The sequence below is a fragment of the Malaclemys terrapin genome, chromosome 20 (genome assembly GCF_027887155.1).
Source record: "Malaclemys terrapin pileata isolate rMalTer1 chromosome 20, rMalTer1.hap1, whole genome shotgun sequence".
NCBI lineage: Eukaryota > Metazoa > Chordata > Testudines > Emydidae > Malaclemys > Malaclemys terrapin.
The window spans coordinates 6,599,459-6,670,182 of record NC_071524.1 but is presented as its reverse complement, the minus strand read 5'-3'; the positions used below and the strand labels follow the sequence as shown (position 1 = coordinate 6,670,182).

At 51.5% G+C, this 70,724-nt stretch overlaps 1 protein-coding gene and 1 long non-coding RNA gene across 3 annotated transcripts; both read right to left on the bottom strand.

Moving 5' to 3' along the window:
• Positions 1-24,202: 24,202 nt before the first annotated feature.
• Positions 24,203-29,207, bottom strand: LOC128826402 (uncharacterized). 2 transcript variants are annotated; one of them, XM_054009658.1, is made up of 6 exons: positions 28,704-29,207; positions 28,206-28,309; positions 27,728-27,848; positions 27,332-27,411; positions 26,804-26,909; positions 24,203-25,811 (listed from the first exon to the last, which is right to left on the bottom strand). In XM_054009658.1, the coding sequence occupies exons 1-6, from the start codon at positions 28,725-28,727 to the stop codon at positions 25,584-25,586; spliced, it is 663 nt and encodes a 220-aa protein (XP_053865633.1). In that variant the 5' UTR covers positions 28,728-29,207; the 3' UTR covers positions 24,203-25,583. The 2 variants fall into 2 exon arrangements, with proteins under 2 accessions (XP_053865633.1, XP_053865632.1); XM_054009657.1 differs by lacking the exon at positions 28,704-29,207 and having other exon boundaries at positions 27,728-28,393.
• Positions 29,208-39,533: 10,326 nt separating this feature from the next.
• On the bottom strand, positions 39,534-55,628 carry LOC128826407 (uncharacterized). The gene is made up of 3 exons (XR_008442839.1): positions 54,879-55,628; positions 42,010-42,208; positions 39,534-39,587 (listed from the first exon to the last, which is right to left on the bottom strand). It is a non-coding gene; the product is annotated as an uncharacterized LOC128826407 (long non-coding RNA).
• Positions 55,629-70,724: the final 15,096 nt, after the last annotated feature.

Genomic DNA, 70,724 nt, shown 5'->3' with positions numbered 1-70,724 from the left:
CGACGATCTAGCCAGCTTTCTATCCACCTTACAGTCCATTCATCCAGCCCATACTTCTTTAACTTGGTGGCAAGAATACTGTGGGAGACAGTATCAAAAGCTTTGCTAAAGTCAAGAAATAACACATCCACTGCTTTCCCCTCATCCACAGAGCCAGTTATCTCATCATAGAAGGCAATTAGGTTAGTCAGGCACGACTTCCCCTTCGTGAATCCATGCTGACTGTTCCTGATCACTTTCCTCTCCTCTAAATGTTTCATAATTGATTCCTTGAGGACCTGCTCCATGATTTTTCCAGGGACTGAGGTGAGGCTGACTGGCCTGTAGTTCCCCGGATCCTCCTTCTTCCCTTTTTTAAAGATGGGCACTACATTAGCCTTTTTCCAGTCATCTGGGACCTCCCCCGATCGCCATGAGTTTTCAAAAATAATGGCTAATGGCTCTGCAATCTCACCCGCCAACTCCTTTAGCACCCTCGGATGCAGCGCATCCGGCCCCATGGACTTGTGCACGTCCAGTTTTTCTAAATAGTCCCGAACCACTTCTTTCTCCACAGAGGGTTGGTCACCTTCTCCCCATGCTGTACTGCCCAGTGCAGCAATCTGGGAGCTGACCTTGTGCGTGAAGACAGAGGCAAAAAAATCATTGAGTACATTAGCTTTTTCCACATCCTCGGTCACTAGGTTGCCTCCTTCATTCAGTAAGGGGCCCACACTTTCCTTGATTTTCTTCTTGTTGCTAACATACCTGAAGAAACCCTTCTTGTTACTCTTAACATCTCTTGCTAACTGCAACTCCAAGTGTGATTTGGCCTTCCTGATTTCACTCCTGCACGCCTGAGCAATATTTTTATACTCCTCCCTGGTCATTTGTCCAATCTTCCACTCCTTATAAGCCTCTTTTTTGCGTTTAAGATCAGCAAGGATTTCACTGTTTAGCCAAGCTGGTCGCCTGCCATATTTACTATTCTTTCTACACATCGGGATGGTTTGTTCCTGCAACCTCAATAAGGATTCTTTAAAATACAGCCAGCTCTCCTGGACCCCTTTGCCCTTCATGTTATTCTCCCAGGGGATCCTGCCCATCTGTTCCCTGAGGGAGTCAAAGTCTGCTTTTCTGAAGTCCAGGGTCCGTATTCTGCTGCTCTCCTTTCTTCCTTGTGTCAGGATCCTGAACTCGACCATCTCATGGTCACTGCCTCCCAGGTTCCCATCCACTTTTGCTTCCCCTACTAGTTCTTCCCTGTTTGTGAGCAGCAGGTCAAGAAAAGCTTTGCCCCTAGTTGGTTCCTCCAGCACTTGCACCAGGAAATTGTCCCCTACACTTTCCAAAAATTTCCTGGATTGCCTGTGCACCGCTGTATTGCTCTCCCAGCAGATATCAGGGTGATTAAAGTCTCCCATGAGAACCAGGGCCTGTGATCTAGCAACTTCTGCTAGTTGCCAGAAGAAAGCCTCGTCCACCTCATCCCCCTGGTCTGGTGGTCTATAGCAGACTCCAACCACGACATCACCCTTGTTGCTCACACTTCTCAACTTTATCCAGAGACTCTCAGGTTTTTCTGCAGTATCATACCGGAGCTCTGAGCAGTCATACTCCTTTCTTACATACAACGCAACTCCCCCACCTTTTCTGCCCTGCCTGTCCTTCCTGAACAGTTTATATCCATCCATGACCGTACTCCAGTCATGTGAGTTATCCCACCAAGTCTCTGTTATTCCAATCACATCATAGTTCCCTGACTGTGCCAGGACTTCCAGTTCTCCCTGCTTGTTTCCCAGGCTTCTTGCATTTGTGTATAGGCACTTAAGATAACTCAACGATCGTCCCTCTTTCTCAGCATGAGACAGGAGTCCTCCCCTCTTGCGCTCTCCTGCTTGTGCTTCCTCCCAGGATCCCATTTCCCCACTTACCTCAGGGCTTTGGTCTCCTTCCCCCGGTGAACCTAGTTTAAAGCCCTCCTCACTAGGTTAGCCAGCCTGCTGGCGAAGATGCTCTTCCCTCTCTTCGTTAGGTGGAGCCCGTCTCTGCCTAGCACTCCTTCTTCTTGGAACACCATCCCATGGTCGAAGAATCCAAAGCCTTCTCTCCGACACCACCTGCGTAGCCATTCGTTGACTTCCACGATTCGACGGTCTCTACCCCGGCCTTTTCCTTGCACAGGGAGGATGGACGAGAACACCACTTGCGCCTCAAACTCCTTTATCCTTCTTCCCAGAGCCACGTAGTCTGCAGTGATCCGCTCAAGGTCATTCTTGGCAGTATCATTGGTGCCCACGTGGAGAAGCAGGAAGGGGTAGCGATCCGAGGGCTTGATGAGTCTCGGCAGTCTCTCCGTCACATCGTGTATCCTAGCTCCTGGCAAGCAGCAGACCTCTCGGTTTTCCCGGTCAGGGCGGCAGATAGATGACTCAGTCCCCCTGAGGAGGGAGTCCCCGACCACCACCACCCTCCTCCTCCTCTTGGGAGTGGTGGTCGTGGAACCCCCATCCCTAGGACAGTGCATCTTTTGCCTTCCAATCGGTGGAGTCTCCTTCTGCTCCCTTCCCTCAGATGGGCCATCTAGTCCACTCTCCGCATTAGCACCTGTAGAGAGAACATGGAAACGATTCCTCACCTGTATCTCCATTGCTGGTGCATGGACGCTCCTCTTTCTTCTTCTGGAGGTCACATGCTGCCAAACCTCCTCACAATCCTTCTGTCCCTGCTGCGCCTGCTCTGAATCTTCAGAACATTGTGGCCGTAGAAGCATCTCCTGACGTCTGTCCAGGAAATCTTCATTTTCCCTTATGCAACGCAGAGTTGATACTTGTTTCTCCAGCCCTCGAACCTTCTCCTCCAATATGGAGACCAGCTTGCACTTTGTGCAGACAAAGTCGCTTCTGTCCTGCGGAAGAAAGACAAACATGGCACAACCTGTGCAGGTTACAACAGCTGATCGCTCACCTTCCATATCACCGTCCTCTTAAGAACTTCCTCAACTGTTGCAGGAACGACTCGGAGAAACCTGCAGATGAAAGCCTCAGTGCGCTCTCCCAAGGCGAACTCCCAGGCAAACTCCCGCTGTTAGCCTCTGCTGTTCGCCGCTCAGCTGGTTCGCTGCTGACTGCCCTTATATACCAGTCAGGCCCACTCAAGGCCCAGCTGGAACAAAGCACTCCCAATTCACACTTTTCAAACAAACAAGCAAGCAATCAAGCACACGGTCAAACTGACCAACTGTCCCAGCAGCAGACACTCAGATACTCACCAACACAGCCCCCCTAATGCAGCACTTAGCGTACCTCCTCTCGGACAGCTCCCAGGCAAACTCCCGCTGTTAGCCTCTGCTGTTCGCCGCTCAGCTGGTTCGCTGCTGACTGCCCTTATATACCAGTCAGGCCCACTCAAGGCCCAGCTGGAACAAAGCACTCCCAATTCACACTTTTCAAACAAACAAGCAAGCAATCAAGCACACGGTCAAACTGACCAACTGTCCCAGCAGCAGACACTCAGATACTCACCAACACAGCCCCCCTAATGCAGCACTTAGCGTACCTCCTCTCGGACAGCTCCCAGGCAAACTCCCGCTGTTAGCCTCTGCTGTTCGCCGCTCAGCTGGTTCGCTGCTGACTGCCCTTATATACCAGTCAGGCCCACTCAAGGCCCAGCTGGAACAAAGCACTCCCAATTCACACTTTTCAAACAAACAAGCAAGCAATCAAGCACACGGTCAAACTGACCAACTGTCCCAGCAGCAGACACTCAGATACTCACCAACACAGCCCCCCTAATGCAGCACTTAGCGTACCTCCTCTCGGACAGCTCCCAGGCAAACTCCCGCTGTTAGCCTCTGCTGTTCGCCGCTCAGCTGGTTCGCTGCTGACTGCCCTTATATACCAGTCAGGCCCACTCAAGGCCCAGCTGGAACAAAGCACTCCCAATTCACACTTTTCAAACAAACAAGCAAGCAATCAAGCACACGGTCAAACTGACCAACTGTCCCAGCAGCAGACACTCAGATACTCACCAACACAGCCCCCCTAATGCAGCACTTAGCGTACCTCCTCTCGGACAGCTCCCAGGCAAACTCCCGCTGTTAGCCTCTGCTGTTCGCCGCTCAGCTGGTTCGCTGCTGACTGCCCTTATATACCAGTCAGGCCCACTCAAGGCCCAGCTGGAACAAAGCACTCCCAATTCACACTTTTCAAACAAACAAGCAAGCAATCAAGCACACGGTCAAACTGACCAACTGTCCCAGCAGCAGACACTCAGATACTCACCAACACAGCCCCCCTAATGCAGCACTTAGCGTACCTCCTCTCGGACAGCTCCCAGGCAAACTCCCGCTGTTAGCCTCTGCTGTTCGCCGCTCAGCTGGTTCGCTGCTGACTGCCCTTATATACCAGTCAGGCCCACTCAAGGCCCAGCTGGAACAAAGCACTCCCAATTCACACTTTTCAAACAAACAAGCAAGCAATCAAGCACACGGTCAAACTGACCAACTGTCCCAGCAGCAGACACTCAGATACTCACCAACACAGCCCCCCTAATGCAGCACTTAGCGTACCTCCTCTCGGACAGCTCCCAGGCAAACTCCCGCTGTTAGCCTCTGCTGTTCGCCGCTCAGCTGGTTCGCTGCTGACTGCCCTTATATACCAGTCAGGCCCACTCAAGGCCCAGCTGGAACAAAGCACTCCCAATTCACACTTTTCAAACAAACAAGCAAGCAATCAAGCACACGGTCAAACTGACCAACTGTCCCAGCAGCAGACACTCAGATACTCACCAACACAGCCCCCCTAATGCAGCACTTAGCGTACCTCCTCTCGGACAGCTCCCAGGCAAACTCCCGCTGTTAGCCTCTGCTGTTCGCCGCTCAGCTGGTTCGCTGCTGACTGCCCTTATATACCAGTCAGGCCCACTCAAGGCCCAGCTGGAACAAAGCACTCCCAATTCACACTTTTCAAACAAACAAGCAAGCAATCAAGCACACGGTCAAACTGACCAACTGTCCCAGCAGCAGACACTCAGATACTCACCAACACAGCCCCCCTAATGCAGCACTTAGCGTACCTCCTCTCGGACAGCTCCCAGGCAAACTCCCGCTGTTAGCCTCTGCTGTTCGCCGCTCAGCTGGTTCGCTGCTGACTGCCCTTATATACCAGTCAGGCCCACTCAAGGCCCAGCTGGAACAAAGCACTCCCAATTCACACTTTTCAAACAAACAAGCAAGCAATCAAGCACACGGTCAAACTGACCAACTGTCCCAGCAGCAGACACTCAGATACTCACCAACACAGCCCCCCTAATGCAGCACTTAGCGTACCTCCTCTCGGACAGCTCCCAGGCAAACTCCCGCTGTTAGCCTCTGCTGTTCGCCGCTCAGCTGGTTCGCTGCTGACTGCCCTTATATACCAGTCAGGCCCACTCAAGGCCCAGCTGGAACAAAGCACTCCCAATTCACACTTTTCAAACAAACAAGCAAGCAATCAAGCACACGGTCAAACTGACCAACTGTCCCAGCAGCAGACACTCAGATACTCACCAACACAGCCCCCCTAATGCAGCACTTAGCGTACCTCCTCTCGGACAGCTCCCAGGCAAACTCCCGCTGTTAGCCTCTGCTGTTCGCCGCTCAGCTGGTTCGCTGCTGACTGCCCTTATATACCAGTCAGGCCCACTCAAGGCCCAGCTGGAACAAAGCACTCCCAATTCACACTTTTCAAACAAACAAGCAAGCAATCAAGCACACGGTCAAACTGACCAACTGTCCCAGCAGCAGACACTCAGATACTCACCAACACAGCCCCCCTAATGCAGCACTTAGCGTACCTCCTCTCGGACAGCTCCCAGGCAAACTCCCGCTGTTAGCCTCTGCTGTTCGCCGCTCAGCTGGTTCGCTGCTGACTGCCCTTATATACCAGTCAGGCCCACTCAAGGCCCAGCTGGAACAAAGCACTCCCAATTCACACTTTTCAAACAAACAAGCAAGCAATCAAGCACACGGTCAAACTGACCAACTGTCCCAGCAGCAGACACTCAGATACTCACCAACACAGCCCCCCTAATGCAGCACTTAGCGTACCTCCTCTCGGACAGCTCCCAGGCAAACTCCCGCTGTTAGCCTCTGCTGTTCGCCGCTCAGCTGGTTCGCTGCTGACTGCCCTTATATACCAGTCAGGCCCACTCAAGGCCCAGCTGGAACAAAGCACTCCCAATTCACACTTTTCAAACAAACAAGCAAGCAATCAAGCACACGGTCAAACTGACCAACTGTCCCAGCAGCAGACACTCAGATACTCACCAACACAGCCCCCCTAATGCAGCACTTAGCGTACCTCCTCTCGGACAGCTCCCAGGCAAACTCCCGCTGTTAGCCTCTGCTGTTCGCCGCTCAGCTGGTTCGCTGCTGACTGCCCTTATATACCAGTCAGGCCCACTCAAGGCCCAGCTGGAACAAAGCACTCCCAATTCACACTTTTCAAACAAACAAGCAAGCAATCAAGCACACGGTCAAACTGACCAACTGTCCCAGCAGCAGACACTCAGATACTCACCAACACAGCCCCCCTAATGCAGCACTTAGCGTACCTCCTCTCGGACAGCTCCCAGGCAAACTCCCGCTGTTAGCCTCTGCTGTTCGCCGCTCAGCTGGTTCGCTGCTGACTGCCCTTATATACCAGTCAGGCCCACTCAAGGCCCAGCTGGAACAAAGCACTCCCAATTCACACTTTTCAAACAAACAAGCAAGCAATCAAGCACACGGTCAAACTGACCAACTGTCCCAGCAGCAGACACTCAGATACTCACCAACACAGCCCCCCTAATGCAGCACTTAGCGTACCTCCTCTCGGACAGCTCCCAGGCAAACTCCCGCTGTTAGCCTCTGCTGTTCGCCGCTCAGCTGGTTCGCTGCTGACTGCCCTTATATACCAGTCAGGCCCACTCAAGGCCCAGCTGGAACAAAGCACTCCCAATTCACACTTTTCAAACAAACAAGCAAGCAATCAAGCACACGGTCAAACTGACCAACTGTCCCAGCAGCAGACACTCAGATACTCACCAACACAGCCCCCCTAATGCAGCACTTAGCGTACCTCCTCTCGGACAGCTCCCAGGCAAACTCCCGCTGTTAGCCTCTGCTGTTCGCCGCTCAGCTGGTTCGCTGCTGACTGCCCTTATATACCAGTCAGGCCCACTCAAGGCCCAGCTGGAACAAAGCACTCCCAATTCACACTTTTCAAACAAACAAGCAAGCAATCAAGCACACGGTCAAACTGACCAACTGTCCCAGCAGCAGACACTCAGATACTCACCAACACAGCCCCCCTAATGCAGCACTTAGCGTACCTCCTCTCGGACAGCTCCCAGGCAAACTCCCGCTGTTAGCCTCTGCTGTTCGCCGCTCAGCTGGTTCGCTGCTGACTGCCCTTATATACCAGTCAGGCCCACTCAAGGCCCAGCTGGAACAAAGCACTCCCAATTCACACTTTTCAAACAAACAAGCAAGCAATCAAGCACACGGTCAAACTGACCAACTGTCCCAGCAGCAGACACTCAGATACTCACCAACACAGCCCCCCTAATGCAGCACTTAGCGTACCTCCTCTCGGACAGCTCCCAGGCAAACTCCCGCTGTTAGCCTCTGCTGTTCGCCGCTCAGCTGGTTCGCTGCTGACTGCCCTTATATACCAGTCAGGCCCACTCAAGGCCCAGCTGGAACAAAGCACTCCCAATTCACACTTTTCAAACAAACAAGCAAGCAATCAAGCACACGGTCAAACTGACCAACTGTCCCAGCAGCAGACACTCAGATACTCACCAACACAGCCCCCCTAATGCAGCACTTAGCGTACCTCCTCTCGGACAGCTCCCAGGCAAACTCCCGCTGTTAGCCTCTGCTGTTCGCCGCTCAGCTGGTTCGCTGCTGACTGCCCTTATATACCAGTCAGGCCCACTCAAGGCCCAGCTGGAACAAAGCACTCCCAATTCACACTTTTCAAACAAACAAGCAAGCAATCAAGCACACGGTCAAACTGACCAACTGTCCCAGCAGCAGACACTCAGATACTCACCAACACAGCCCCCCTAATGCAGCACTTAGCGTACCTCCTCTCGGACAGCTCCCAGGCAAACTCCCGCTGTTAGCCTCTGCTGTTCGCCGCTCAGCTGGTTCGCTGCTGACTGCCCTTATATACCAGTCAGGCCCACTCAAGGCCCAGCTGGAACAAAGCACTCCCAATTCACACTTTTCAAACAAACAAGCAAGCAATCAAGCACACGGTCAAACTGACCAACTGTCCCAGCAGCAGACACTCAGATACTCACCAACACAGCCCCCCTAATGCAGCACTTAGCGTACCTCCTCTCGGACAGCTCCCAGGCAAACTCCCGCTGTTAGCCTCTGCTGTTCGCCGCTCAGCTGGTTCGCTGCTGACTGCCCTTATATACCAGTCAGGCCCACTCAAGGCCCAGCTGGAACAAAGCACTCCCAATTCACACTTTTCAAACAAACAAGCAAGCAATCAAGCACACGGTCAAACTGACCAACTGTCCCAGCAGCAGACACTCAGATACTCACCAACACAGCCCCCCTAATGCAGCACTTAGCGTACCTCCTCTCGGACAGCTCCCAGGCAAACTCCCGCTGTTAGCCTCTGCTGTTCGCCGCTCAGCTGGTTCGCTGCTGACTGCCCTTATATACCAGTCAGGCCCACTCAAGGCCCAGCTGGAACAAAGCACTCCCAATTCACACTTTTCAAACAAACAAGCAAGCAATCAAGCACACGGTCAAACTGACCAACTGTCCCAGCAGCAGACACTCAGATACTCACCAACACAGCCCCCCTAATGCAGCACTTAGCGTACCTCCTCTCGGACAGCTCCCAGGCAAACTCCCGCTGTTAGCCTCTGCTGTTCGCCGCTCAGCTGGTTCGCTGCTGACTGCCCTTATATACCAGTCAGGCCCACTCAAGGCCCAGCTGGAACAAAGCACTCCCAATTCACACTTTTCAAACAAACAAGCAAGCAATCAAGCACACGGTCAAACTGACCAACTGTCCCAGCAGCAGACACTCAGATACTCACCAACACAGCCCCCCTAATGCAGCACTTAGCGTACCTCCTCTCGGACAGCTCCCAGGCAAACTCCCGCTGTTAGCCTCTGCTGTTCGCCGCTCAGCTGGTTCGCTGCTGACTGCCCTTATATACCAGTCAGGCCCACTCAAGGCCCAGCTGGAACAAAGCACTCCCAATTCACACTTTTCAAACAAACAAGCAAGCAATCAAGCACACGGTCAAACTGACCAACTGTCCCAGCAGCAGACACTCAGATACTCACCAACACAGCCCCCCTAATGCAGCACTTAGCGTACCTCCTCTCGGACAGCTCCCAGGCAAACTCCCGCTGTTAGCCTCTGCTGTTCGCCGCTCAGCTGGTTCGCTGCTGACTGCCCTTATATACCAGTCAGGCCCACTCAAGGCCCAGCTGGAACAAAGCACTCCCAATTCACACTTTTCAAACAAACAAGCAAGCAATCAAGCACACGGTCAAACTGACCAACTGTCCCAGCAGCAGACACTCAGATACTCACCAACACAGCCCCCCTAATGCAGCACTTAGCGTACCTCCTCTCGGACAGCTCCCAGGCAAACTCCCGCTGTTAGCCTCTGCTGTTCGCCGCTCAGCTGGTTCGCTGCTGACTGCCCTTATATACCAGTCAGGCCCACTCAAGGCCCAGCTGGAACAAAGCACTCCCAATTCACACTTTTCAAACAAACAAGCAAGCAATCAAGCACACGGTCAAACTGACCAACTGTCCCAGCAGCAGACACTCAGATACTCACCAACACAGCCCCCCTAATGCAGCACTTAGCGTACCTCCTCTCGGACAGCTCCCAGGCAAACTCCCGCTGTTAGCCTCTGCTGTTCGCCGCTCAGCTGGTTCGCTGCTGACTGCCCTTATATACCAGTCAGGCCCACTCAAGGCCCAGCTGGAACAAAGCACTCCCAATTCACACTTTTCAAACAAACAAGCAAGCAATCAAGCACACGGTCAAACTGACCAACTGTCCCAGCAGCAGACACTCAGATACTCACCAACACAGCCCCCCTAATGCAGCACTTAGCGTACCTCCTCTCGGACAGCTCCCAGGCAAACTCCCGCTGTTAGCCTCTGCTGTTCGCCGCTCAGCTGGTTCGCTGCTGACTGCCCTTATATACCAGTCAGGCCCACTCAAGGCCCAGCTGGAACAAAGCACTCCCAATTCACACTTTTCAAACAAACAAGCAAGCAATCAAGCACACGGTCAAACTGACCAACTGTCCCAGCAGCAGACACTCAGATACTCACCAACACAGCCCCCCTAATGCAGCACTTAGCGTACCTCCTCTCGGACAGCTCCCAGGCAAACTCCCGCTGTTAGCCTCTGCTGTTCGCCGCTCAGCTGGTTCGCTGCTGACTGCCCTTATATACCAGTCAGGCCCACTCAAGGCCCAGCTGGAACAAAGCACTCCCAATTCACACTTTTCAAACAAACAAGCAAGCAATCAAGCACACGGTCAAACTGACCAACTGTCCCAGCAGCAGACACTCAGATACTCACCAACACAGCCCCCCTAATGCAGCACTTAGCGTACCTCCTCTCGGACAGCTCCCAGGCAAACTCCCGCTGTTAGCCTCTGCTGTTCGCCGCTCAGCTGGTTCGCTGCTGACTGCCCTTATATACCAGTCAGGCCCACTCAAGGCCCAGCTGGAACAAAGCACTCCCAATTCACACTTTTCAAACAAACAAGCAAGCAATCAAGCACACGGTCAAACTGACCAACTGTCCCAGCAGCAGACACTCAGATACTCACCAACACAGCCCCCCTAATGCAGCACTTAGCGTACCTCCTCTCGGACAGCTCCCAGGCAAACTCCCGCTGTTAGCCTCTGCTGTTCGCCGCTCAGCTGGTTCGCTGCTGACTGCCCTTATATACCAGTCAGGCCCACTCAAGGCCCAGCTGGAACAAAGCACTCCCAATTCACACTTTTCAAACAAACAAGCAAGCAATCAAGCACACGGTCAAACTGACCAACTGTCCCAGCAGCAGACACTCAGATACTCACCAACACAGCCCCCCTAATGCAGCACTTAGCGTACCTCCTCTCGGACAGCTCCCAGGCAAACTCCCGCTGTTAGCCTCTGCTGTTCGCCGCTCAGCTGGTTCGCTGCTGACTGCCCTTATATACCAGTCAGGCCCACTCAAGGCCCAGCTGGAACAAAGCACTCCCAATTCACACTTTTCAAACAAACAAGCAAGCAATCAAGCACACGGTCAAACTGACCAACTGTCCCAGCAGCAGACACTCAGATACTCACCAACACAGCCCCCCTAATGCAGCACTTAGCGTACCTCCTCTCGGACAGCTCCCAGGCAAACTCCCGCTGTTAGCCTCTGCTGTTCGCCGCTCAGCTGGTTCGCTGCTGACTGCCCTTATATACCAGTCAGGCCCACTCAAGGCCCAGCTGGAACAAAGCACTCCCAATTCACACTTTTCAAACAAACAAGCAAGCAATCAAGCACACGGTCAAACTGACCAACTGTCCCAGCAGCAGACACTCAGATACTCACCAACACAGCCCCCCTAATGCAGCACTTAGCGTACCTCCTCTCGGACAGCTCCCAGGCAAACTCCCGCTGTTAGCCTCTGCTGTTCGCCGCTCAGCTGGTTCGCTGCTGACTGCCCTTATATACCAGTCAGGCCCACTCAAGGCCCAGCTGGAACAAAGCACTCCCAATTCACACTTTTCAAACAAACAAGCAAGCAATCAAGCACACGGTCAAACTGACCAACTGTCCCAGCAGCAGACACTCAGATACTCACCAACACAGCCCCCCTAATGCAGCACTTAGCGTACCTCCTCTCGGACAGCTCCCAGGCAAACTCCCGCTGTTAGCCTCTGCTGTACTTAAGGACCTTTGAAAAGCAGCCTCCTTAGCACCGCTCCTGATACCAGGGGCCAAGGTGCCCCTGGACATGAGAACCACAATAGGCCAGAGGAAAACGCTGCGTTAGAAATCGGAGCTCAGGCTGCCAAGCGAACGATAGCTGACAGACAGGAGATGTGGGTATTAAGGTTGTGCCTTCAGCCAGCAACTGGTGTTCATCCGTTTGCACCACACACACACCTGTAGGCAGGGCCACTATTTCCTTCCCTGGCTGTTTAGTGTCTCTCGGTCCTTACTGTGCCCATCACCGTGGTGTCTGAGTGACAAACCAAGGGTTTGACATGTGCATATGAAACTGCCTGACTGGAAGGACGTGGTTTGGTGTGGATCAACGACTGCTGGGGCGATTGGTGGCAGAAGGCTCTGAGGGTCTGGCTCATTCCGACCTGGCTCATTCCAATGGCTTCTACAGCTGAGAGCAGCCCAGTCTCCTGCCTGGGTCCGACGCAAACCAGGAAGTACAGGACCACGGTTAATAAGAACAGCTCAAAAGATCATTTTCTCTGAGCCCAGCCCTGCACAGATTTCCAGCTTAGGTTTGCATTTTCAGCAAAAGTTCTTCTTGATTATTTTCTCCCAACCCCCTTCTGCCTCCATAATAGCCAGCCACCCCGTCAGTCGCATCCTGGGGCGCTCCAGGGACAGCGTGTGTGCGTGTATGTGTACGTCTGTACATATGTGTATGTGTACATGTGTGTATGTATGTGTACGTGTATGTGCACATGAGTGTGTGCACATGTGAGTGTGCGTGTGTATGTGTGTACATGTACCCCAGTCAGATGTATACATCTGGATTTCCTTTGAAAGAATTTTCAAATTGAGCTGATCAAGTGCAATGGCAAAGCACCCAATTCCTCTGCCCCCCAACTGCCTTCGCTGCTTTAACGTACAACTTGCTTTGCTGGCACCTCTGACTCCTGAAAGCCCTAACGCTCCAGGGGAGCAGGCCGTGCCCTGCCCTGCCCTGGCTGCCCCGTGTGTTACCTCGGAGGGAATCGTTCCAGATTCCAATGGGTGGCAGGTCCAGGGAAGAGCCTTATCTGGGGGGAGGCTGTACCAGATCCTTAGCAGTTTCTCTCCAAACAAATTCCAGTTCAAGACACCTGAGAGCTCCACAGCAGGGCAGCATCCCCAGAGCGCAGCAGGGCGGGGGTTAGGGGGAGCAGTCGGTAGCAGCACCTGCCCCTCGTACGGCAGGAGCGAGAAGTGCCAGCCTCTCTGCACAGAACAGCAGCGTTCAGCCTGGGCCAGACGTGCTGCGGTGATGGGTAAGAGCGGGCTCGGAGAGCCGGAGGGTCTGTGGGGCAGCGCTGGGCCCTTCTGCTCCGCACTAGGGCCGGGTGGGCGTGTTCAGCTGGGATTGGAACCCACCAGCACTTGTGGGTGCGAATGTGGGGCTGGAACGCAACGTGGGGCACTCCCACCTCGCCCGGGGGTGACTGGGGGGAAGGGCAGAGAGACACCTGGGCTGAGACCCCAGCTCCAGGGAGACAGTCACCCCAGCCCAGCTGGGTTAAATTGCCCAGCTGTGTGACAGCCCCCCCATCCCCGAGGGGTCCCCTCCCCGGTATGTCACAGCAGGGTAATGTGCGTATTGAACGGCAGGGGTTGCCAGAGACTGGCTGGGAGAGGCCTTTGGGGATGGAGGAAGCAGCACTAAGGTACATGCCAACCTCCCTACAGAGGAGGGGCCGTGCCCCGCAGGTGTGGGGCAGGGAGCTGGGACACTGCGCGGTGGGTCATTGTCTGGCCCAGGCCCTTCCTAGCCGGAGGCCGAGGCCGAGGCATTTCCTTCAGGTCACCTTCCGCTGCAGCTTGGCCAAGGGCCCCCATAGCCACTAGCCCAGCCAGGGATCCCAAGTGGGGATTGTCACGGCTGGCTCCTCCCTGCCGCCAGCAGCTTTTCACTGCCAGGGAATTCCTGAAATCCTGTGTGCTCCTCCCCCACCCACTTCCTGGGGCTCTGAGTGCCCCCCCGGACAGCCCCTCCCCCGAGCTCTGAGTGCCCCTGGCCAGTCCCTCCCCTCAGCCCCCCCCCACTTCCTGGGGCTCTGAGTGCCCTCAGCCAGTCCCCCTCGCACACCCCAGGGCTGAGTGACCTTGGCCAACCCCAGTCCCTTCAGGAGGAACTCCCAGTACCCACCCAGCCCCCACACCTCAGGGTTCCCCTCCCTGCGGCTCTGTGGCCATACCCCCACCAGGGCCGGCTTTAGGCCAATTCAACCAATTCCCCTGAATCGGGCCCCGTGCCCAAGCCCCAGTACGGTGTACCGGCAAGAGCCGGTGCGCTGTACCAGGGTGGCCCGGCTTCCCCAGGGGGCAATTTAAAGGACCTAGGGCTCCCAGCAGGGGCTGGAGCCCCAGGCCCTTTAAATTGCTACCAGACCCCCACTGCTGGAGCCCTGGGGTAGGGCTGCGGGGCTCTGGGGGCTATTTAAAAAGTCCGGGGCTCCCGCTGCCTCTACTGCCCCGGCCCTTTAAATAGCCACTGGAGCCCCGCTGCTTCCCCAGGGCTCCCGCGGCTATTTAAAGGGCCGGGACGGTAGAAGCAGGGCAGCCCTGGGCCCTTTAAATAGCCCCCAGAGCCCTGGGATAGCGGGGGACTCGGGGGCTATTTAAAGCTGCCTCTGCTGCACCCCGTCCCCGCACCAGCCCCGCACCCCCTGCCCTGCCCGCAGCCAGCCCCGTCTCCAGCCAGCCCTGCACCCCCTGTCCGCAGCCAGCCCCTGCTGCACCCCTGCCCTACCTCCAGCCCCGCCGCTCCTGTTCTGCCCACAGCAGCCCCGCCCCCTGCCCTGCCTGCAGCCAGCCCTGCACCCCCTGCCCACAGCCAGCCTCTGCCGCACCCCCTGCCCTGTCTCCAGGCAACCCCTGCCGCACCCCCCTGCGGCCCTGCCCAAAGCCAGCCAGCCCCACACACCCCTGTCTCCAGCCAGCCCCGCACCCCTTGAACTGCCTGCAGCCAGACCCTACCTCCAGTGAGCCCCTGCCCTGCCTCCAGCCAGCCCCATGTCCACTGGTGCCCTGCAGTTCCCAGGGCAGTAACCCTGCACACCTGCTTCAATGAGGGGGGCAGGGAGCAGCTGGCACCCACACATGTGCACACCACTAGGGTGACCAGACAGCAAGTGTGAAAAATCGGGACAGGGGGTGGGGGATAATAGGATCCTATAAGAAAAACACCCAAAAATCAGGACATCTGGTCACCCTAGCACACCCCCAGGGAGTGGCGGGGACCCACACACGTGAAACGGAGCTCATTAATAACCGATCAACAGCATATATGATGCAATGTACATAATATATAATTTTATTATTTATATAGTTATGGAAAGTAAATAATACATGGAAGAAATGAAAGGCTTTTTTTTACATTTTTTTGTTGTTAGTCATCCCTGCCGGGGCACCGCCAAAAATGTTCGAATTGGGCCCCACCTTTCCTAAAGCCGGTCCTGCTGGAGAGAACAGGAGGATTCAGTCAGCAGGGGCTGCCGATCCGTCCCATTCACCAGGGCTACCATCCTGCGGCTTCAGCATTAGTGGCTGGGGTGACTTGGGGAAAGGTCTCAACCTCCTCACATCCCACTTCACTGCTGCCAGAATCCCTCCTGCCCCCCCCGCTACAGTCCCCTCCCTACCCAACCTGTGTGGGGCTGGAGGAGAGGGGTCTGAGAACTTGAGCTGTGGATTGGAGGTGGAACAGCTGTCAGGGGCACTGAGGGGGAAGTGGCAGGAGCTCCCCGTACAAGGAGGGGGGTTGCCACTGGAGGTCACTAGAAAGGACAACAAGACTCCATCCTGGGGGTCAGGAGGGGGAATCCATCCCTCAGAGGTGGGCAGGGGCTGGGTGGAAATGCTGCTGGTTCCAGGGGCCGTTAATCCCCCCTGATTCCTTGGAGGCGTCTGAGTCTCAGACAGGTTCTCGTTCCCTTGCAGCATGAGGACGTCACGGCCAACGTGATGCGCCAGCTCCGTATCATGCGGCACTTGCGCCAGGTGCCCGAGGCGCTGCAGGGCCTGTGCCTCTGAGGCCACCAGCAACTCCCCCTCCCTGCTGCAGGTACTGCTCTGGCTCTCTGTAAATGGGGAGCTAGTGGAAGGGGAAATGGAGCCCCCTGGCACTCACAGAAAGCTGATTACAGAATGAGCCCGAAATGAGAGGCACCATATCCGCCCCCCTAAAGAGATAGACTTCAATGGTGATACACCCCAGCTGGGGTAGCAACAGAATTGAGAACGAGGTAGGAAGTTCAGAGCAGCAAGGAAAGCCTGGAGGGGAACTTGAGAAGAGAGGTTGGAAAAGTGCAGCAAAGAGAAAGGTGCAGACCTAGCTGTTGGGTCCAGGGCCCTGAGCTGCTATCAATGTCAGGGTGGGACTGGGTTCCCCTACTGGCCCCAGAGGAGGCGGCGTACACGCACCTGGAGAGGGTTCCCAAGCCCAGCAAGGGGGCTACAGGCTGAGCAAGTGCCCCAGCGATGGCAGAAGGACTTCTGTCTGTGGAAAGACCTCTTTGGACTTTTAGTGTGAGGCAAGCTGGGCCCCAGAAGGGTGGACTAAAGGTGGTGACCTGGCCAGAGTTACCAGGCAGAGAAACTGCCGTGGTGCTGAAGCGACCATGGATGGGGGACGCTAGCCCAGCGAGAGGGCTGTGATGCCATGCCTGGCCGCCGGGGGGCACCTAACGATGAGTAGATTCATTTATGATTGGCATAGTTGGCAGGATTGAGTTCCCCCTGTGATCCGTGAGGGAAGTCTTAGTTGCTGAAGGAATCATAGAATATCAGGGTTGGAAGGGACCTCCGGAGGTCATCTAGTCCAACCCCCTGCTCAAAGCAGGACCAATCCCCAGACAGTTTTTTGCCCTGATCCCTAAATGGCCCCCTCAAGGATTGAGCTCACAACCCCGGGTTTAGCAGGCCAATGCTCAAACCACTGAGCTATCCCTCCCCCAAGCAGGTGTATCAAGGGACCAAGCTGGTCGCTGGATTTCCCACTTCAGTTCCAGGGACTGGCTAAGCAGATGTAGGGGTTTCTCCAGCAGCTCCTAGAAAACCAACAGACGCAGAAGGAAGTGCAGGTGGAGCTACAGACGCAGCAGCAGCAATACCTGTGAGAGATCCTGCAAAGGGAAATCAACCCAGGGTCTGCTATGCCCATGGACAAAAAGAGCAGAGAAGGAGAGCATGCCTGGGCTGTGCTGAGAAGGTTAGCCCAGGGAGAAGGGCATGAGAAAGTGTACAAGCGTGGCCGAATGCCAAGATGGGAGCAAGAGTTCTTTGTTTTGGGGGCAGAGAAGCAGGCCATATCAAAAGACATGGCCTGCTTAGGAAATTGCTGAGTGGCTGAACGAGGGGCCAGGGCCCTAAGAAGTTAGAAAGAAAGGAGAAGGTGTCCTCTGACACAAACCCCCATGAGGCAGACAAGGTGGAGGTGGCTGGGGTGGCCATGGACCTTGCAGACCCTCCACCAACACACCCTGTCGGGTGCTGCAGGGAGATGAAGGACGAAATGATTGGCCCAGAGATGAAGCAGACTGGAGGAGGGACAAACACAAGGGTGGAGCAGTCCATGGTGGGTTCTCAGACCATGACCGAAAAGGTTTTGGCATATGCAGCGGCAGTAGCAAAAAGGCAACAGAAGACGCTAAAGGCTTCAGAAGAGGCTCTGCAAGCAGCTGTTCATGAGACTGAGTGGCTGCAGGAAGAGCGTCGGGATACTGCAGAAGAGAAGGTTTGCCCCGAGCGAGCTGGCAGTGGAGCTGCAGACACTGCGCACAGGCTGTACAAGCGCGCAGCCAGTGACAGCGATGAGATGAGGAGGGATGAAGCTTGGAGAAGAATAGAACTTGCCCCCGCGTGGGCCAGGTTCTAAGGAGGAGGGTATATAACGGGGAGCTTGGCCTGTGGGCTATAAAGCCTGGAGCTAGGCCAAATGGATTGCAGAGTGAGCTCCAGCTGAGGGGAAACCAGGGGAAACCGCAACAAAGGTACAGGAGCAGGCCTAGCTGTTCGGTACAGGGCCTTGGGGCAGAACCTAGAATCCAGGGTAGGACTGGTTCTCCCACGGTCTCTAAGGAAGGGGATGTACAGGGCCATAGAAAGGGCTACCAAGGCCAGCAAGGGCAGGCCAAGCCAAAGTCAGGCTGAGGAAAAGCCCCCAAGGGACAGAGGATCTTGTTTCAGTTAAAGACATTTTTTGACTTTTAGTTTGGGATGAGCGTGACCCAGGAAGGAGTGGGACTAAAAGATGGTCGCCTGGCCGAAGGGCTGAGTTCCCAGCCAAAAACCTGCTGGCGGGCGTGCTAGCCCAAGAAATCTGTGACCCCAGGCCTTGAAGGAAGGGGCACCTATCGGTGAGTGAACTCTGTTACAAGCCTGCTTCCATTGTGGAAACAGCCTGGTATTGGAGAGTGGTGGGGATGGCCTGTGGGCGAGGATGGCTGGAGGGGTCATACAGGAGGGGCAGCAGCGTCCAGTGAGGAGATCAGGGAACAGGTTGTTTGCAGTCCTGCCACTGAGCGGTAACGTGATCCTGGCCAGGTCACTCTCCCACCTGGTGCCTCACTTTCTCTATCTTTGAAATGGGGATCATCCCGACCCACATTAAGAAAGGGTTTGATCCTCTGCTCTTGCTTCCCAAATCCCTGCCCTCCTTACCCCACACAGGCCTCTGCCCTGTTGCTCAAACTCCCATGCACATTTTAGTGCCTGTGTCACCCCCGCAACTGCAAGGTCTCATGTACAGTCTCCTGCCAGCAAACTGAAGCTGCCACTAGATCCAGAATAGGAATCGCAGTTCCTGTGCGCTGCCCTGAATGGAGTCTAGACCCTGGGCATGGGGAAGGCCAACGCTCACATCCAGGTAGATCATCAACCTACTCCTCTGTCCCAGGAGCAGGAAGGCCTCTGGTTCATGCTCCCTTCGGTAGCTGGAGCTGCTGAGTTGGGAGTGTGGTGGGCAGAGATGGGAACAGGCCATAGGATGAACCAAGTGTCAGGGAGAGACTCCCTGTGTGTGGGAGATGATGTTGCCCCTCTGTGGGGAATCCCTTCCTTGCAGACGCTGGGCATTGGGTGCTGGACTCTGCCAGGAAGCCCAGCTCCCATCCCTAGCAGCTTGGCTGTTCCCTACACAGCTGTGCACCAGGCCCTCTGCAAAGAGCTGCTCTGGGCAAGGACTACAGAGCCTGCTGTCATCCTGGCAGGTGTCACCCCAGGTTCCATAATCCTGACCCCTGGTCTCCCTCCGCTGGCAGGCTCTGAGCAAGGCCTGCCCAGAGAACATGGATGACGAGCTCTCGATCCTGCTGACAGCACCCCCCAGCACAGACAAACTCCAGCACATCTTGGAGGTGAGCAGAATGGGGAGGGGCAGCAGGGGTTTTACCTTAGCCCTGGGGACTCCTAGAAAGAAGAGACTGGAAAATCCATGTTTCTATTGGATCCTTCCGAGTATGCATTCGTGATATAAACTCACTGGGTGACCTTGGGGTAACTCACTTCCCCCTTACGGCATCAGTCTTCTCCACTATCAAATCTACACTGGGGAAGAAGGACAGAAGCCCCAACAATCACCTTCACCTCTGGGTGTCTGGTCCTGGGAGCCGAAACCAACTGGACTATCTCCCCCATCTCCTAAACTGCCCTGTCTTTCCCTCCTAGGGCTTTGTCCTTAGTGCTCAGCCTGGCCCCTTCCCAGCTTGTCCCTGACCTTTAAAGGACGCTCCAAGCCCCTCCCATGCCTGCTTCCCTTGGGGTCTCTCTCCTGGCTGAGCACAGGCTGCCCTTCTATCTCTCAGCAGGCCTGGGCCCTAGTCACAGGCTGCGTCTTGTCACGTGACCCCCACACTTATTCCCTTTACCCTAGGGAGCTGCATCACCTGGGCCAGGTGCAGTTGAGCTCCAACCCCTTTCCTGGCCATCTCACCCAGGGACAGGTTGAAACTGGAAACCTGTGGGTAACAGTAACTCTTTCCTCGCAAAGGTGCTGAAGACACAATGGAAGAGGAAATCCTTTGGCCTGGATTGAAATTATTCCGACTGAAAGTGAATGAGAGAAAATAGGTTCAGAGTTCTCTTCCTAGCAGCAGAAAATGTAGTGATTGATAGAGGTTCAGGTCAGAAAGGACCATTATGTGCATCTAGTCGCCCCTCCTGTATAACTCAGGGCCTAGAATGTCACCAAGTGGTTCCTTCAGCCAACCATAGCATGGGACTGAGCCAGAGCACGTCTTTTGGAACGACATCCACATGCAGGAGAGCCAGTTGGCTACCAGAAAATCTCTCTTCTGCAGTGACGTGGGATTAAGGGACATGGCGGAAAAGACATGGCGGCTGTGACTAAACTTAGAGCAGGGTGGGAAACCGAGACACAGTTGGGACCTGTCTACACTACAGGTCTCTTCTTGTGCATTTGTAATCTGCTGACCCCCACATGTTGTTCAGAGTCTATTGACAACACAGCTCCTAAAGTGTGTTTGTTCTGTGCTTATCCCGTATGTACCAGCAGGGCTGGACAGCCTTTCTCACTGTGCTGTGGGGAGCAGGTCCTGGGTACTAAGGGTCTGAAGAAGCTCTCAAGGACTAATTTTTTAAAATAATTGTTATCAATGAATTGGGAGAAAACATACAATCACTGCGGATAAGATTGGGGGGGTGACAAAATACAGGCAGAGTGGTAATTCCTGATGGCGAGAGGGCAGTGATATACAGTGATCTGGCTCATTCGGCCAGCTGGACCCATTCAAAGAAAACAAGTTTGAGCAGAGCCCAATGCAAGGTCCTATACGTAGCCACAAGGCACGCCGGCCACACCTCCAGAATGGGGACGTGTATCCAGGAAAGCAGTGACTCTGAAAAGGATTTAGGGGCCAGAGTGGAGAAGCCACTCAACATGAGCTCCCAGTGTGATGCTGTGGTGAACAGGGCTAAAGCCATCATTAGACGTAGGAGCAGAGCCGTGAGTAGGATAGGGAGGTGACACAGCAGCAGTGAGACTGCTATTGGAATACTGCCTCCCGTCTTGGTGTCCTCCTTTGAAAAAGATGGTCCTAGAAATTGGAGCTGGGGCAGCAAAGAGCCACCAAATGTTCTGAGGGCTGGAGAAAAATGCCTTCTAGTGAACTATTGAAAGAGCTCAACCTGTTTAGCTTATCAAAAGAAGATTGAAAGGTGACTTCACTGAAGTGTTGAAATGCCTTAATGGAGAGAAAATATTGGGTATTAAAGGGCTCTTTAATTGAGCAGAGAAAGGCAGAACAAGACCCAATGGCTGGAAGGTGAAAAGAGACAAATTCCTATGACAAATAAGGCACAAATATTCAACAGCAAGGATGATTGACCACAGGAAGAAGCTACCATGGAAAGTGGTGGATTCTCCATCTCTTGATGTCATTTAATAAAGACTAGATGCCTTTCCGGAATGTGTTTGCCCCAAAAGTAGCTATTGTGGTAGACAGGAGGCCTGTGATATGCAGGGGGTCAGATTAGATGCTCTAACGGTCTCTGCTGCCCATAAAGTCTACTCATTTCTGAGAAACCGAGTGTAGCATTGGGAGCAGCCTCTGCTTATTAAACAATCAGTTTGTCAGCACCTGCAGGACAATTTGGTTCTTAGGACTAGTGAGCATGGACTTGTCAAGAACAAATCATTCCAGACCAATCCTAGCTCCTTCTTTGGCAGGGTTAGGGGCCTAGTGGAGGTGGGTAAATAGAAGATGTGATCTATCTTGGTGTTAATAAGGCTTTTGACACAGTCCCATAGGACATTCTCACAAGCAAACAGATGCTGCTTAGCACTGTCAGAGCAGCTTTTGCTGGGGGATTCTCCCAGCACTTTCCAATAGTGGGAAAGTATGAAATCCCCATTTAACTGCTGGGGACAGAGCCTAGAGGGGGCAGCAACTTACCCCAAGTCCCACAGGTCAATAGGAAACCAGCAATGGAACCCAGGAGTCCTGACTCCCAGTTCCCTGCTCCAATCACTCCAGCGGAGCACACTCCCTCTCAAAGCAGGGGGACCGGACATGAGGGCCTGGTTCTAATTGCCAGCTGTGGGAGGGAGTGTGCAGCAGTGGTTAGTGAAGGGGCCTGGAAATAAGGACTGCTGGGTCTATTGGAGAGTGTCACTAGGAGCAGTGCATAAGATGAGGTGTCCTATCATGTTTACTCAGAGCAGATTAGGACATAATAGAATGGCTGAAATAGTTTATTTTATTTGTATTGTATTATTTTGCAATTGTTAAGAGCAGCAACTACTTAGCTCAGACTGAAGCATCTTATCTAATTTTTGAGATCTAAGTGTCTCCTCTTTGAGTGCCACGAGACAATTTAACACATTGTGACAAAGAATTTTCATTGCCACTTGTTATGATTTCAAGAAACAAACTGGTTTAGTTTGAATAGGATTTTCGGTCAGAAACGGTTTCAATGAAATTTCTCACCATCTCGATTCCTGGGCTCTATCTCTGCCTTTTGGGGGGGGGGGGGTTGCTGTCTGTTCGAACAAGAGTCTGATTTGGATAGGGATAGAGACCTCTTCAATGTTTTTAATGAAGTAAATACTAATGGGAATTGTGTGATCATGGGAGACTTTAACTTCCCAGATATAGACCGGAGGACAAGTGCTAGTAATATAATAGGGCTCAGATTTTCCTAGATGTGATAGCTGATGGATTCCTTCACCAAGTAGTTGCTGAACCAACAAGAGGGGATGCCATTTTAGATTTGGTTTTGCTGAGTAGTGAGGATCTCTTAGAAGAAATGGTTGTAGGGGACAGCCTTGGTTTGAGCGATCATGAGCTAATTCAGTTTAAACTAAATGGAAGGGTAAACAAAAATAGATCTGTGACTAGGGTTTTTTTTTTTTCAAAAGGGCTAACTTTAAAAAATTAAGGAAATTAGTTAGGGAAGTGGATTGGACTGAAGAACTTGTGGAACAGATGGATCAGACTGAACAGGTTCCAAACCTCTCGGAGGCTCTTACCTTTTAAACAGGGACGTCTGTTTTCTAGTAAAATCAGGAAAAAGAAAGGAGAAAACTCAAAAGAGGTTCCTCCTGGCGCTCACGTACGTGACCCCTAATACTCTCTCAGTCCTCAAAGAGAGACCTCGAGAAGGAGACTTGCTGAAGGAAAGCTACAGGGGACTCAGAGGTTTCCCTGGCCCTGGGCCCCTGTCCTGCCTGGCTGATGTCAGCATCTCTCTGTGAGGTCACCACCTCCCAAGCACCTCCCTGCATCTCTCTGTGGATCACCCCGCTCAATGAGTGTTCATTCTAGGAAGCAAGCCGGCTAGACAGTAAAACAGCAGAGGCTGCACCCAATGCTACACTCGGTTTCTCAGAAATGAGTAGACTTTATGGGCAGAAGAGACAGTTAGAGCATCTAATCTGACCCCCTGCATATCACAGGCCTTTCTGCACCATATGGGGCAGGCAGAGCTCTGCCTGGGCGCAGGGGGAATGGGATGGGGATAGATCAAGGAAAGGGGGGAGGGGAATGGGTGAGAGGGAAAGAGCTCCTGTCCCAGATGAAGGAATTTGGGGCAGAGGAAAGGACCCTGTTCCACAGAGAGGGGAGAGGGTTTCTGTGAGTGCCAGGGGGCTCCATTTCCCCTTCCACTAGCTCCCCATTTACCGAGAGCCAGAGCAGTACTTGCAGCAGAGAGCGGGAGTTGCTGGTGGACTCAGAGGCACAGGCCCTGCAGCGCCTCGGGCACCTGGCGCAAGTGCCGCATGATACAGAGCTGGCGCATCACATTGGCCGTGACGTCCTCCTGCTGCAAGGGAACAAGAACCTGTCTGAGACTCAGACGCCTCCGAGGAATCAGGGGGGATTAACGGCCCCTGGAGCCAGCAGCATTTCCACCCAGCCCCTGCCCACCTCTGAGGGATGGATTCCCCCTCCTGACCCCCAGGATGGAGTCTTGTTGTCCTTCCTAGTGACCTCCAGTGGCAACCCCCCTCCTTGTACGGGGAGCTCCTGCCACTTCCCCCTCAGTGCCCCTGACAGCTGTTCCACCTCCAATCCACAGCTCAAGTTCTCAGACCCCTCTCCTCCAGCCCCACCCAGGTTGGGTAGGGAGGGGACTGTAGCGGGGGGGCAGGAGGGATTCTGGCAGCAGTGAAGTGGGATGTGGGGAGGTTGAGACCTTTCCCCAAGTCACCCCAGCCACTAATGTTGAAGCCGCAGGATGGCAGCCCTGGTGAATGGGATGGATCGGCAGCCCCTGCTGACTAGGGTTACCATACGTCCGGTTTTTCCCGGACATGTCCTGCTTTTCGGCAATCAAACCCCCGTCCAGGGGAAATTGCCGAAAAGCCAAACGTGTCCGGGAAAATGCCGGCCGGGCACTTCCCCTCCCGTGGCTGCTCTGCTCCGCTCCTCTCCTCTCAGACTTTAAGAGCCGAGCTGCCCGAGCCAGCACTACTGGCTTCGGGCAGCCCCCCCTGCCTCCGGACCCCCAACCGTCGGCCAGGCACTTCCCTTCCCGGGCTCCAGCTGAGCTGCTCCGCTCCTCTCCTCTCAGACTTTAAGAGCCGAGCTGCCCGAGCCAGCACTACCGGCTTCGGGCAGCCCACCCCTGCCTACGGACCCCGAGCCACGGGCCAGGCACTTCCCTTCCCGGGCTCCAGCTGCTCTGGGGAAGAGCTGGCCGGGGGTGCAGGGTCTGGGGGCTGCCCGGCAAACCGTGAAGCCGGTAGCACTGGGGCAGCCCTTTCTTTCCCCATGGCTGGGAGTGGGAGGGAGGAGGGGGCTGAGTTAGGGTGGGGAAGGGGTGGAGTTGGGGCGGGGCTAGGGGTGGGGAAATGGGCGGGGCCAGGGCCCGTGGAGGGTCCTCTTTTTTTATTTATTAGTCATGGTAACCCTACTGCTGACTGAATCCTCCTGTTCTCTCCAGAATGGGTCCAGCCTTGCCAGCAGCAGGACAAGCGTCCCCTGCCCATGTGCCTCAGCCCTGCCTGGTCAGACGCCATCACCCGTCAGTCCTTGGCCTCCCAGGCTGCCAGTGATGGGAGCAACTCTGGGTGGTGGCTCGGGTGACACAGACACCAGACCACTAGGAATTGGGTGCGGCCCTATGGGACAGGAAAGTCTCGCAGAGGGCACTTGGGGGACTCTCCTGCCCTTCCCAAGAGCGATAGCACCCTGTCCTAAGAACATAAGTCTGGGATGAGGCAAAGCTTGTCATTAATTAGCCTGGCTAAAGAGCTGGGTGGAGCTGCTCCGGGGACAAGCTGGCTTGCTCCTGCTCATGGAGGAGAATTCATCTCCCTTCCCAGGAGCACCTGCTCTCCCTTTCATTCCCCACCAGGCTCCTTGTGCCAGGCCAGCGAATGGCCACAGGATGGGAATGAGGCCTGGGCCCCGCCCCAATCTCCTGAGTCTAATGCAGCTGCTCACCTTGTCCCCCATCAGCTGCTGGGTTTCCCCCAGGAGGGAGTAGGTGACAGGGAGAGAGACACACACACATTTGTCCTTCTGGTTGCAGGGCTTGTGTCCTTCCAATCCCATTGGTGGCTGCACAGTGGGCAGAGTCCTCGCTGCGTGTCTGGCCCAACAGAATTGCAGGGCGTGGTGTGGAACACAGAAAGAGATAGAGAGACTCATCCTCCAGCCGGGGTCAGTCTGAGAGAAATTGGCTGGGGTCCCAGTCTCACTCTTCTAGCAGGTGCCATTTCCCAGCTGGGTTCCTTACCCCTCTGGTGCAGCAGCAGCTGGTAGAGCCGGTAAACCCCCTCCCTGGCCTGCCGGCTGATGTCCTTGGCTGGGTCACTGACGGACAGAGCTAGCTGTGCCATGTGGTGACCCATCCTGGGGAATTCCGCTGAGTTCTAATGGACGGGAGAGGGAGAGGGGACTCCATCAGCATTTTCCTGTCAGCTCCCAGTCCCCCCCGGGCCAGGACTCTCCTTCCCCTCAGCCCCTCTGCAGGAGATGCTAGAGGATAGGAGCTAGAGCCAGACCCTTAATTTCCTCTGCCCCCAAGGAAGCCTGGAGCACCGGGCTGTGGCCAGGGCCCTCCATGAGGACTTGCTTCCCCAGCTGCTCCAGGATGACAGGGAGGCATGAACCTGGAGCACAGTCCCCTTAAAAGCCCAGAGTCACCACTTAACTAGGACAAGAAGAACTTGACTCAAGCCAGGCTCACTCTCTGCTCTGACTCTGCCTCCCCAAGAGGAACACTCCTAACCCACAGCCCCTGCAGCAGCAGATCCTACAGCCCGTTGGAGCCAGATCACCTACGCCTGGAGTCAGGAAGCTGGGGTCAGAGGTCACTTATGTCAAACTCAGGGAGGGTGATGGTGAATCTGAGCAGGGCTGTGCTGCTCTTAACGGCCCTGGCTCTCTCGCGCGGCACCCTGGACACGATCCAGTAGTTAATGTGCTGTGGGGAAAGGAGGCATTGCACTGACTGCCCTGACCAAGGATGCCCACTGGGGGCCCGGCTAGGAGGACAGACTGGAAAATGGATCTAAGAGTGAAGGTAAAATTGCCCCCACCCCTCTCATCGGGCTCAGCTCCAAGATGTACTGGAGCCTGTCAGTGTCTGGGGACTCTGCCAGCAGGTTCCCCAGGCATGGCGTCCAGGAGGTCTGGCAAGACCCTAGGCAGATCCTGAAAGCAAGGGAGAGCCATGGGTCAGAGTTAGGGAAACTGGGGCTACACCTGCCACAGGATGGGAAGACGGGTCTCTGGGAAGCACTGGTGAGACCCCAAACACATATCCTGGCCTCTCTCATTCACATCCCACTGCAGGCAATTAGCAAGGATTCATGGCAGGATGACAGCTGGCTCTTCGATCCATGACTTTAGCATGATCTACCTGCACTTGGGTGGTGTCCTTCTCCATGCCCAGGGTGAAGACGGCGTGCAGGGAAGCTCGGAGGAGGTGGGTCTCCAGCTCTGGCTCCAGGGCAGGCGTCATGGTGCTGGCAAGAGAGAGGAGCCGGCATTAGACTGTGCAGTGCGGGGATGGGACTGGCACCAACACGCAGGTGAAACTGCAGGGAAATGGGCACAGACTGGCAAGAATGGAAACTGAGGCACCGAGCCAGGGAATGATAAGGCCAAGGTTTCTCAGACAGACAGTGGCAGGGCAGGAATATCCCCTGTTCCCTGCACCCTGCTGCCCCTCCTGTATCTGATCCTGGGAGTGAGCCTCACCCTAAAGCCGTTGCAATGTTACTGGAGTGAAAAGAACAGCCCAGTCAGGAGAGAGTGAACCTTCCCCGCACCTCTGCCAGAGGAGCCACCCTTGGGCGGTGACCTGGGAGTGGGAGGGGCAGTGACTCCCAGCCCTGGGCCTGAGCAGCACTGGGGTTAGGGGAACCGAGCTGGAGGGTCTCGGTACCTGAGGTTGCCCACAGCAATCAGGGAGTTAGCGAGGATGGCGCCGGGTGGAGAGTTATCAGGCAGCTCCTCAATGAGCTCCTGTGAGACCCAAAGGAGACAAAGGAGCGTGTGAGATTCGGGCCACACTGACACTTCTCAGTGAGGAGATTACACAGCCAGGGCCCCACACAGCCAGCAGGATCCCCCACCTACCTCCCGCTCCTCCGATTCCTGCCCAATAGTGACCACTCTCCGAATTTCTCCCGTCTCTTCTCCCCAGTCTTCAGCCCCAGCAATCCCTGCCCTCTGCTGCCCCTCCAGCACCAACAATCCCCCATCCATTGGCCTGGGGAGACCCCTGCCCCTCCCATGTCTCTGTCTTTCCTCCAGCTGCTGGGCACCGTGTCTTGCTCACCACAATCCTCTCCGCCACAGCCGCCTTGCAGCAGTGCGGCTCCAATGTGTCCTGCCCTCTCTGCTGTGCAGCGAGACGTGGGGTGGATGGCGTGCAGGAACACGAGCTGCTGGGCCTCCTCCTGCACCCACCAGGAGTGGGGTTAGGGGAGAGAGAGCCAGTTAGCCAGGGACCTCCCTGCCCCCACACAGCAGCTGCAGGACTCAGGCCTGAATGGGGGATAGTGGGGACCCGCCCATTGTCCAAATCACCCACCACTCCACCACAAGCAGGGTCAGGAACTGGGACAGTGCCTGTGGGGGGAGGAGACCCGGCTGGTGTGTGACAGACACCCCCACCTCTGGGGTCCCAGATCATGGAGGAGAAAGGTCCCCATTAGGGCTGGTGGATCATCAGGGACAAGACCCTCTGCAGGGGGTCAGGTGCTGGGAAGGGGCAGGACAGTCTCGGTTCCAGCACAGCTGGGGTATGTTTGTACCTTTTCTCCGCCTTGGAGCTGCTCTCGGCTGTTATTGAGAGCAGCCTCCTCTGTGGCCACGTCCACCCATTCCTCCTCCTCGTCCCCTGAGTCCCTGGCAGTCCCTGCACCAGGGAGAGAAGGGGACAGGGTGACGCCTGCTGCCACTCGGGGGAAGGACAGGGGCACGGTGGGGCAATGTGCCCCCTTCCCACCACCGGGACCCAGGGCAGATCGGGCCCCACACTCCCCCCTCTCAGTGATGCCTTCAGCCCCCAACTCCTTCAGGAGCCCATAGCAAAGAGACCCCCCCAGACTGTCCTGGACTCCCTGAGAGGTGCCTCCCCCAACTGGAGCACCAAGGACCAAAGTGGCAGCATCTAGTGTCAGTGGGGTTCATGTGGCTCAGGCCAGACCCCTGGGCTGGGGACCCGCCCCCATAGCACTGATCGAGGGCCTGGGCCCAGGGTGTTCACGGCCCCACCCTCACCTCTCCCTGAGCCCAGCCTGACTTCTCACCTGGAACAAAGCTGCATTGCCCATCGGCCTCGCTGCTGCCCGAGTCCCAGGCACTGCTGCTGTCCCATGGGGAGCGGGCCGAGCTGCTGGTGGTGGGACAGGGATCCTCCACCTCCTGCCCTGGGGAGGCTGGAAGGTCCTCAGTGACCGGGCAGGGCGATGCCTCCTGCTGGGAATCAGGGCTGGGCTCCTGGGGCCGCTGCTGCCCACACAACATGCCCCAGAGTCACCCTGCCCGGCTCCTCTCCTGCGCTGGGTCCTGCCTGCCCAGCCGCAGCCTGGCCCAGCTCCATTTCGACCTGGCCTCTCCCACCTCGGCGCCTGCACTGGGAGCGGGTTTTCTCCGCCAGAAGGCTGGGCACTTCTACCTCCTGGCCTGGCCGGGAGCTCCTTCCCCAACAGTGGGGACGGAGGAGCCGCTCTGCTCCTGGGGAAGATGGCAGCTGCTTCCCTCAGGCTCTGGGGCCACCTGCAGAGCCTTCTTCCTGAACATCCTCAGGAGCCTGGACAGCCTGGAACCGAGCGGGGAGCGGGCGTAAGTCTGGGGTCAAGGCAGCCTCTCACTAACCAGCCTGTTTAGTCCCTCCCCATCCCTGCCCCAGCCAGAGCAGCTCCTCCTCCCACCACCGGGGTGCATGTAATGCAATCTACACGCACTGGTAGGAGTTCATTGCATGATCTGCTCCCAGCGTTCCCCCTCGTCACCCCTGGGGCTGCAATGCCCGGGGAGTCTCCTCCTTTTCCATCACTGGGTTCAGTCACTTTGGACAAGCAGCTCCCTTCTGCCGTCCCAGGCCACACTCCCCCCCAGGCTAGAGAAGGAACAGAACCCAGGAGTCCAGACTTCTCCTGGGAAACCATTCCCCACGTCAAAGTCCCGAGGCAGAGCAAGGCCAGGGCCCCCGCCTTTCCCATTGATTTCCATGCTCAGCAGCTCACAGGGTCTGGCCCAGCTCAGAGACGCTCAGCCTGGGGAACGGTCTCCCACAAGGGAAGGGTTGGGAGCCCCATTGCTGGGACCTTTCCAAACACACTGGAGACGGCTCTGGAGAAGTCCCTCCCCAGTCTGAGAGCGAGAGGCTCCTGGGGGCGGTTTGCAAATCCAATCTCCTTTGGGAGAGATTCTTTCCCCCTCTTTCTGCCTCTCCCCAGACAGACAGGGGACGCCAATGGGGAACCCTAATGCCACTCACTTGCTCTGCTGACGGAGCGATGGATGGAGGATGTTCAGTGTCATCCCTCGCCCTTCTCCTCACTCCCCAAAGCCAAGGCAGGCTGGAGAGGGTGGTGGTGACCTGAGGAGTTACCCTGCCCAGCCAGCAGGCAATGTGATAGCACTGGGCGATCGACTGGCTGTGAAAACAAGAGTCTGTCTTATTGCCAAGGGACAGAGAAACTCGGCCAGCAGCAGGGGGTGCAGAACACTGGCCTAGTGCGGGGGTGACAGCGCCTCCGGGATCCTGACATCCCGGCACTTTACACACCTTCCTGGAGCCTCCCAACCCCCCTGGGCTGTAGGGGCTGCGACCCCAACTCCACTGATGAGAACCAGGCCTGGGGCGGGGAAGCTACTGGCTCAGGGTCACACCAAGTGTCAGAGCCAGGGATGGGACCGAGCAGTCCTTATTTCCAGGCCCCCTCACTAACCACTGCTGCACACTCCCTCCCACAGCTGGCAATTACAACCAGGCCTTCATGTCCGGTCCCCCTGCTTGAGAGGGAGTGTGCTCCGCTGGAGTGATTGGAGCAGAGAACTGGGAGTCAGGACTCCTGGGTTCCATTGCTGGTTTCCTATTGACCTGTGGGACTTTGGGTAAGTTGCTGCCCCCTCTAGGCTCTGTCCCCAGCAGTCAAATGGGGATTTCATACTTTCCCACTATTGGAAAGTGCTGGGAGAATCCCCCAGCAAAAGCTGCTCTGACAGTGCTAAGCAGCATCTGACCATTAGAGGTCGGAGCGCACTGCCCAGGAGGAGGAGTGTTTGGTTCTGTGCTGTTGGAGTACGGGCTTGCAACCATCTGTGCACACATATTATACTAATTGCATCTAGACCACATCTCCCTAGTTTGTTTGTGAGAATGTCCTTATTAACACCAAGATGGACCACATCTACTGTTTACCCACCTCCACTAGGCCCGTAACCCTGCCAAAGAAGGAGCTAGGATTGGTTTGGAATGATTTGTTCTTGACAAGTCCATGCTCACTAGTCCTAAGAACCAAATTGTCCTGTAAGTGCTGACAAACTGATTGTTTAATAAGGAGTTCCAGTATCTTTCCAGGTATGTTAATGAATGGGAAGACGTTCTTTTTCAGGGATCTCTGACGAGAACTGGGGCACAGCACTTAGTTTGTTGAAGCCATAAAATGGAGACAGGCACCTCTTCTCTTCTCCCAGCACCCCAGATACCTAAAAGGGTGGGACTCACATCCCTCAATGGGCTTTAAAAGAGACAATGGTTACAATGTGGCCCCGACCATTTCTGGTTTCTGCAGACTAGATGTTTTAGCAAAGTTTAGAATTCCTTGGTGCTCAACACCGTGAAACTCCCCTTTCTCCTTCACAAAGGGCCCTTATCTCACCCAGGCTCTCGACTGCCCAAAGTTGGAGAATTGTCCCTGTTCCCATTGCAGAGCACCCCCCACGACACACACACAGAGTCCTCCTGGTGGTGGGAGGGGAACAGAGGAAAGGACAGAAGACGTAAGAGATGAAGAGAAAGGAGAGAGGGATGGAGGAAAAGGTAAAATAAAAAGGACAAACCTTAATGTCCCCAGTGATTCTAAGGGACAAAATCCCAGGTGGGGAATAAAATTCGACCACCTTAAGCTAGTGTTTTCCATGCCTAGAATTCAGCTGGCGCCAGATGCATCAGACTGAACAGGTTCCAAACCTCTCGGAGGCTCTTACCTTCTAAACAGGGACGTCTGTTTTCTAGTAAAATCAGGAAAAAGAAAAGAGAAAACTCAAAAGAGGTTCCTCCTGGCGCTCATGTACGTGAACCTAAATACTCTCTCAGTCCTCAAAGAGAGACCTCGAGAAGGAGACTTGCTGAAGCAAAGCTACAGGGGACTCTGAGGTTTCCCTGGCCCTGCGCCCCTGTCCTGCCTGGCTGATGTCAGCATCTCTCTGTGAGGTCACCACCTCCCCAGCACCTTTGACCAATAGGCTGAGGTCCTGCAAAAGGCCTTTGTGATGTCACTGCCACACCCACTCCTCCCCTGCAGTGTTAATGTCCTGCCACAGGCCAGACCCTTTGGAGGTTTGAGCTACTCTCTGTGGATCACCCCGCTCAATAAGTGTTCATTCTAGGAAGCAAGCCGGCTAGACAGTAAAACATCAGAGGCTGCTCCCAATACTACACTCGGTTTCTCAGAAATGAGTAGACTTTATGGGCAGAAGAGACAGTTAGAGCATCTAATCTGACCCCCTGCATATCACAGGCCTCCTGTCTACCACAATAGCTACTGTTGGGGCAAATACATTCCGGAAAGGCATCTAGTCTTTATTAAATGACATCAAGAGATGGAGAATCCACCACTTTCCTTGGTAGCTTCTTCCTGTGGTCAATCATCCTCGCTGTTGAATATTTGTGCCTTATTTGTCATAGGAATCTGTCTCTTTTCACCTTCCAGCCATTCCCAAACCTCAGCCAGCATTTGTAGGTGACAAATCTCATGAATTGTCACAGATTGCGGTGTTACTAGAGGAGGTTTTGGAATTAACTGATAAGTCACTGGGACCAGATGGCATTCACCCAAGAGTTCTGAAAGAACTCAGATGTGAAATTGCGGAACTACTAATTATGGTTTGTAACCTGTCCTTTAAATCAGCTTCTGTATCCATGACTGGAAGATAGCTAATGTAACGCCAATATTTAAAAAGGGCACTATTGGTGATCCCGGCAATTACAGACCAGTAAGTCTAATGTCAGTACCGGGCAAATTAGTTGAAACAATTGTAAAGAATAAAATTGTCAGACACATAGAAGAACATAAATTGTTGGGCAAAAGTCAACATAGTTTAGGTAAAGGGAAATCATGTCTTCCTAATCTATTAGAGTTCTTTGAAGGGGTCAACAAACATGTGGACAAGGGGGATCCAGTGGACATAGTGTACTTAGATTTCCAGAAAGCCTTTGACAAGGTCCCTCACCAAAGGGTCTTATGTAAATTAAGTTGTCATGGGATAAGAGGGAAGATCCTTTCATGGATTGAGAACTGGTTAAAAGACAGGGAACAAAGGGTAGGAATAAATGGTAAATTTTCAGAATGGAGAGGGGTAACTAGTGGTGTTCCCCAAGGGTCAGTCCTAGGACCAATGTTATTCAACTTATTCATAAATGATCTGGAGAAAGGGGTAAAAAGTGAGGTGGCAAAGTTTGCAGATGATACTAAAGTGCTCAAGATAGTTAAGACCAAAGCAGACTGTGAAGAACTTCAAAAAGATCTCACAAAACTAAGTGATTGGGCAACAAAATGGCAAATGAAATGTAATGTGGACAACGTAAAGTAATGTACATTGGGAAAAATAATCCCAACTATACATACAATATGATGGGGGCTAATTTAGCTACAACGAATCAGGAAAAAGATCTTGACGTCATCGTGGATAGTTCTCTGAAGACTTCCACGCAGTGTGCAGCGGCAGTCAAAAAAGCAAACAGGATGTTAGGAATCATTAAAAAGGGGATAGAGAATAAGACGGAGAATATCTTATTGCCCTTATATAAATCCATGGTACACCCACATCTTGAATACTGTGTACAGATGTGGTCTCCTCATCTCAAAAAAGATATACTGGCATTAGAAAAGGTTCAGAGAAGGGCAATTAAAATGATTAGAGGTTTGGAAGGGGTCTCATATGAGGAGAGATTCAAGAGGCTAGGACTTTTCAGCTTGGAAAAGAGGAGACTATGGGGGGATATGATAGAGGTATATGAAATCATGAGTGATGTGAAGAAAGTGAATAAGGAAAAGTTATTTACTTGTTCCCATAATATAAGAACTCCACTAGTAACCTCCCTCCAGCCTGACAGTTCACCTTTCAGTACGACCCGTTGTAGTCTCCCCTTTAACCAGTTCCTTATCCACCTTTCAATTTTCATATTGATCCTCATCTTTTCCAATTTAGCTAATAATTCCCCATGTGGAACCGTATCAAATGCCTTACTGAAATCGAGGTAAATTAGATCCACTGCGTTTCCTTTGTCTAAAAAATCTGTGACCTTCTCAAAGAAGGAGATCAGGTTGGTTTGGCACAATCTACATTTTGTAAAGCCATGTTGTATTTTGTCCCAATTACCATTGACCTCAATGTCCTTAACTACTTTCTCCTTCAAAACATTTTCTGAGACCTTGCATACTACAGATGTCAAACTAACAGGCCTGTAGTTACCTGGATCACTTTTTTTCCCCTTTCTTAAAGCTAGGAACTATGTTAGCAATTCTCCAGTCATATGGCACAACCCCTGAGTTTACTGATTCATTAACATTTTTTGCTAATGGGTTTGCAATTTCATGTGCCAGTTCCTTTAATATTCTTGGATGAAGATTATCTGGGCCCCCCCAATTTAGTCCCATTAAACTGTTCGAGTTTGGCTTCTAACTCGGATGTGGTAATATCTACCTCCATATCCTCATTCCCATTTGTCACCCTACCATTATCTCTAAGCTCCTCATTAGCCTCTTAAAGACTGAGGCAAAGTATTTGTTTAGATATTGGGCCATGCCTAGATTATCCTTAACCTCCACTCCATCCTCAGTGTTTAGTGGTCCCACTTCTTCTTTCTTTATTTTCTTCTGATTTATATGGCTATAAAACCTTTTACTATTGGTTTGAATTCCCTTTGCAAGGTCCAACTCTACATGGCTTTCAGCTTTTCTCACTTTGTCCCTACATGTTCTGACCTCAGTAAGGTAGCTTTCCTTGCTGATCACTCCCATCTTGCACACCTTGTAGGCTTTCTGCTTTTTCTTAATCATCTCTCTGAGATGCTTGCTCATCCAACTTGGTCTACAACTCCTGCCTATGAATTTTCCCCCCTTTCTTGGGATGCAGGCTTCTGATAGTTTCTGCAACTTTGACTTGAAGTAATTCCAGGCCTTCTCCGCCTTTAGATCCACAAGTTCTTCAGTCCAATCCACTTCCCTATCTAATTTCCTTAATTTTTTAAAGTTAGCCCTTTTGAAATCAAAAACCCTAGTCACAGATCTATTTTTGTTTACCCTTCCATTTAGTTTTGGATCAACTTCCCACAAGGGGAGGTGAAGAGCACCCCCAGCAACACACACACACACACACACACACACACACACACACACACACACACACACACACACACCACTCCTGGTGGTGGGAGGGGAACAGGAGAAAGGACAAAAGAAGTAAGAGATTAAGAGAAACGAAGGAGGAATAGAGGAAAAGGTAAAACGAAAAGGACAAACCCTAATGTCCCCAGTGATTCCACGGGACAAAATCCCAGGTGGACTACAAAATTCTGCCACCTTAAACTAGTGTTTTCCATGCCTAGAATTCAGCTGGCACCAGGTGGATCAGACTTAACAGGTTACAAACCTCTCCGAGGCTCTTACCTTCTCAACAGGGACGTCTGTTTTCTAGTAAAATCAGTAAAAGGAAAGGAGAAAACTCGAAAGAGACTCCTGCTCGTACTCACATATGTGAACCCTAATACTCTCTCAGTCCTCAAAGAGAGACCTCGAGAAGGAGACTTGATGAAGCAAAGCCACAGGGGTCTACGAGGTTTTCCTGGCTCTGTGCCCGTATCCTGCCTGGCTGATGTCAGCATCTCTCTGTGAGGTCACCACCTCCCTAACACCTTTGACCAATAGGCTGACGTCTTGCAAAAGGCCTTTGTGATATCACTGCCACACCCAACCAAACCCTGAAGTGCTAATGTCCTGCTGCTGGCCTGACACTTTGAAGGTTTGAGCTGCTCTCTGTGGATCACCCCACTCAATGCGTCTTCATTCTAGGAAGCAAGCCGGATAGACAGTAAAACATCAGAGGCTGCTCCCAATGCCACACTCAGTGTTTCCAAAATTAGGAGACTTTATGGCCAGAAGAGACCTTTAGAGCATCTCATCTAACCCCCTGCATATCATAGGCTTCCTGTATAGTACAATAGTTACTTTTTGGGCACACACATTCCAGAAAGGCATCTAGTCTTCATTAAATGACATCAAGAGATGGAGAATCCACCACTTTCCCTTTTAGTGAGTGCCAGGGGGCTCCATTTCCCCTTCCACTAGCTCCCCATTTACAGTGAGCCACAGCAGTACCTGCAGCAGGGAGCGCGAGTTGCTGAAGGCCTCAGAGGCACAACCCCTGCAGTGTCTCAGGTACCTGGCGCAAGTGCCGGATGATGCGGAGCTGGTGCATCACTTTGGCCATGACGTCCTCCTGCTGCAAGGGAACGAGAACCTGTCAGAGACTCAAACACCCCGAGGAATCAGGGGGAATTAAGGCCACCTGGAACCAGCAGTATTTCCACCCTGCACCTGCCCACCATTGAGGGATGAATTCACCTCCTGAACCCCAGAATGGAGTCTTCTTGTCCTTTCTAGTAACCTCCAGTGCCAACCCACCTCCTTCTAGGGTGAGCTCCTGCTACCTCCCGCTCAGTGCCCTTGACAGCTGTTCCACCTCCAAATCACAGCTCAAGTTATCAAAACACTCTTCTCCACCCCCACCCAGGTTAGGCAGGGAGGCGGCTCTAGCAGGAGGGGCAGGAGGGATTCTGGCAGCAGTGAAGTGGGTTGCGGGGAGGTTGAGATCTTGCCCCAAGTCATCCCAGACACTAATGCTAAGCCACAGGATGGCAGCATCTAGTGTCAGTGGAGTCCAAGCACTATTTCAACCCCACAGTTTTGGATGAACTCCCAACAAGGGGAGGTGAAGAGCACCCCCAGCAACACACACACCCCACTCCTGGTGGTGGGAGGGGAACAGGAGAAAGGACAAAAGAAGTAAGAGATGAAGAGAAAGGAAGGAGGGATGGAGGAAAAGGTAAACGAAAAGGACAAACCCTAATGTCCCCAGTGATTCTACGGGACAAAATCCCAGGGAGGGAATAAAATTCTGCCACCTTAAACTAGTGTTTTCCATGCCTAGAATTCAGCTGGCACCAGATGGATCAGACTGAGTAGGTTCCAAAACCTCTTGGAGGCTCTTACCTTCTAAACAGGGACGTCTGTTTTCTAGTAAAATCAGTAAAAGGAAAGGAGAAAACTCGAAAGAGGCTCCTTCTCGCACTCACATACGTGAACCCTAATACTCTCTCAGTCCTCAAAGAGAGACCTCGAGAAGGAGACTTGCTGAAGCAAAGCCACAGGGGTCTCTGAGGTTTCCCTGGCTCTGCGCCCCTGTCCCGCCTTGCTGATGTCAGCATCTCTCTGTGAGGTCACCACCTCCCTAACACCTTTGACCAGTAGGCTGAGGTCCTGCAAAAGGCCTTTGTGATGTCACTGCCACACCCACCCATCCCCGGAAGTGCTAATGTCCTGCTGCTGGCCTGACACTTTGAAGGTTTGAGCTACTCTCTGTGGATCACCCCACTCAATGCGTCTTCATTCTAGGAAGCAAGCCGGCTAGACAGTAAAACATCAGAGGCTGCTCCCAATGCTACACTCAGTGTTTCCAAAATTAGGAGACTTTATGGCCAGAAGAGACCTTTAGAGCATCTCATCTAACCCCATGCATATCATAGGCTTCCTGTATAGTACAGTAATGGTCTCAAGTTGCAGTGGGGGAGGTCCAGGTTGGATATCAGGAAAAACTATTTCACTAGGACGGTGGTGAAACACTGGAATGCGTTACCTAGGGAGGTGGTGGAGTCTCCTTCCTTGGAGGTTTTTAAGGCCCGGCTTGACAAAGCACTGGCTGGGATGATTTAGCTGGGAATTGGTCCTGCTTTGAGCAGGGGGTTGGACTAGATGACCTCTTGAGGTCCCTTCCAACTCTGATATTCTATGATTCTATGATTCTACAATAGTTACTTTTTGGGCACACACATTCCAGAAAGGCATCTAGTCTTCATTCAATGACATCAAGAGATGGAGAATCCACCACTTTCCCTTTTAGTGAGTGCCAGGGGGTTTCATTTCCCCTTCCACTAGCTCCCCATTTACAGTGAGCCAGAGCAATACCTGCAGCAGGGAGCAGGAGTTGCTGAAGGCCTCAGAGGCACAACCCCTGCAGTGTCTCCGGCACCTGGCGCAAGTGCCGGATGATGCGCAGCTGATGCATCACTTTGGCCGTGACGTCCTCCTGCTGCAAGGGAACGACAACCTGTCAGAGACTCAAACGCCCCGAGGAATCAGGGGGAATTAAGGGCACCTGGAACCAGCAGTATTTCCACCCAGCACCTGCCCACCACTGAGGGATGAATTCACCTCCTGAACCCCAGAATGGAGTCTTCTTGTCCTTTCTACTAACCTCCAGTGCCAACCCCGCTCCTTGTAGGGTGAGCTCCTGCTACCTCCCCCTCAGTGCCCTTGACAGCTGTTCCACCTCCAAACCACAGCCCAAGTTATCAGAACTCTCTTCTCCACCCCCACTCAGGTTAGGCAGGGAGGCGGCTCTAGCAGGAGGGGCAGGAGGGATTCTGGCAGCAGTGAAGTGGGTTGCGGGGAGATTGAGATCTTGCCCCAAGTCATCCCAGACACTAATGCTAAGCCACAGGATGGCAGCATCTAGTGTCAGTGGAGTCCAAGCACTATTTCAACCCCACAGTTTTGGATGAACTTCCCACAAGGGGAGGTGAAGAGCACCCCCAGCAACACACACACCCCACTCCTGGTGGTGGGAGGGGAACAGGAGAAAGGACAAAAGAAGTAAGAGATGAAGAGAAAGGAAGGAGGGATGGAGGAAAAGGTAAAACAAAAAGGACAAACCCTAATGTCCCCAGTGATTCCACGGGACAAAATCCCAGGTGGACTATAAAATTCTGCCACCTTGAACTAGTGTTTTCCATGCCTAAAATTCAGCTGGCACCAGGTGGATCAGACTGAACAGGTTACAAACATCTCCGAGGCTCTGACCTTCTTAACAGGGACGTCTGTTTTCTAGTAAAATCAGTAAAAGGAAAGGGGAAAACTCGAAAGAGGTTCCTCCTCGCACTCACCTACGTGAATCCTAATACTCTCTCAAAGAGAGACCTCGAGAAGGAGAATTGCTGAAGCTAAGCCACAGGGGTCTACGAGGTTTTCCTGGCTCTGCGCCCCTATCCTGCCTGGCTGATGTCAGCATCTCTCTGTGAGGTCACCACCTCCCTACCACCTTTGACCAATAGGCTGAGGTCCTGCAAAAGGCCTTTGTGATGTCACTGCCACATACACCCCGCCCCTGAAGTGCTAATGTCCTGCCGCTGACCGGACACTTTGAAGGTTTGACATACTCCCTGTGGATCACCCAACTTAATGCGTCTTCATTCTAGGAAGCAAGCCTGATAGACAGTAAAACATCAGAGGCTGCTCCCAACGCTACACTCACTTTTAACAAAATTAGTAGACTTTATGGCCAGAAGAGACCTTTAGAGCATCTCATCTAACCCCCTGCATATCATGGGCTTCCTGTATAGCACAACAGTTATTTTTTTGGAAAACACATTCCAGAAAGGCATCTAGTCTTCATTCAGTGACATCAAGAGATGGAGAATGCACCACTTTCCCTTTTAGTGAGTGCCAGGGGGCTCCATTTCCCCTTTCACTAGCTCCCCATTTACAGTGAGCCAGAGCAGTACCTGCAGCAGGGAGCGGGAGTTGCTGATGGCCTCAGAGGCACAGCCCCTTCAGTGTCTCAGGCACCTGGCGTAAGTGCCGGATCATGCGGAGCTGGTTCATCACTTTGGCCGTGACGTCCTCCTGCTGCAAGGGAACGAGAACCTGTCAGAGACTCAAACGCCCCGAGGAATCAGGGGGAATTAAGGGCACCTGGAACGGCAGTATTTCCACCCAGCACCTGCCCACCACTGAGGGATGAATTCACCTCCTGAACCCCAGAATGGAGTCTTATTGTCCTTTCTAGTAACCTCTAGTGCCAACTCCCTGATACCAGACACCTCTGTGTTCTTGGGGAACCAGGGTGCAGTCTCCAGCCTGACTCATGAAAGATACCCCCCACCACCACCTCTGCTTAAACTAAAACCCATCAGAGGAAAAAACTTGCAGAGAGCAGTGAAGGGCATTGGGTGACACACCTAGACCCCTCCTGACAAGGGTGACAAGATAAAGACATCTCCATTAGCATACAGAATGGAGAGCAGAGACAACTCCCCTAGCCTCATCTGCATGAAAGATGAGACAGGAAGACATCTCAATTTACATACAGAATGGAGAACAGAGAACCACAGAGAACTCTGGGACCAGAAAAAGCAGAGAAGCACTGCATCATGGGAATCTCTGCTCCAGATGCTAATGAACCTATGGCTGCACTCACCCGGCTCAGCAATTATCAGACCAATTCTATTAATGAATCCTTAATTGATATCCAAATACTGAAGTAGCCTAGTTGCATTGTGAGCTCCCTGGAAGAAAACACCACCCATAGCCAAGAGTGATCAGTTCCTATTGTCTAGTCTAAAGAAACCCCTTGAGTCATCAGTTTACCTATAAACAAATCTAGTGTTCTCCCTTGAACAACTGCAATTTCTCTACAAAAAACCCTACTCACTCTGTAGTCAGGGTTCTGATGCTTAGATCCAAACTATGCATCAGTTCCACTGGAACTCCAACTTCTCCTGGCTGATCGTGCTGGCGGCTCTGCCTGTCTCCTACATTCAGGACCCTCTGCAACCACCATCACCTGGGAACTGCGACCAGTTCAAGCCTCATGGAGTGGGTGAGATCCCCCCTCTTCCTCTCTCTGTGTTTTCCTTTCTACCTTAGGTATTAACCTTTAATAATGTATGTTATGTTGGTTTAGCTCTCCTTGTGTAGTTATCACTATTATTCAATAAATAACTTTTATGGTTAACTTGGTTGCTTCTCTCTCTGTTGCTGAATTTTACTCGTTTGTGTTTTTAGCTTCCCCCATTCACTCTACAGCAACGCTTCTTTTACCTAAACTAAAGATCCCTGCAGTGCCCAAAATACTGTGGGGTTTGCTCATCAAGTAGGTTACTGCCAGTACAATTGTGTTGGGGGAGTGGGGTTAGAGACGTGCTGAATCTGGGACGCATAAGGGTAACAGCTTGAAAGTGCTGCTTGACCCAGTCCATGGAGCCCAGGGGCATATAAGGAGAGGTAGCTTGAAAGTGCTGCTTCATCCAGCCCAGTGAGTCCAGAGACATATAAGGGGTCAGCTTGACAGTGCTGATTGACCCGGTCTGCTCACACTTGCTCTGTTAATGTATGTGTGGGTGTGTGGGTGTTCATCCGGTTCTGGGGCTGGAGTAACCCAGCCCTAGGGAGCCTAGGTCCTGCAGGATAGCTCCACTGGGAGGGGACTTGCAGAAGGGAGAAGTAGAGCTTCATATGAAAAAACAAGTGACACAAGCAGTACATTGATAGAATTACAGAACCCCCTTCCCCAGAAGAGTAACCCGAATAAATCAGCATACCCCAAAGAAATGGGCACATCTGGTAACACCCCCTCCTTGTAGGGTGAGTTCCTGCCACCTCCCCCTCAGTGCCCTTGACAGCTGATCCACCTCCAAACCATAGCTCAAGTTCTCAGAACCCTCTTCTCCACCCCCACCCAGGTTGGGCAGGGAGGCGGCTCTAGCAGGAGGGGCAGGAGGGATTCTGGCAGCAGTGAAGTGGGTTGCGGGGAGGTTGAGATCTTGCCCCAAGTCATCCCAGACACTAATGCTAAGCCACAGGATCGCAGCATCTAGTGTCAGTGGGGTTCACGTGGCTCAGACCAGACACCTGGGCTGGGGACCCGCCCCCATAGTACTGGTCGAGTGCGTGGCCCAGGGTGTTCACAGCCCCCTCCTCACCCCTCCCTGAGCCCAGCCTGGTGCCTCACCTGGAACAAAGCAGCAGCGCCCATCAGCCTCACTGCTGCCTGAGTCCCAGTGCTGCTGCTGTCCCCTGGGGAGTGTGCCGAGCTGCTGGTGCTGCGACAGGGATCCTCCACCTCCTGCCCTGGGGAGGCTGGAAGGTCCTCAGGGACTAGGCAGGGCGATGCCTCCTGCTGAGAATCAGGGCTGGGCTCTTGGGGCCGGTGCTTCCCACACAACAAGCCCCAGAGCCACCCTGCCCGGCTCCCCTTGTGGGCTGGGTCCTGCCTCACCAGCCGCATACTGGGCCAGCTCCATTTCGGCCTGGCCGGTGGCTCTCTCACCTCAGCGCCTGCGCCAGGAGTGGCTTTCCTCTGCCAGAAGGCTGGGCACTTCCACCTCCTCGCTCGGCGGGGAGCTCCTTCCCCGCCAGCAGGGACGGAGAAGCCGCTTTGCTCCTGGGGAAGATGGCAGCTGCTTCCCTCAGGCTCTGGGGCCACCTGCAGAGCCTTCTTCCTGAACTTCCTCAGGAGCCTGGACAGCCTGGAACCGAGCGGGGAGCAGGCGTGAGTCGGGGTCAAGGCAGCCTCTCACTAACCAGCCTTTTTGGTCCCTCCCCATCCCTGCCAAAGCCAGAGCCTGAATAAAGTGCTCTCTAATGAGCTCCAGACCGACAACAGTTCATGAACTGCGCAGAGACAATTAATGTAGAGAAGCAGCAAAATTCGTCAAACAGATGACTGGTTATGATTTATTTACTTGTTCTTAAAAGAGAACAACAAGGACCTGAGTCTCCTCCCTGTCAATAACCCCCTGCTCAACCAATCAGGGTAGAGACTGAGGGGCGGGAGGCTGAGAGTTCTCACCAGAGAGCCCAAAGGAAGGCCCAGGTCACTGGTAGGGATCACTGTCTGAAGACTATTTCAACCCCACTTTCTTGGGCGGACCTCCCACAATGGGAGATGCAGAGCACCCCCCGCAACATGCAACACACACACACACACACACTCACCACTCCTGGTGGTGGGAGGGGAACAGGAGAAAGGACAAAAGAAGTAAGAGATGAAGCGAAAGGAAGGAGGGATGGAGGAAAGGTAAAACGAAAAGGACAAACCCTAATGTCCCCAGTGATTCCACGGGACAAAATCCCAGGTGGGCTATAAAATTCTGCCACCTTGAACTAATGTTTTCCATGCCTGGAACTCAGCTGGCACCAGGTGGATCAGACTGAACAGGTTACAAACCTCTCCGAGGCTCTTACCTTCTCAACAGGTATGTCTGTTTTCTAGTAAAATCAGTAAAAGGAAAGGAGAAAACTCGAAAAAGGCTCCTCCTCGCGCTCACGTCCGTGAACCTTAATACTCTCTCAGTCCTGAATGAGAGACCTCGAGAGGGAGACTTGCTGAAGCAAAGCCACAGGGGTCCCTGAGGTTTCCCTGGCCCTGTGCTCCGTCCTGCCTCGCTGATGTCAGCATCTCTCTGTGAGGTCACCACCTCCCTACCACCTTTGACCAATAGGCTCAGGTCCTGCAAAAGGCCTTTGTGATGTCACTACCACACCTACCCATCCCCTGAAGTGCTAATGTCCTGCTGCTGGCCTAACACTTTGAAGGTTTGAGCTGCTCTCTGTGGATCACCCCACTCAATGTGTGTTCATTCTAGGAAGCAAGCCGGATAGACAGTAAAACATCAGAGGCTGCTCCCAATGCTACACTCAGTTTTTCCAAAATTAGTAGACTTTATGGCCAGAAGAGACCTTTAGAGCATCTCATCTAACCCCCTGCATATCATGGGCTTCCTTTATAGCACAACAGTTACTTTTTTGTAAAACACATTCCAGACATCCAGGATAAAATGATAAGGCGTATCATTGAACAGAGCGAGCAGCCCAACTAAACTGGCTGTGAGCTCCAGGAAATAATTATTCTAGTGGCAGGAAGTTGAAGCCAGACAAAATATGGTGCAAATTTTTCACCATGTGTGTACTTAAATCACTGGAACAAGGGACATGGTGGAGTCTCCATCTCCTGTAGTCCTTCAATCAGAATTGTAAGTCTCTTCCTTAAAAATAAATAAATTAATAAATAATTGCTCTAGCTCACCCATAAGTTACTGGGCTGGATGTAGGAATCACTGGGAGAAATTCTCTGGCCTGTGTCATACAGAGGGTCAGATTAAATGATCATAAAAGTGCCTTCTGGCCTTAACATCTATGACTCTATGGAATGTATGAGGGGCTGAGGATTAGAAACCTTAAGTGCCAAGTTGCAGTAGCAGGTGAGCAGTTACTCCACAGCCTTAGTAAGGAAGGGGAGGACATGCGGCCTATTGCCTCCCCCCCCCCCCCGCCCCCGCGCTCTCTGTCTCACACACACATTTGCGACCAGGATTCGTATGACAATTGTCTACAGAGATGACATAAATAAATAAAAATAAAATAAATTAATGGAGATATCCTATCTCCTAGAACTGGAAGGGACCTTAAAAGATCATGGAGTCCAGCCCCCTGCCTTCACTAGCAGGACCAAGTACTGATTTTGCCCCAGATCCCTAAGTGACCCCCTCAAGGATTGAACTCATAACCCTGGGTTTGCAGGCCAATGCTCAAACCACTGAGCTATCCCTCCCCCCATAGAGATGACAGATTGCGCCAGTGGTAAAAATAAGTGCCAGCAGCTTAAGCGTTAACAGTCTCAGACCCACGCAGATGAAGATTTAACAGCACTCAGTGCTGTAATTCTCTACTCATGCCTCTGGCCTGTTTGTTTGAGAAGTTCAGTTATTTATTGGGACAAGTTTAAAGAATGAAGCAAGGGTGATGCAGCAGTATATTGTATTTATAGTCTCTTTAAAATTAGTTGTTTAATCACCAGAAGGCCTCCCATTATCAGGGGTCTCTCACATGAAGTAGATACACGCAGAGGCTGTATGCTGAAAGTTTGTAGGAGCCATCTTGTCATGTTATAACGAGAGTTCTGGTTTAAACTTTATATCCCTGGTCCTGCTCTGTTTCCTGAATTCTGTAGCACACTCATAAGGAAGATACTCTCAGTTGCCTGGGAATGCTAGAAAGCAAGATACCCCTAGTGTAAATACGGTTATACTGGCAAAGCTGTGACCATTCCCCGTAAAACTTGATTTGCTCAGGGTGGGTGAAATAAGGTGGTACAAAGTCACTTTGCCGGTATAAACCATCAGGACCGTTTTGCTGGTATAGTTTATGTAGTCAGAAGAGGGCCTGAAACATAAGCCCTTGTATCAGAGGCCTGGTGTGAGGCCTGAGGCCTGAATTAGGGTGACCAGATGTCCCGATTTTATAGGGACAGTCCTGATTTTTGGATCTTTTTCTTATATGGGCTCCTATTACACCCCACCCCCGTCCCGATTTTTCACTGTCTGGTCACCCTAACCTGAACTAAAGTAGTTTTGTTGATATAAAGCAAAGAAGCAAAGTCGGGTTTTGCCTGCTTGCAAGCAGACAGAATCTGGCAAGAATAGGGCTGATATTGCAGAAACACACATTCCTAAGTAGTGTTAGGCACAAATATATGCAAACACATTCCAGAAAGGTGGCACCAAAACATCTGGATAGCAAACACGTTCCCCAAAGAGAACAGGAACATGCTGACCCATCTTAAGGAAAAAGTCAAGATGACAGCATGATGGATAGAGATTTTTTGATTGAACCAACATGTACAAGGTAATGGGTGGCTCCTGGATACATCAATGGGTGGCACTCTAATACGTCAGACGGTGGCACCCTGGTACATCAGGAGTAATGAGTAACTTGTTTGTATCTGTGTATAAAGATGTATCTCAGAGAGGGTGTCTTTGTCTGGCTGAGGGGAAAATGGAAAGTCGGGGCCATTCACTGAGCTGGTCCATTGCCACAGGCATACATGTGTTAGTGTACCTGTAACCATTGAGCCAGGGCATTAGTACCATGCCTCGTCAGCAATAAACCTGACCAAGTACCTTTGCTGAAAACTGAGTCTGTGAATTTATTGGGTGGTTCAATCACAGCCTGCTGTCTCTGCTATCTGCGCAGAGCTGGAAAGCACGCTGAAAGAACACACACACAGCCAAATATCTATCAACATCTGAAGACAGTGTACTCTGGCATAGCTACTAGGAACAAACTCCTAGGGTAGACCTGGGCTGTAGCACCATGGGTTGCTGCAGGTTTTCGTGACTACGTTGCTAAACAAAGACCTTGTGAAGCTGCAGTGATTTAACACAAGGTGTAAGTTGAAAACCATATAGTTAAACTGGTGCAAAAAGCCACATGAAACTGATTTTTGTGTAAGAGAGGCCTTTTGTTTTATCGTTTATTTTAACTCAGTTTGGAACAGGTTTAACTAAACCAGTGATAGCTGCCTTTAAACCAGGGGTCTCAAGGTCCCAGCCTGCGGGCCATCTGTGGCCCAAGAACCTCCCCACTGCGGCCTGCGGAGGAGAAACGCATGCAGACACGCTGCCAGCAATGTTTGCTGCAGGCGCGGCCCCTGCAGCTTCCATTGGCTGGGGGAGAGGGACAGAGATACCATCACTAATGGCTGGGCAGAGTCAGCCATGGAGGCAGCATCATTAGTTGCTGGGCAGAATCAGCCATGGAGGCAGCATCATTAGTTGCCGGGCAGAGTCAGCCATCGAGGCAGCATCACGTTTTTCCACAATGAATATAAACAAGTCAAAATACCAAACACAACTATCTGATGCACACCTTGCTGCAATCCTGAAGGTTTCAACTGCACAGTCACTGAGGCCAAACATCAACAAACTGACACAACTGAAGCATTGCCAGGTGTCTGGAAAACACTAAAAACTCTCTGGCAGGCGAAGAATTGTAAAAAGTTGCATAACAGTTTTATTATTTCTAAGAAACTCAAAATAAAAAAATACAATATAAATGTTTTCTTTTCTGAGCACCATCTTCAGTGACACTAGTGGCCCACTGGGAGGATTTGAGGACTGGCAGTGGCTCTAAGGTAAATTGAGTTTGAGACCCCAGCTTTAAACGGATGTAGGAGCGTCCACATAGGAGTTTGCACTCATCTAAATAAACTGGATTAAAAACCAATTTAATTTAAACTGATACAACTTTCCCATGTAGAGAAGGCCAGAGGCTCTAAGGCCTGGTCTACACTTAAAATGTAGATTGACACAGCTATGTCACTCAGAGGTGTGAAGAATTACAATAGAGTGCTTCTATTGAGCTAGCTCCTGTTGCTTGGGAAGGTGGATTACCTACAGCAATGGGAAAACCCTGCCATCGCTTTAGTCTGCATCTGCACTATGGGGTTGCAGCGGCATAGCTAGAGTGCCACTGTAGCCCCCCTAGTGTAGGAAAGCCCTAAGTCACATTCTGGCAGCCTCATTGTGAAAAGGCACCAGGAGCTGCTTGGCAGCTCTGCCTGGGGAGATCATGGTGTATTTATTACCTAACTGAATATTATCTCATTCTTTGCTGAGCAGTGGAAGCTGAGACCAAAAGGGTGAAATCCAACAAGGTTTATTACGACAACAATGAAGCAACACCCATATTTACACTTCCTGTTTCCTGTTGGCTTCTAAACAAAGACTACAGCTCTCAGCAATCAATGCTGGATCTAACAACACCACATTTCCCTCGTCTTAGAACAAACTCAATCTTACGGCAGTAATACTAATCCAATAACCTGCTACTATAATAAACATAAATAATGTAATTAGCAAATAAACAATAACTAAGAAGTAGTTATGTAACTGTAATTAGAATTCTAGTTATAATAGAAGACTGTTCCTTTAATAATTACAGAACACAGTCTCTAGCCAATACAGTTGGCTGTAAGACTCTGACAGCATATTTGTCAGGCCCAATATCCTGTCAGTTATCCTGTATTGTCAGCAGCAAAGGGCTAGTTAGATAGTCTGAAACATTGCACTATGTCTTAGTAAGCAGGGGCAAGATGAATAGTGCTCCAGACTGACCATCTGACAGCTTGTAAGCGTGAGGTCCTTGTGACGGGGTCCCTGGGGTGCAACATGGACTGTGGGACCACTGAGCCCTCTGTCCCTCCAACATGGGGTGCCCCTCACACTGTGATGCTGTGTCAAGCCACATACCCCTGGCAGGCACTACCCTTACACAGCCATCCATAGACAGCAACACACCCAGCTGAGTTACATGAATGCTTCTCCCAGTCATTCATGAACCAACAATAGGGAGGCTCCAGCCAATTCCCGCCCCAGCTCCCCAGCCAATTCCCCCCAGCTCCCCAGCCTTGCACCGCAGAGCTGTACCATCTTGCCCTGGTCAGAAGCCTAACCAGAATAAGTTCATTACCCAGACTGGCCCTGCTTCGATGTAAACTGAGCTGAGATTTCCCAAGCACTTCAACCAAACCACACTATTTTAGGTAAAATATAAACTACAGAAAGATAGATTTTAAGTGATTATAGGTAGCGAATGTAGAGATCAAAGTTGGTTACCTAAGAAATAAAAGTAAATTCACAATCTGAGTTCTATAAACTAAACAGGATAGTATAGTTCCTCAATACACAGGCTGGGACTCTTTTCCAGCCTGAAACCACCCTCCCACATACAAAGTCTTTGTCCTCCAAACATGTTTCCAGGTGTTGAGTTGTGGGGGGGAGTGAGGCCAAGTGATGATGTCACTTCCCCTCTTTTATAGTTTCTTCCAGCTTGTTGGAAAAATCCTTTGCTGTGGTGTGGGGATCAGGTAGTCTCCATTGGTCAAGCAGTCTCCATTGTCTACGTGTTCTCTCTGAGAAGTTTCCATTGTATACAGTTTCTGAGATCCTTTCCTTGATGGGTGTTGATGAGCCATTAACCCCTGTCTGCCTCCTCCATTGTTGCACCTGAAAGGTTGGTTGTGGGTGTTCCCAACCTCACAACATATTTCAGTAACACATACATAGCAAAACTTCATAACTTCCTATACCATGATAGCACATACAATCCAACAGGATATTAATGTTCAACAGATCAAGACTTTTAACATGATACCTCTCAAGGCAAACTTCGTACAAAACATATCATAATTCTATGACAGTGATGAATGTTGGGAGTTGATGATGGGAGTTCCAGAGTGCTACTCTGAGGTACGGAGTGTCATAGTCCTTTTTAGAAACAATTTTCAGTGGGGAAGTGAACCTGGGTTCTCCTTTTCCTAACATTCCAGGTTTTCATACTTCTATAAACAAGCCACATTTGAATTTCAGTTCTCTGACCCCACAGCATTTATCTGCATCTTATATTTTTGTGGTTTTCATTGAACTGTTTGTCTGATATCCGGCAGCAATGATATATCAGATATAGGCCCATGTAATCCAGCAATGTTTAATTTAGCATGCATCTCTCTACCGTGCAATAATTCAGCAGGTGACTTTTGTGTTGTGGCATGGCGTGTAGCCCTGTAGATTTAAAAGTAATCGTAGTGAAGGTTGTCCACACTTTTCTTTCCAGCATAGCTGTCTCCAGACTGTCTTTCAAACTTCTATGGAATTGTTCAATTTCTCAATCAATTTGATTGTAATACATGATTATTTTCTACATGTAATGTTAAAGTGTCATAGAATCGTAGAAGATTAGAGTTGGAAGAGTCTTCAGAAGGTCAGCTAGTCCAACCCCCTGCTCAAAGCAGGACCAATCCCCAATTAAATCATCCCAGCCAGGGCTTTGTCAAGCTGGGCCTTACAAACCTCTATGGATGGAGATTCTACCACCTCCCTAGGTAACGCATTCCAGTGCTTCACCACCCTCCTAGTGAAATAGTTTTTCCTAATATCCAACCTAGACCTCCCCACTGCAACATGAGATGATTGCTCCTTGTTCTGTCACATGCCACCACTGAGAACAGCCGAGCTCCATCCTCTTTGGAACCCCCCTTCAGGTAGTTGAAGGCTGCTATCAAATCCCCCCTCAGTCTTCTCTTCTGGAGACTAAACAATCCCAGTTCCCTCAGCCTCTCCTCATAAGTCATGTGCTCCAGACCCCTAATCATTTTTGTTGCCCTCTGTTGGACTCTTTCCAATTTTTCCACATCCTTCTTGTAGTGTGGAGCCCAAAACTGGACACAGTATTCCAGATGAGGCCTCACCAATGTCGAATAAAGGGGAACGGTCACGTTCCTCGATCTGCTGGCAATGCCCCTACTTATACAGCCCAAAATGCCGTTAGCCTTCTTGGCAACAAGAGCACACTGTTGACTCATATCCAGCTTCTCGTCCACTGTGACCCCTAGGTCCTTGCTAAAAGAACAGGAGTACTTGTGGCACCTTAGAGACTAACAAATTTATTAGAGCATAAGCTTTCGTGGACTACAGCCCACTTCTTTGGATGCATATAGAATGGAACATATATTGAGGAGATATATATACACACATACAGAGAGCATGAACAGGTGGGAGTTGTCTTACCAACTCTGAGAGGCCAATTAAGTAAGAGAAAAAAAACTTTTGAAGTGATAATCAAGCTAGCCCAGTACAGACAGGTTGAAAGAAGTGTGAGAATACTTACAAGGGGAGATAGATTCAATGTTTGTAATGGCTCAGCCATTCCCAGTCCTTATTCAATCCTTTGTTGATTGTGTCTAGTTTGCATATCAATTCCAGCTCAGCAGTCTCTCGTTGGAGTCTGTTTTTGAAGTTTTTCTGTTGTAATATAGCCATCCGCAGGTCTGTCACTGAATGACCAGACAGGTTAAAGTGTTCTCCCACTGGTTTTTGAGTATTATGATTCCTGATGTCAGATTTGTGTCCATTAATTCTTTTGCGTAGAGACTGTCCGGTTTGGCCAATGTACATGGCAGAGGGGCATTGCTGGCACATGATGGCATATATCACATTGGTAGATGTGCAGGTGAACGAGCCACTGATGGTATGGCTGATGTGATTAGGTCCTATGATGATGTCACTTGAATAGATATGTGGACAGAGTTGGCATTGGGGTTTGTTACAAGGATAGGTTCCTGGGTTAGTGGTTTTGTTCAGTGATGTGTGGTTGCTGGTGAGTATTTGCTTTAGGTTGGGGGGTTGTCTGTAAGCGAGGATAGGTCTGTCTCCCAAGATTTGTGAGAGTAAAGGATCATCTTCAGGATAGGTTGTAGATCTCTGATGATGCGCTGGAGAGGTTTTAGTTGGGGGCTGAAGGTGACAGCCTCCTGTTCTTTTTGCGGATACAGACTAACACGGCTGCTACTCTGAAAGTAGTCTTGCTGACCATCTAGCAATCTGGCCTCCCACTCATCCAAGTCCTTTAGAAGTTAACAGTGTCGTCAAAGAGCTATGATCTGTATGCGACTTGAAAGTCTGGCCCCAGAGCTAAGTTCTCCATTTTTCCATAGTCCATAGCAAGCAAGTGCTTTCTTTTCAACAGATGAATACTTCCTCTCAGCTTCTGTAAGTGTTCTTCAAGCAAATGCAACAGTGTCCTCCATGTTGTCATCCTGGATTTGAGTAAGTGTTGCTCCCAGTCTGTAGTCTGAGGCAGGGTCAAACAATGCAAGTGCTGGACTATTTTCAATCAAATCTTTCACTGTTTCAAAACAACTTGTGCAACAGTCATCCAGGCCAAGCTCGAGATTCCCTGGAGTATGTTTGTAACGGTGACTGAAGTGTTGTTCAGAATAAACTTGGCATACCATGACATAAAAACTAAGAAAGCATGTAAGGTTTGTGTGTCTCTTGGAGGTGGTGGTTTTTAACCACCATGATGTGGTCCAGGTCAGGTTTCAATCCAGTCTCCAAAATTATGTGCCCCAGAAATAACAACTCTGTTTGTCAGAATTGGCATTTGGCGAAATTCAGTTTCAGCCCTGCAATTTTGATGTGGTTTAGTACTAGGGTGACCAGATGTCCCGATTTTATAGGGACCGTCCCGATTTTTGGGTCTTTTTCTTATATAGGCTCCTATTAACCCCCACCCCCTGTCCTGATTTTTCACACTTGCTGTCTGGTCACCCTATTTAGTACTGCATGGAAATGTTTTTCATGTTCCTCGCAAGTCTTCCCAAACACAATAATTTCATCCAAATAATACTGGACTCCAGGCTGATTCTTCAGAATCACTGACATTATTCTTTGGAAAATGCTGGGTGCCAATACAAGTCCGTATGGTGCATGTTTCAAGTGGAATAGATCCTCAAGTGTAATAATGCTGTGAGATCTCTCTGTCCTCCTGTAGTATAACTTGGTGATATGCATTCTGTAGATCGAGAGTAGAAAATGTCTTTGTGTCACAAAGATCCACCAATGCTTCTTCTATGTGTGAGTGGATAGCTGTCAATCACAATGGCTTTATTAGGCTCCCTTAAATTTATGCTAAGACAAACACCTCCAGTCTTTCTCTTTATCACTACTATTGGTGAGACTCATTCAGATGATGCAATCTCTTCAATAACACCATTTTGTACTAATTTTTTAACCTCTTGTGCTACAGAATCCCTGACGGAGAATGGTAGAGAGGGAAATTCTGTCATACAGCTGTCACTTGAGGTCAAAATTTAATTTCGTGAGCAAATCCAAATGCACAGCCACTGGGGCTCCTCTGTACCATCCTCGTTAAGAGCAGAGACCAGAGTTTGTGCTGTAGTGGTGCCAGGTGGGGTAAAAGCAATGTGCCCATTGCCTGCCTACATGTTTAGTGAGGGAAACAAATCGCTGTTTAGGATAGCAGTACCCCTAGGCATAGGACAGAATTCTGCCGGTACACATTATGTATCAAATGTCAGGGTTGCAGGTAGTCAACCAAGCACAGGGATGTGGTTCATCAAGTAGCACACTAGGTGTAAGCTCAGTTCAGTAACTGATACATGTCCAAAGTATTGCAAGCAAATCAATTCAGGTAGTCTAGAAACTGCTGAGCCAGTGTTCAACATTCCTTCCACCACCTGGGGCTTCACTCCTGCTGCAGAGACATGAACAGCACACGTTATTTTATCCAGTGTCTGTGGAGCTGCTTCCATCCACACCCAATGCAGTAAGTTACCTCTGGCATGGTAAGCGCACGTACTCGTTGATTAGGATGGGTTGCTTTAGCATACCTTAGGGAAATGTCCGCTCTTTTTGCAGGCCACTGAGCTCCCTCTGCAAGCTTTCCAGTATAGTCCAGGGATCGGCAACCTTTGGCACACAGCCTGCCAGGGTAAGCCCCTGGCGGGCCTGGCTGGGCTGGTTTGTTTACCTGCTGCGTCCACAGGTTCGGCTGATTGCGGCTCCCACTGGCTGCGGTTCACTGTCCCAGGCCAATGGGGGCTGCAGGAAGCGGCGCAGCCCGAGGGATATGCTGGCCACCCTTCCCGCAGCCCCCATTGGCCTTGGATGGTGAACCGCGGCCAGCGGGAGCTGCGATCGGCCAAAGCAGCGGATGCGGCAGGTAAACAAACTGGCCCAGCCTGCTAGGGGCTTTCCCTGGCAGGCCACATGCCAAAAGTTGCCGATCCCTGTGTAGTCTGTAGTGGGGTGTTACATTCACAGTGGTGACATTCTTTTCCTTGTGTGTTTTGAAATCACTGGGCATGTTACTTCTCATTTACATTGCCCTTGTAATTTTTCAGTTGCCTTGTTGTAGTCCAGATGTAGTGGTTGCACGGCTTGCATCGCACCTGCTGTTCCCTGAGCTCATTATATTCACCTCCACCATTGCTGATTCGATGTGATTAGCAATGGTTACAGCTTTCTGCCATTTCAATTCTGGTTCAAGCAGTAGATGTTCTCTAATACGAGGCACAGCTGTTTTCTCCATGAGCCGATCTCAAATAATTTCATCTGCCATGTTGCCAAAAATCACATGTGACAATCAGTTCCCTTAAAGCAGCAATATACTGATCTGTCAATTCCCCTGGTTTCCACGCTGGTGGAATTTATAGCATGCAGCTACCACATTCACTTTAGACACACACAGAAATGAATGCAGAGAGTGCTGTATCATATTTATTATTCAGAAGGGAAGAGTGTAACATATAGCTGCCCTTCTGCTCCAAGGCACTTAAATAAGCAAAGCACATTTTCTTACTTCAGAGAGTTCTCTGTCATTAGCTGCAAGGACATCGTACTCAGATACTCTTATCCAAGCATTAAAAGCAATTGGAAGCTCTCCTAGGCTTTGAAGAAAGGGTGCAGGTGGATTCAGTGGTAGGAGAGCCATCCTAGTCACCACTTTGTTGAGCAGTGGAGGCCGAGACCAAAAAAGTGAAATCCAACATCAAACAGCTCCAGAAGCAGCTGCTGCAGCAGCCCCTGGCCTCAGCACATACAGATGCGCTTACCCTTCCTGCTAGTTCTCTAACCTCAAAGACTACAGCTCCCAGAAATCAATCCTGTATCTAGCAATATCACACGGGGCTCTGCTAGGCCTTGTTTGCACACTGGGGGGAGTTGGGTTGGGGACTCTCAAGTATTCATAGAATGTCCCCACAAAGCATGGCAGGGAGGCAACTGACAATTCATTCTCTAATCAAAGAATCTGCATTGCCTTTGTTGTAATAACCTGGAGCTACCCCCTCTCTGAGCCCTGAGTATTTTTCCAGGGGAAACCCCTCACGTCACACGAGTCCCAAAGTGGATTTGGATCTCAGTCAGCGTAGGTCAAAGACAAAGAAACATAATCAAAAGAAGAAAGAAAAGATCTGGTCCTGCTGCTGTAGATGCTGCTCTCTCTGTAGTTTCCAGCCCTTTCTAGGATGGACACTTCAAGTCATCAGAAAAGGATGTTTCTCTTTCTCCTGCAAACACCCTTAGAAGTTGTGTGGCAAGAAACAAGAGCTGATTTTCAAGCATTTTTCTTCACCTTTTTATCTCCTCTTCTGTTTTCTCCAAAATTAAAGGTCTAATAGTCTTTAAAAGTCTTTCACAGGTTCATTCACAGATTCATAGATTCCAAGGCCAGAAGGGACCATTATGATTCTGACAGCAGATCTTTTAGAAAAACAGCCAATCTTGATTTTAAAATTGCCAGTGAAGGAGACACCACTACAACCCTTGGTAAGTTGTTCCAATAGTTCAGTGATTCTCAAACTTTTTTGTTTGGGGACCACTTGAAAATTGCTGAGGGTGTCAGCGGACCACTTAACGATCTTTCCAAAAGTTGTTGTACAATTAACTAGCTATTGTAAAGCGCGTTGGATAAAAAAACACCTTAATAATAATTAACATTTTTTTTTGTTCTACAAATAAAAGCACACAACTCATATTTTAATATCAGTATTCTTACCTTTCTAATGCGATGGATGTGCCTCTCTCCCCCACCACAGCCGACAGGGCAGGAATAATTAACAATCAAACCCAGTGTCTTCATTTTAATTTCAAGGGTCAGTTTCCATATTATTCTAAATAAGGAGGATTTTTGGTCACATATTTGCAGATTTACTATGAAACAAGCGATTTTCTGTCTTTATCGAGTACTTCTATGCTTTGCCCTAGGGAGAAGGCTAATGAAAAAGAAAAGCAAACAGGGTGAGGCAGTGAAGTAGCTTCCTGCTCTGTAAAGCCTCCATCACACACACCACATGCTAGTCAAGGGCTGTTAGAAAGAGTTCTTGGTTTCCCAGTTTGTAATCCAGGGATGACAACACACTCCTGCCTTTGAACCTGTGAAGGAAAAGCCCTGCAGAGGGGCTCAACCGGTCATGTTGATGGTGCCAACACTTGACCCCAATTCCCCGCACAGCTTTGATGGCTGCTTGTTTTGGTGCCCTTAGGAGCCTCAACTGCTAATGAACAGCGCCCGGACACTTGTTTGTGCTGCAGACTTTGTGGAGAGTGATTCCCAAGGGCTCTGGGCTCAGAGGGCAGCAGCATGGCCTGTACATGACTGGGCCCATAGAGCAGTGGTTCTCAAACTTTTGTACCGGTGACCCCTTTCACATCGCAAGCCTCTGAGTGCCACCCCCATTATAAATTAAAAACGTTTTTATACATTTAACACTATAATAAATGCTGGAGGCAAAGCAGGGTTTGGGGTGGAGGCTGACAGCTTCCAACCCCCCATATAATAACCTCCCGACCCCCAGTTTGAGAACCCCTGCCCTAGAGGGTCTGGCCGGGCTGCTGCAAGCCCTGGTGCACTTGAGCAGGGCCCCACACAGGCGCTGGGTGTTCCCAGGCCAGGGCCTGGCCCAGCCCCTGGGGAACGGGCAGCGCAGGCAGTACAGCTAGATAGGCCCACGGGGTGGCTCCCTGGCACTGCCGGACTGCAGCTGCAGGCTATAGGGCGCCGCCAATCCCCCAAGAGCCACAAACTGAGCTCGCGGGGGGAACGGGGGAGAGGAGGAACAAGAGGATATGTTGCCCCGGTGCTCCCTCTATTAGAGTCTAACCTGGAACAGTTACTGGAAGTTATATTGCCCCGGTGCGCTCAATATTAGAGTCCAACTGGGAACAGTGACCGGACGTGACAGCACTCAGTAGCCCCTCTAACAGATTCCCAACGGGAACAGTGGGCGGAGGTTGCTCCTCTTCCATACCTGGGGGATTGGGAGCTAGTGGAGAGGGGGAGGCCTGGCAGCATTGAGACGGGGGGCACCTGGCAAGTATTAGGGTGTGGGGGGAGTGAGGAGGGGCAGCGTGGGGGGGGGTCCCTGCTGCAGTGCAGCAAGCTGGACCCTGCACCCCCGCGCGCACTGGGGATGGTGCAGAGCGGCGAGCGGGGCAGGGAGACATCTCCCGGGGGGTGCTTCCCAGCAAGGGCGGCCCCTCCCCAGCGTCACAGTAGCTTTCGCTTTCGGCCTCGCACCACCGGCCCCTCACTCTAGAAATGGGAAGGCGGGGCCGGGCTTGGCAGCAGCTAATGGGAGATGGAGTCAGGGGAGAAACTACATCTCCCATGGTGCCATGGGGTCCGCAGTGGCAGATGGGAGATGGAGGCAGGGGAGACACTACATCTCCCATGGTGCCATTGGGCCCGCAGTGGCTGATGGGAGATGGCGGCAGGGGAGACACTACGTCTCCCATGATGCATTACCTCACTCCCCACCCCGCTGCTTCTTGCAGGGGTAGTCTCACAGGGTTATTGAGCTATGGCCCTGGGATTTCCCCTCCCCTGCCTAGAGCCCCCCAACCCCAGGCCCCGTAGGGTTTGCAGGTGGGGTCAGGGCCGGCTCTAGGTTTTTTGCTGCCCCAAGCAAAAAAAATTTTGGCTGCCAACTCCCCCCCCCCCAACTGAACCCTCCTGCCGCCCCAGCCCTGGGTCACTGGTAACTCACTCCCAGGGCAGGTCATTCAGCAGGAATTTTGGATGTTCACAGAACACAGACAGGATTGGTTCCCATATGGTTACAGAACTGCAGTAAAGTGGAACATTTTTCAGCTTGTGTGATTGGAGGATATCTGGATGCATATTATAAGACTGTCCTACATAAATGAGGAAAAGTTGAGGTGCCTTTATTATTCTTTTGTTCCATTCTTTGTTTCTATGGGGAATTTGCCAATGCAATATTACTGTCTTCCTTTCAAAGAAATAAAACTAAAACTAAAAAAAAAAAAGCAATGGCTGTTGAAAATAGCAATTTCAGTCCTAATAACCACTGGGAAGCATTTCTTGCTCAATTTATTCTACTTTTTCTACAGCAAGTTACAGTGGATCAGTAGATTTGATTTGGGGGAAATGAAGTAACAGCTGCCCAAATTGCGCTTGAGCACTCCTGAATTTTGAGGGTGTTCAAATCTGGAAGGCAGGTGCTAGATTCCCTTTCTGAATATTAGCTATATCTGGAAAAAGAAAAGTCAGTTTCTGCTTCCATGGCTCAGAAGTGTAAATCCTCCTACGTGCCTGGTACTGTATCTAAAGCTGCCCAGGTCCTAGTAGAGCGTACCCTCCCTTACTTTTCCGTTTAAATTCTAGTGGGATCCACATACCTCCCTTGCTAGGCTTCAGATAGAGAGGTGCACTGTCCATTTAGTCCACCCAATTCTTTCTTTGGGGGAGAGCCCAAAACTGGGGTGGCAGGAGGTGCGGGGAAGGGGGAGCCCAGGGCTGGGGCAGCAGGAGGTGCAGGTGGGGACCAGAGCTGGGGCAGTAGAGGGTGCGGGTGTGGGGGGGAAGAGCCCAGGGCTGGGGTGGCAGGAGATGTGGATGGGGGCCAGACTGGGGCGGCAGGAGGTGCAGGTGGGGGCCAGAGCTGGGGTGGCAGGGAATGCAGGTGCAGCGGGGGAGAGCCCAGGGCTGGGGTGGCAGGAGATGCGGGTGGAGAGAGAGCCCAGGGCTGGGGCAGCAGGGGGGTGCAGATGGGGGCCAGAGCTGGGGCAACAAGGGGTTGCGGGGGGAGCGCTGGGGTGGGGAAGCAGCAAAAAACCTAGAGCTGGCTCTGCCCCTACCATTCACAGCAAGCTGCAGCGTGAGGTTTCAGTTCCACACTCCTTCCCCCTCCCTTTCCTGTTAATTGTGGCTGAGGGAATGCTGGGAAATGTAGTTCTTTCCCTGCTCCAGGGCTGGCAGTATAGGCAGGGAGCTAACTAAGGAACTACAGCTCCCAGGGCCCCCTTTTGGTTCTCAGCTCCCATGCTGGATTCTTGCGCCCCTGCAAATTTGCCGCCCCAAGCAACTGCTTGCTTTGCTGGTGCCTAGAGCCAGCCCTGGGTAGGGTGCCCTGGGAGGTTGGGGTCAGGGGAAGATGGGAGGATTGGCGGGTGGAGGGGGGCTGGAGAGCTGCAGCAACCAAGGCAGTGAAGGTGGCCACGCACATGTTCCCAGAATGCCGAGGGACAGGGCGGGGAGGTAATATCTATTATTGGAATAAATTCTTTTGGGGAGAGAGACAAGCTTTTGAGCCAGGCAGGGCTCTTCTAAAGGGCAGGTAAAGGTGCTCAGAGTGTCACAGCTAAATACCAGGTGGAGTCCTCTACCCAGAACACCAGCCATTCCAGTGCTTCTGGGTACAGCGTGGACCCATCCGCACCCATATTACCATCCCTAGTGCCTAACCCAGAGGTGGTGCCACCAGGAGGCACTGCCACAGTGGTGGGGGTTTACACAGGCCACTGCCCTAAATGACCACCAGGGGTCACGCAGAGTGCACTGTGTTATTTGGCCACCAGATGTCACAGCCCAACAGGTGGGGTACACACAGGCAGGGCCGGCTCCAGGCACCAGGCCACCAAGCTGGTGCTTGGGGCGGCACCTGGAGGGGGGCGGCGCGGCGCTCCAGCCCGAGAGCGGGGCTGCGACCGGGCTCGCCGCCCTCCCCCGGCCCTGCCTCTGTCCGCCGGGGAGAGCGGAGCCCCGGCGCAGCCTCTGGCCGCCGGGGAGAGCAGAGCCCTGGCCGGGCTTGCCACCCTCCCCCCGGTGCTCTGGCCGCCGGGGAGAGCTGAGTCCCGGTGGGGCTCTCCGCCCTCCCACTGGCGCAGCCTCTGGCCCCCGGGGAAAGCGGAGCCCCGGTGGGGCTCGCCGCCCTCCCCCCGGCGCTCTGGCCCCCGGGGAGAGCTGAGTCCTGGTGGGGCTCTCCGCCCTCCCACCGGCGCAGCCTCTGGCCCCCGGGGAAAGCGGAGCCCCGGTGGGGGCTCGCCGCCCTCCCCCCGGCGCTCTGGCTGCCGGGGCTCTGCTCTCCCCGGCGGGGCTCGCCGCCCTCCCCTGCGGGGGGGGGAGGGGCGGGAGGCTTTTTTGCCTGGGGCGGCAAAAAAGCCAGAGCCGGCCCTGCTCACCGCACCCCTAGCAGAATTAGGGCTGTGATGACCATGGCACTCAGGACCCCCAGGCCTGGGTCCCGCAGCGGTACCAAGACAGCAGCTGCCCCAAAGAGCTTCCGATCCTTGGCAGGAGAGGATGGGGGCAGTAGGGTGACCAGATGAGAGGAAAAAAATATCGGGACACATGGGGTGCGCCATGAAATATCAGGACAAATTGCATCCCGACTAAACATCAGTCGGGACGCGGGACAAACGCCTATATATCGGGACAGTCCCAAATTTATCGGGACGTCTGGTCACCCTGGGGGGAGGAGGGGACCTGCAAGAAACAACCAGGCCCCGCTGGTTAGCGCAAGAGGCCGAGCGCGCAAGGCAGCAAAGTCTGTCAACGTGCGCTCGGAGGCTCGCTGCTGCAGGCGGTGTAGAGACACCCTTAGACACGTAATTCCCATTGAAATCGACGTCAGGTAGGTGCCTAAATACCTTTGGGGAGCTGGGCCTCACAATCTTTAATATATTTACCCTCACAACACCCCTGTGCAATAGGGAAACGCTATCATCCCCATTTTACAGATGGGAGACTGAGGCACAGAGCAGCTAAGGCCTAAGCACCAGACCATGTTGTGTGCGACCAAAGCTCTCCAGGAAAATAGGTGGTTTTTCTAGCTGCCCGCCCTGCAAACTCAGCCTGAGATCTGAGAGACAGATTAACGCATTGCCAACCATACTGATCCTGGAGCTAGGACGTTGTAGGGATGTGTGCACTGGTTTTAGGGGTGTTGTTTTTTAAGCATAGCAGAGTCTTAAAGATTTGCATACAACCTTGTAAAGGCCTCCACGTTTTCTTCACCCTATGAGAAAAGCAGTTTAAGTACGGCCAACCCCAAGTGTTCCAAAATCATGAGTCACCCCCCGCAAAAAAAGACTATGAGATTGGCTTCAAAATCATGAAACTGAAACCAAAAATAATTAAGTTTGGTTACTTGTTATCTTACTTCTGTGTTTTGAGCCTTTGAGCTACACTCGGATCATGTTTTTGAAGCCCAGACCTTACCCTTTTAAAAATATGAATAGTCACATGAATCTGGGAGCTGGGGCTTTAAGAAAAAAAAAAACAACCAAATACCATGAGAGTCGGGATAAAATTGTGAAAGTGGGCAACACTATAAGTGTCCCTGGAGCCAAATTCTTTTTGGAATTAAATGCTCAGCCCAGTTTTTAGGCGTGATTCTTATTTCTTTCCTCCGCGAAGATAAATGATTTAGAAATATTTCCAACTTTACTCACCAGTGCTGATCACAGTGAGCTGCCTTGTACTTCACCGCGCTCTGCGTTTAGCTTCATCGCGGCTCGGGATTTGGTGAAACTCCTTTCATTCGGGCCAGTCCAGGGGCTTGTCAAACCCAAAGGGCCGGGGAGCGCTGAACTTTGGCAGTTTTCTTTTCCTGTTATTGATCCTGCTCCAGAAGGAGTTTATCTCGGACACCGTCATGTGCCAGTGGCAAAGAATCCTAGAGAGCATCACTTTCTTCCAACACGGAACATGGACCTTTATTAGAATAAGCAACGCAATGCTAACCCTAAAGCTCCTCTGTTTCTGCTTTACTGTAGAGCTCTGCCTAGAAGCTCCCCAAGCCTTAGTGCTGCCTGGCGGATTGCTACAGATTTAAAGAAACAATACCCATAATGTCACCGTTTCGTTAATTCTTTTGACCATGAGCAACGCAGACTAGAATCCGGATCTCTCTCTCTCTCTCTCTCTCTCTCTCTCTCGATGCTGCGTTGGTTCTGCAAGGTGAAGAGGCGTATAAAGCAGGTGCTCAGAGGCTACAGTGGTGAAGACCAAAGTACTGAGGAAGAGAGAAGTAGTAAGCACTCATTTTACTCATGAAAGTGAGCCGATCTGACTCTGAACACACATGGGCAGCAGGTCAAGTGAGAAAGGAGGAGCCGATAGTCACTTGCTTTTAAACTGGGGCCCAACAAGCTCTGTATGGCCTGTCCTCACCAGGGTTCATAACCACATTTGAAAGGGTTGGTGGTGGCTTGCATCCATGCAATGGTTTCAAACACAGCTGAAGTAGCACCTAGCAAGCTGGAGGGTGAGAAGCGCCATTAGTGGTTTACAGCAATTGTTCCCAAGCACCTCCAGGTACTGATTCCACGGGCCTCGGAGCCTGTAGCTGGCCCGTTCCTGCCTTAATAGTTGGGCCCTGATGTGCTACTGCATCTGACTCAGCTGCCCCCACCCTCGGGCTCAGGGGAGCTGAGTCGGCTCCGAATAGCAGTCACGATTTCCCAGCCAGCCGGGTTAGAGAGCGCACAGCAGACCAGGAAGCAGCTGCTGACAATCTACAGAAACCTTCACACCATTTTACAGACTACAACCTATGGCACCTTGCCTCAGGAGAGCTGCTCCGTGTAACCGACATCAGGATCTGAATGCTGCCATCTCTAGGGTGGAGGGCAGCAGCTAACTGGTGAAAAATAAGGAGAATATACTTCAGTTAAAGACAGAGCCAAGTCCTGACCCCACAAACAGGGGATGAGGAATCAAGTTGTTAGCCTGGCAAATGAGTACAATCGGGGTCAGCCTTACACACAATCTGAACGCAAGTATCAGAGGGGTAGCCGTGTTAGTCTGAATCTGTAAAAAGCAACAGAGGGTCCTGTGGCACCTTTAAGACTAACAGAAGTATTGGGAGCATAAGCTTTTGTGGGTAAGAACCTCACTTCTTCAGATGCAAGTGTCCCAGGACAGCTCACCTAGGGCCTGTGTCCCTATCATGCTGTGATACCAGCGTGGGATGGAGAACCTCATCTCCAGCCACACAGGGGAGCAATTTGTAGACTGATCCAGCCCTTCCAGCAGCTGGTTCTAGCTTGGGGTCTTGCGAACTGCAAGACTGGCCGTGGGTACCAAAAACTCATGGGCCAATCCAGCTCCCAGTGAGCATTTTGCCCTAGGGTCAGGATGGGGCCATTATTTTGTGTCCAGACATTTTCGCTGTGTTTTGAACAATTTCTGTTTTGCCCGCACGGTCTCTTTAAACCCAAAATTCCCACCTGTGTTGTTTTGTTTTGTTTTTCATTCTCTTGGAGACTGGGCAATTCTCCTTTTCCCTTGGAAGAGAACATAGGGGTGTGCCTGTTATCACATCTCTCCTGCCAATCTCCTTATCAGCAGCTGCTTTCGCAGGAGGAGGGGGGTTGTATATCCGACTCCTGCTGAATGTGCTAGGGTGTTGGAAGCAAAATATGTTTCCAATGTAAACACATTTCCCATAAGGAGAACTGAAAAGGCAGAACTCAAGAGTACCTTGTGGTTAAATCACAGGACTGGGAGTCAGGACTCCTGACTCACTGTGTGACCTTAGGTTAGTCACGTGACCTCTCCGTGCCTCTCTTTGCCCATCTGTAAAATGGGGATACCAGTTATTTACCTCTCAGTGGGTTGTGAGATTTAATTTGTCACTGTTTGTAAAAATGCTTTAAGCTCCTCAGAGAGAGGAAACTAGAGCACGGCAAAGCATTGTACGCTCATTATTACAGTGCACTGCGAGCTTCTTTAGCATCACAGAACACAGCCATCAGGCTGGCAGATGGCCCAGCACAATATAAATACAACCGGACCAAAGTGCTCATCTGCCCTGACGGACGTGTAATTCAATGCTGAATTCAATCCAGTGGCAGTGCGGGATGTGAAATCTTCTGCCTTTGCTAACTTTGGAAGTGCCTGCAAGTCACTGCAACCCAATGGGTGATTGGTGCCCCTTGTGCTGTGCACTGGAGGGGCTGAATCCAATCTCTAGCAGACAGGAGTCTCTGCATCACAGAAGCCACCAATGCCCCTGGCCCCGTTGATGGCAATTTGGGCTCAGAGGCCAAGCACTGAATGAACCCTGCAGACTGACCTCTCTTTACACCTCTAGAAATGGTCGCACCAGAATGGGCAGCACTGTCACTGCCACCCTACCTGGTCTGTGGATAAACAGGAGACGCTGGTCCCCAGCACTGTCAAACTGGCACAAAATGACTAAATATATTTCCAAATTCACTGAATTCAGCTGACAGGTTAAACCCTTGCCCAAGACTTACAGGGTCCGTCTACACTTGCAGCTGGGAATGGGCTTCCCAGTGTGGGTCAACAGGCTCGCACTGTGCTCAAAACATCAGCTTGGGCTAGCCACCCAAGTCCAAACCCACCCAAGCCCCTGAGAGAAGGCTAGCCTGGGACGCTGTGGCCATACTGATTTTTTTAGCATGTTCGCTCAAGCAGAGCTAGCGTGTGTCAGTCTGGGGGTGGGGGAGGCTGCAACCCATGCTTCCAGCTGCTGTGTGGACACCCCAAAGATCCATACCATCCACACCTCTTCTTTAGCTGGGTTAAGTAAATACGATTTGTAATCTAGTAATACCTCCCATCCAAGGATCTCAAAGCACTTTGCACATCTCAATGAAGCAGGTAATTATTCCTGTTTTACAGATGAGGAAAATGAAACCCAGCGAGTCTGGCCAGCATTTTCAAGAGCAGTCCCTGCTTTTGTGAACCTGGCTTGCGACACCTGATTTCCAGAATGTCTGAGCGCTCACACCTCCCGTTGAAACCAGTGGCTCAATCCCTCTGCAAAATCCAGCCCGAAGTGCCCACCTGAAAATCAGTGGTCCCTCTGGAAACTTGGCTTTAGCGGAGTTTCCCAAGGTCAGGGACTGACCCCCAGTCATGTGCCTGAACCACAAGACCAACTTTCCTCTTTAAGCAGAGTCTATTTGGGCAGCAAAGAGACTCAGGCTCCATGAGCCGTAGTTTAAGCTGTACTTGAGTTCAGTCATTCGTGAATGAAATTGGTTTGCTGGGTTCTTTCCACACTTCCCCATTTCATAACTTTATGTAAAACTTCGGTGCGGTTGTGTGAGACCCAGCGAGCAGGGGCTAAAACCCAGTCAGGACATACCTCTGTGGGCCTGAGACAAACAGCCTGTTTCCGTCCCGAAGAGGAGACACAGGAGCCCCAGACACAGAGTAACAGCCCTGAAGATTTGTATGCACCGCGAGGTTCCGAGAACCCAGCTCATGGTTAGTCAAAAGAGTCTCACTATTTGCCTAGCAAATAACGACCTGCAGAAGAGCTCTGTGTAGCTCAAAGGCTTGTCTCTCTCAGCACCAGAAGTTGGTCCAATAAAAGATATTACCTCACCCACCTTCTCTCTCGAATATCCTGGGACCCACCCAGCTACACCACCGCTGCATACATATTTACCTAGCAGTCATTCATGCTACAGCTTTACCCTAATGCAAACTCTCTCCTGCTTCCCACCCAGGCTCGTTAAAAAAGGGAATGATTGAGGGTGGTTGGGAATTTTTTTCAGGTAAATCAGGAGGGGATTGAGTGGAAAGGCAAGGTGAGGAAACCCAGCTTGGATGGTCCCCAAATGGGAGTCACTAGAAGTGGCAGAGTCAATCCAAGCAGCTGCTCATGAAGTTCATGCCCTTCCCTGGTGGAAATCTAAAGTAAAGGATGATGCTGTCCTTAAGGAGGGACTTATGAACATGCTGAAGAATTGCTGGGACTTTCCCGTGGTGTGCACCCACCCCCACTCTTTATGTTCCTCCCCAAAGAGCTCTCTGCCCTAAGCTCCCCGCACCTCAATGCAGCTCTCAACGGGCAGATCTGGTGCTCTCCTTACCCTTGTAAATACCGATCCCCCTTGGATGGCTCTCGCCATTGTCAACTTTCTAATCCCAGGAAACCAAACACCCTTGCCCCACCTCCCGCCCCACCCCTTCCCTGTTGCCCCACCCCTTCTCCAAGGCCCTGCCACCCACTCACTCCATCCCTCCTCCCTCCATCACTCACTCTCCCCCACCCTTTCTCACTTTCACTGGGCTGGAGCAGGGGGTTCGGGTGCGAGAGGGGGTGCGGGCTCTGGAATGGGGATGAGGAGTTTGGGGTGCAGGAGGGGGCTCTGGGCTGGAGCCGAGGGGTTCGGTGTGCAGGAGCAGGCTCAGGGCTGGGGCGCGGGAGGAGGTGTGGGCTCCGGGATGGGGCAGAGGGTTGGGGTGCAAGCTGTGGGAGGGAGTTAGAGTGCAGGAGGGGGTTCTGATCTGGGACCGGGGGATGGGGTACAGGAGGGGGTTTGAGGTGCAGAAATGAGTGCAGGCTCTGGGAGGGAGTTTGGATGTGGGAGGGAGCTTGGGGCAGGGAGTTGGAATGCGGCAGGGGTGAGGGGTGCAGGCTCTGGGAGGGTGTTTGGGTGCAGGAGGGAGCTCAGGGCTGGGGCAGGGAGTTGAAATGTGGGAGGGGTGAGGGGTGCAGGCTCTGGGAGGGTGTTTGGGTGCAGGAGGGAGCTCAGGGCTGGGGCAGGGAGTTGAAATGTGGGAGGGGTGAGGGGTGCAGGCTCTGGGAGGGTGTTTGGGTGCAGGAGGGAGCTCAGGGCTGGGGCAGGGAGTTGGGGTGCAGGAGGGGGTGAGGAGTGCAAGCTCCAGCCGGGCAGCACTTACTTCAGTTGGCAGCACAGCAGATCTAAGGCAGGCTCCCGGCATGCCCTGGCTCCACGTGGCTCCCATAAGCAGCTGGCATGTCCGGCCCAGTTCTTAGGTGCAGGGGCGGCCAGGCAGCTCTGTGCCCACAGGCGCTGCCCCTGCAGCTCCCATTGGCCACGGTTACTGGCCAATGGGAGCTGTGGAACCAGAGCTCGGGGCGGGGTTAGCGCACGGAGCTTCCCTGATCGCCCCTGAGGCTAGGGGCCTCAGGGATATGCCAGCTGCTTCCGGGAGCTGCGGAGACCCAGGGCAGGCAGGGAGCCTGCCTTAGCCCCCCTGCATCGCTGATCTTTTTGACCAGGCGTTCCAGTCGAAAACCGGATGCCTGGCAACCCTGGGCTAGGCCCGAGGTTTGAAAAGGAGCTGCAGCACGTAAGACTTTTGCACCAGTTCCCCTGATGAGCAGCAAGAAAACAAACATCGATGGATTTCTGACTGTGCTACAAGACACGCTCCAACATGCATATATTTGCTTTGCCGAGGCTATTGAAACAGGCAGGCACACTCCTTGAGCACACAGAAGACACATTATCCAGAAGGCCCAGCTGGGACCGTGACCTAGCAAGAGCTCACCACGAACTAGTAAATCTAGTTGTAGCAGAAAACCAGATAAAGTGGGTTGCAGTTGAATTGGCATCGTTCTAACAAGCCCGGCACACATTTAACATCTGCGTTCTGGGAAGCTCTGGTGCGGAACAAAGCTAGTCTATGGGCAGACTCTATTAGACCTTGTGTTGGTTGTGGCCCCCTAACGATCTCTTACCCTGTCTTAAATGAAGGGCGTGTTCACATATCAGTTTGAACAAGATTTTGTCTCCACCCACGACAAGGATTCACCCAGTCAGGCGCGGCGCAAGCACTCTAAAGGTGGAGGGCCACAGTTGAAAATCAGTGACCCCTCTGGAAACCTCCTAGAGCCCAAACTGTGGCCCTACCCCCTGTTCCGGCACCCCTGCACCCAGTTCATACCAATATCTTTAAATACGAGGACAGATTCTTGGCCCTCTGCCACTCAGGCACTATAGAAACAAGTTAAAAACCATGTTGGAGCATAGAATCATAGGACTGGAAGGGACCTCGAGAGGTCGTCTAGTCCAGTCCCTGCACTCATGGCAGGACTAAGTATTATCTAGACCATTCCTGACAGGTGTTTGTCTAACCTGCTCTTAAAAATCCCCAAAGATGGAGATTCCACAACCTCCCTAGGCAATTTATTCCAGTGCTTAACCACCCTGACAGTTGGGAAGTTTTTCCTAATGTCCAACCTAAACCGGCCTTGATGCAATTTAAGCCCATTGCTTCTTGTCCTAACCTCAGAGGTAAAGAAGAGCAATTTTTCTCCCTCCTCCTTGTAACAACCTTTTATGTACTTGAAAACTGTTATCATGTCCCCTGTCAGTCTTCTCTTTTCCAGACTAAACAAGCCCAATTTTTTCAATCTTCCATCATGGGTCATGTTTTCTAGACCTTTAATCATTTTTGTTGCTCTTCTCTGGACTTTGACCAATTTGTCCACATCTTTCCTGAAATGTGGTGCCCAGAACTAGACACAATACTCCAGTTGAGGCCTAATCAGTGCGGAGTAGAGCAGAAGAATTACTTCTCGTGTCTTGCTTACAATACTCCTGCTAATACATCCCGGAACCATGTTCACTTTTTTTTTTTTGCAACAGTGTTACACTGTTGACTCATATTTAGCTTGTGATCCACTATGACCCCCAGATCCGTACTGCTTCCTAGGCAGTCATTTCCCATTTTGTATGTGTGCAACAGATTGTTCCTTCCGAAGTGGAATACTGTGCATTTGTCCTGATTGAATTTCATCCTATTTACTTCAGACCATTTCTCCAGTTTGTCCAGATCATTTTGAATTTTAATCCTATCCTCCAAAGCGCTTGCAACCCCTCCCAGCTTGGTATCGGCCCCAAACTTTATAAGTGTACCCTCTATGCCATTATCTAAATCATTGATGAAGATATTGAACAGAACTGATCCCTGCGGGCCCCTACTCGTTATGCCCTTCCAGCATGACTGTGAACCACTGATAACTACTCTCTGGGAATGATTTTCCAACCAGTTATGCACCCACCTTACAGTACCTCTATCTAGGTTGTACTTCCCTAGTTTGTTTATGAGAAGGTCATGAGAGACAGTATCAGAAGCCTTACTAAAGTCAAGATATACCACATCTACCGCTTCCCCCCTATCCACAAGGCTTGGTACCCTGTCAAAGAAAGCTATCAGGTTGGTTTGACACGATTTGTTCTTGACAAATCCATGCTGTCTGTTACTTATCACCTCATTATCTTAAAATGTTTGAAAATTGATTTCTTAATTATTTGCTCCATTATCTTTCCGGATACAGAAGTTAAGCTGACTGGTGTGTAATTCCTCAGGTTGTCCTTATTTCCCTTTTTATAGATGGGCACTAGATTTGCCCTTTTCCGGTCTTCTGGAATGTCTCCCGTCTTCTATGACTTTTCAAAGATAATTGCTAATGGCTCAGATTATCCTCAGTCAGCTCCTTGAATATTCTAGGGTGCATTTAATCAGGCCCTGGTGATTTGAAGACATCTAACTTGTCTAAGTAATTTTTGACTTGTTCTTTCCCTATTTTAGACTCTGATCCTACCTCATTTTCATTGGCATTCACTATGTTAGACGTCCAATCGCCACCAACCTTCTTGGTGAAAACCGAAACAAAGAAGTCATTAAGCACCTCTGCCATTTCCACATTTTCTGTTATCGTCTTTCCCCCTCATTGAGTAATGGGCCTACTCTGTCCTTGGTCTTCCTCTTGCTTCTGATGTATTTGTAGAATGTTTTCTTGTCACCCTTTATGTCCCTAGCTAGTTTGATCTCGTTTTGTGCTTTGGCCTTTCTAATTTTGCCCCTGCATACTTGTGTTATTTGTTTATATTCTTCCTTTGCAATTTGACCAAGTTTCCACTTTTTGTAGGACGTTTTTATGAGTTTTAGATCATTGAAGATCTCTTGGTTAAGCCAGGTGGTCTCTTGCCATACTTCCTATCTTTCCTACACAGTGGGATAGTTTGCTCTTGTGCCCTTAATAATGTCTCTTTGAAAAACTGCCAACTGTCTTCAATTGTTTTTCCCCTTAGACTTGCTTCCCATGGGATTTTACCTACCAACTCCCTGAGTTTGCTAAAGTCGCCTTCTTGAAATCCATTGTCTTTATTGTGCTGTTCTTCCTCCTATCATTCCTGAGAATCATAAACTCGACCATTTCATGATCACTCTCACCCAAGCTGCCTTCCACTTTCAAATTCTCAACCAGTTCCTCCCTATTTGTCAAAATCAAATCTAGAACAGCCTCCCCCCTAGTAGTTTTCTCCGCCTTCTGAAATAAAAAGTTGTCTCAATGCATTCTAAGAACTTGTTGGATAATCTGTGCCCTGCTGTGTTATTTTCCCAGCAGATGTCTGGTTGGTTGAAGTCCCCCATCACCACCAAGTCCTGTGCTTTGGATGATTTTGTTAGTTGTTTAAAAAAAGCCTCATCCATCTCTTCTTCCTGGCTAGGTGGTCTGTAGTAGACCCCTACAATGACATTACCCTTGTTTTTACCCCTTTTATCCTTACTCAGAGACTTTCAACAAGTCTGTCTCTTATTTCCATCTCAACCTCAGTCCAAGTGTATACATTTTTAATATATAAGGCAACACCTCCTCCCTTTTTTCCCCTGCCTGTCCTTCCTGAGCAAGCGATATCCTTCTATACCAATATTCCAGTCATGTGTGTTATCCCACCTAGTCTCTGTGATGCCAACTATGTCATAGTTGTGTTTATTTACTAGCATTTCGACTTCTTCCTGCTTATTCCCCATACTTCTTGCATTAATATACAGACATCTAAGATACTGATTGGATTCACCCCCTCCCCCCCACAAGTTCTGTCTTGTCTCTCCCTTATTTCTGCTATAACAGCCCATGCTCCCCCCAGATTCAGACCCTTCTCCCAGGTCTCCATGTTTTTGACTTAGCTGTGGGCTTTGGTCACCTGCCCCAGTCGAACCTACGTTAAAGCCTTCCTCACAAGGTTAGCCAGTCTGTAGCCAAATATGCTCTTCCCCTTCCTCGATAGGTGGACCCCATCTCTGTTTAGCAGTCCTTCTTCCTGGAACAGCATCCTGTGGTCAAGGAAGCCAAAGCCCTCCTGGCGACACCATCCTCGCAGCCAAGCATTCACCTCCAGGATGGTTCCAGAGGAACGCGTTCTACTCACAAAACCCATAGGACCATTCCAGGACTTCATTGGAGGGCTCTTACCCAAGAACTGACCAGGCCTGAAGCTGCTGAGATCTCACTGCTTGAGAGCCGGGGCTGAAAGGCACTGTAGAAAGGGAGAGTGCACTTATTATTATGACAGATAGCAACTGCCATTCAGAATCTCATTGCTGGGCATCTGAAGAGGGTGTTAACTCTCCTTTGCCATGATGGCTACAAAAAAATTGACAACGATTAGGCAGTGAGATGCAGGGTCGGTTCCAGGCACCAGCTTACCAACCAGGTGCTTGGGGCAGCCACTTCGGAGAGGGGCAGCACCTCCAGCTGTTCGGCGGCAATTCGGCGGACGGTCCCTCACTCCTGCTCGGAGCGAAGGCCCTCCTGCCGAATTGCCGCCGCAGATCGCAATCGCAGCTGTTTTGTTTTGTTTTGTTTGGCTGCTTGGGGCGGCCAAAACCCTGGAGCCGGCCCTGGTGAGATGGCTCAGACCACTGCCTGTCATGCTGACCAATATTGTCTCATTGATTCCTTGTGCTCCCCCCTTCTGTCTGTCTATATCCATCTGTCGTCTCCTACTTTGATTGTAAATTCCTTAGTGCAGGGACTGTCTTTTTGTTCTGTGTTTGTACAGTGCCTAGCACAATGGG

What these genes read in the sequence shown, in the direction of transcription:
- LOC128826402 (XM_054009657.1), bottom strand. Translation starts at nt 28,084, where the DNA reads ATGATCTGGGACCCCAGAGGTGGGGGTGTCTGTCACACACCAGCCGGG. An exon ending in CTGTGGCGGAGAGGATTGTG is followed by an intron (nt 27,412 to 27,727) that starts GTGAGCAAGACA and finishes TGGGTCTCACAG; the next exon opens with GAGCTCATTGAGGAGCTGCC. An exon ending in ATTGCTGTGGGCAACCTCAG is followed by an intron (nt 26,910 to 27,331) that starts GTACCGAGACCC and finishes CTCTCTTGCCAG; the next exon opens with CACCATGACGCCTGCCCTGG.